General features: G+C 32.5%; 5 protein-coding genes, 2 long non-coding RNA genes and 1 pseudogene across 19 annotated transcripts; 3 read left to right on the top strand and 5 right to left on the bottom strand.

Moving 5' to 3' along the window:
- Nucleotides 1-1,696: 1,696 nt before the first annotated feature.
- LOC123896928 lies at nucleotides 1,697-3,387 on the top strand. Its single transcript, XM_045947360.1, has 2 exons — nucleotides 1,697-2,375; nucleotides 2,540-3,387. The coding sequence occupies exons 1-2, from the start codon at nucleotides 2,019-2,021 to the stop codon at nucleotides 3,161-3,163; spliced, it is 981 nt and encodes a 326-aa protein (XP_045803316.1). The 5' UTR covers nucleotides 1,697-2,018; the 3' UTR covers nucleotides 3,164-3,387.
- Nucleotides 3,388-4,695: 1,308 nt separating this feature from the next.
- On the bottom strand, nucleotides 4,696-10,578 carry LOC123896927 (serine hydroxymethyltransferase 7). 2 transcript variants are annotated; one of them, XM_045947357.1, is made up of 5 exons: nucleotides 10,425-10,578; nucleotides 9,185-10,234; nucleotides 7,446-7,848; nucleotides 5,735-5,827; nucleotides 4,696-5,195 (listed from the first exon to the last, which is right to left on the bottom strand). In XM_045947357.1, the coding sequence occupies exons 2-5, from the start codon at nucleotides 10,220-10,222 to the stop codon at nucleotides 4,972-4,974; spliced, it is 1,758 nt and encodes a 585-aa protein (XP_045803313.1). In that variant the 5' UTR covers nucleotides 10,223-10,234; nucleotides 10,425-10,578; the 3' UTR covers nucleotides 4,696-4,971. The 2 variants fall into 2 exon arrangements, with proteins under 2 accessions (XP_045803313.1, XP_045803314.1); XM_045947358.1 differs by having other exon boundaries at nucleotides 9,185-10,109; nucleotides 10,425-10,571.
- A 5,514-nt stretch (nucleotides 10,579-16,092) lies between these two features.
- LOC123896926 lies at nucleotides 16,093-19,143 on the top strand. The gene is made up of 6 exons (XR_006804691.1): nucleotides 16,093-16,441; nucleotides 17,526-17,711; nucleotides 17,845-18,066; nucleotides 18,215-18,279; nucleotides 18,366-18,435; nucleotides 19,033-19,143. It is a non-coding gene; the product is annotated as an uncharacterized LOC123896926 (long non-coding RNA).
- LOC123896925 lies at nucleotides 18,864-26,144 on the bottom strand. The gene is made up of 5 exons (XR_006804690.1): nucleotides 26,011-26,144; nucleotides 25,265-25,395; nucleotides 23,128-23,762; nucleotides 19,196-19,273; nucleotides 18,864-19,119 (listed from the first exon to the last, which is right to left on the bottom strand). It is a non-coding gene; the product is annotated as an uncharacterized LOC123896925 (long non-coding RNA).
- Nucleotides 26,145-26,272: 128 nt separating this feature from the next.
- On the top strand, nucleotides 26,273-34,062 carry LOC123896923 (proteinaceous RNase P 2-like). 12 transcript variants are annotated; one of them, XR_006804684.1, is made up of 9 exons: nucleotides 26,273-26,458; nucleotides 26,666-26,761; nucleotides 27,004-28,024; nucleotides 28,445-28,546; nucleotides 28,666-28,841; nucleotides 31,888-32,008; nucleotides 32,292-32,360; nucleotides 33,310-33,647; nucleotides 33,755-34,062. XR_006804684.1 is itself a non-coding variant. In XM_045947353.1 (8 exons), the coding sequence occupies exons 3-8, from the start codon at nucleotides 27,122-27,124 to the stop codon at nucleotides 33,583-33,585; spliced, it is 1,647 nt and encodes a 548-aa protein (XP_045803309.1). In that variant the 5' UTR covers nucleotides 26,285-26,458; nucleotides 26,666-26,761; nucleotides 27,004-27,121; the 3' UTR covers nucleotides 33,586-34,062. The 12 variants fall into 12 exon arrangements, 6 of the variants coding, with proteins under 6 accessions (XP_045803309.1, XP_045803311.1, XP_045803312.1 ...); XR_006804685.1 differs by having other exon boundaries at nucleotides 26,283-26,458; nucleotides 26,645-26,761; XR_006804689.1 differs by lacking the exon at nucleotides 26,666-26,761 and adding an exon at nucleotides 26,645-26,665 and having other exon boundaries at nucleotides 26,292-26,458.
- Nucleotides 34,063-39,908: 5,846 nt separating this feature from the next.
- On the bottom strand, nucleotides 39,909-42,951 carry LOC123896922 (protein GrpE). Its single transcript, XM_045947350.1, has 3 exons — nucleotides 42,674-42,951; nucleotides 41,200-41,691; nucleotides 39,909-40,304 (listed from the first exon to the last, which is right to left on the bottom strand). The coding sequence occupies exons 1-3, from the start codon at nucleotides 42,872-42,874 to the stop codon at nucleotides 40,095-40,097; spliced, it is 903 nt and encodes a 300-aa protein (XP_045803306.1). The 5' UTR covers nucleotides 42,875-42,951; the 3' UTR covers nucleotides 39,909-40,094.
- Nucleotides 42,952-47,431: 4,480 nt separating this feature from the next.
- Nucleotides 47,432-52,781, bottom strand: LOC123896921 (auxin response factor 17). The gene is made up of 3 exons (XM_045947348.1): nucleotides 51,258-52,781; nucleotides 49,607-50,354; nucleotides 47,432-48,258 (listed from the first exon to the last, which is right to left on the bottom strand). The coding sequence occupies exons 1-2, from the start codon at nucleotides 52,341-52,343 to the stop codon at nucleotides 49,647-49,649; spliced, it is 1,794 nt and encodes a 597-aa protein (XP_045803304.1). The 5' UTR covers nucleotides 52,344-52,781; the 3' UTR covers nucleotides 47,432-48,258; nucleotides 49,607-49,646.
- A 3,188-nt stretch (nucleotides 52,782-55,969) lies between these two features.
- Nucleotides 55,970-58,724, bottom strand: LOC123896920 (annotated as a pseudogene).
- Nucleotides 58,725-60,948: the final 2,224 nt, after the last annotated feature.

Genomic DNA, 60,948 nt, shown 5'->3' with positions numbered 1-60,948 from the left:
GACATCATCTTTTATGTAAGCTTCCTTTGTTGTTGTGTTGTGTTGTGAGGGGTAGGGTACCCCATATAATGTTGAGTTATCGTGCAATCTTCTCTCTTCTTTACCTATGACCAATTCAATATTTACTTTTCCAAATGAAATCTTTGAAGACCAACATACTTCTAAGATGTCACATTCTCCAAAAACCCACGAGCACTCACTCGTCTCAACCAAATTAAATACTCCATGTTACATAACCCAATGCATAATTTTGATTTCTTGCTTAGTAGTAATGGTCCCCCATTCCCTTCACCTCCAACCAAGAAACTTTATAAAATTAAATAACTCATCCATAAAAATACTACTACTAGTAATTGGATGGAGCATAGTATATATTTATTTATATATGAAAATATAAAAAGTACTAGTGACTAAATAAACATTTTGTGGCCTTCAACTCAATTAGTGACTAAATAGTAAATTCAATCAAATCAATTAAAAACCAATTGGTATTATACACATAATATTATGGGACCCATTTGCAATACTGGACAATCATGAAGCTATGCAGCTCAAAAATATTTTTAAATTTTTTTCCTACCAATATATCTGTCGCTTGATGGGTAGTAAGGCCTACTCAATCAATGGCATGAATAAACATTATTATTTAATTTTGTTAATGGCTAGGACAATGAACAATATATGCAATTTAAATCATACTTTGGATTTGGATTATACTACTTAGAAGTTAGTGTTTGAAATTAAAATAAATATTATATGCAATACAAGGGGAATAAAGAGTGGTATGTGGAAGCATCATCTTTTTTTCAGTTCTTGGTCCCAAAACAAAGTTGATTATACTTATTAATAAAAGTGGTAAAAAGAGCATATATGGCCTCAAAAGACTGATTTATATATGGGAGAAGATTACGAAAACACATAAGAACAAGTAACATCATCATTCCATTTTTCTCCTTTTTGAGAAAAAAAATAATCAATTAATTGGACAATATATATCTAGGAAAACAAAAATTCAAATTTCAATATAATAGAGTTTGAAAATTAGCTAGCAAATTTCAGGAGCTCGAGGGAAGAAATTGAGGAAAGAATAAGCCAAAGAGCACTCAAAACAAAAGTGTGATGTGTATCAAACTCTTGTTGTAGAAACAAAACAACTCAGTCAAACTTTGCATGACCTAGGAAAATCTCAACCTTACTTAAATTAAATAATTTATATGATGATTTAATATCAATAAAAATATCAAAATCTCACTAACTTGCGCCCTCTTCTTCGGTTTCTTTCCCTTAATTCACCCCAATATAATGCAAATGCAAATAATACAAATAAATGGAATAATAAATTTGGGGAAATCATTGTTTGAAGGTTGACACACCAAAAAAAATATAGGAAAATGAAAAATTCAAAGGAGGTTAGAATATTTTTGTTCTTTGTGTCATTGACTTGTCCATTGTTTCTTCATAGTTCATCCCTCCACTCATCCAATTCTTTATTTTTGCAAAATTTTGAACTTAAACCTAAGTCACAACAGATACGAACGATAATTCAATCATCTCACAACAGATACGAACGCATTTGTGTCAACCGTAATCGATTTTTTTTTCTTAATATTTTCCAAACCCCTTTAAATTTTATTTTTTTACCTATCTTCTTTTAATGTCCATTAAACAATGAAAATGGCATATTACCAATCATCCTTTCCCCTCTATAGGAAACACCCATCATTGCCCCCAACAATCCTTTTCAACCTTAGAAACCTGAGCTTCTAAGATATTCCATTCTTCCAATTCCTTTCACTTTTCTTCTTTCTTTTTATTTTTTCCCTCAAAATTCTCCTTTATTTTTTTTATTTTTCCCTTATGCTTCTTCCACTCTCTCTCTCTCTCTCTCTCAATTTAAATATCTCCTCCCTCTTCACAACCATCTCTCCCTTCTTCCACCCCTTCATCACTCCTCCAATACACTTTTCTAAATCTTTTTTCTTTTCCATTTTTTTTCTTAATTTCCACAAAACTTAAAAATGGATCCTTCATCAACAAACTCAGTGAATGGATTCTACTCTTTTCTAACAAGAGGAATTGATGATCTAGAAAGAGTTTTCTTAACAAACAATTTCATGTCAATTCAATTTCTTCAAAGAACACTTTCTTTACTTCGATCTTTACATACCCAATTAACCCTTTTGGTTCAAAAACTTCATCTACCAGTTGGTGATAAATGGCTTGATGAATACATGGATGAAAGTTCTAAACTTTGGGAAGCTTGTCATGTTCTTAAGTCTGGCATTTCAGGAATTGAAAATTATTACTCTGCTTCTTCAAACATCACTTCAACTCTTGATTCTCATATTCACATCACTCCACAAATCTCTCGCCAGGTTTCAATTTGATTCATACCCAGTTGAAAAAATTCAATCTTTTTACAAACCCACATGAAAAAATTCAATCTTTTTTGAAATTTTTATATGGGCTTTTTATATTCATAATTTTGCATGAAACAAATAAAGAACACTTTTTTATGTGATTTTTGATGTTGCTGCAGATTATAAGAGCAATATCAGGATGTAGAAGAGAAGCTGTTGGATTAGAAGAAGAGAATCGTGCTTTAATGGAAACAAGAATTCAACCACTTTCAATACGTTTTGATGAAAGAGTTTCAATTGAATCAAAGCTAAACGGTTTCAATGGTTTCAGAGGTGTTTTATATGCAATGAGAAACGTGAGTTCGTTGTTATTAATGATTCTGTTATATGGATTAGTTTATTGTTGGCCAGAAACATCATCGGATTTAGTTTTTGGAGGATACGAGGATTATGAATATGAAGGTTGTTTGTTTCTTGGATCATCTTTTATGATCTCAACAGCAAGATTACAGCAGAGAGTGGTGGCGGAGATGGGAAGAATGAATGGTGGAGCAGGGATGTTGTTGCATGAATTTAGAAGATCAAAGGTTGTTATAGAAGATCTTAGGAGTGAATTAGAGAGAAGAGGTTCAATTATGGAATGGGAAAATGAAGTTGGTATTAGAGATAGAGTTGAGAATTTGAGAGGTTCATTTGGTGTTCTTAGATCTGGTGCTGATAATATTGTTGCTCAACTTGATGATTTTTTCGATGAGATTGTTGAAGGAAGAAAGAAGCTTTTGGATTTTTGCAGTCATAGGTGAATCAAGAAGAAAAATAATAATAATTCAAGTTAATTAATTAGTAATGGTGGAAGAAATTGAACTATTGTTGAAGAAGAACTAATAGTTTCCTGCAAAGGAAAGATGAAGAAAAAAAAAATAGTAGAGATTAGAGAGTAACAGTTGATGGGTTGTTGTACCTTTTCTTAACCCTTTTTTTTTCTTTTATTAATTATAATTATTTATCTCTTGTGGTTTTTGTTTTGTTTTTCCCACTTACCCTAGTAGTTGAAAAACTTAAAATTCCAAGTCATTTTTCTTTTTGAAGTCTCTTTTAACTTTTAAGTGTACGTTTAGATGGTAAAATTGACAATGATATAAAGCTACATTGTGAGAATTTTAACAAAATTATGGTTTGACAAGCGCATCATATATTAGAGAAAGGTTTCAAGCTTAATCTAAAGTTCTTGCTAATTTGTGTAGTCAATTTTTTAAGTGTGAAAAAATACTTTTCAATACAATTTTTTTTTCTTTTTATTTTCTTAACTAGTCATCCGGAAATACTATTTAGCCATTTTCTTTAATTTAATGTAGTTGTGGGTTTGAAAACTTAGATTAATTTAATTTTATGTTATTGCACTAGAGTTAAAATTAATCCATTGGGAAACTTCCATTCCTCCTCCCTCCTCTAACTAATTACTACAGCTGGTGAAGAAAAGGACAAAAGCAAAAGGTAGTAAGTAATAACCAAAAAAAGTGGTAGGAAAAAAATAAAGTTAAAAAGAGGCCAATGATCTTAGACATAAGAAGGCAAACACTGATGACAGAACAGTGTCATAGGGGTGAAAGTGATGCTTTTCAACTGTGCCATTCTGAGATTCCTCAACAGCTTTAACTCCAAAGGCAGCTTCTTTTGCTCTTGGCAAAGCTTTTGTCTGATTAGGTTCAATTTGAAATGAAAGCAATAAAATGATCATCAAAACTTCCTCTCACCACATTCTCCCCTTGCCTCACTGACAAGTCTCTCTCTCTCACATTCAGAATTTTGTTCGGTTTCAAAATTCTTCAACTTCCACTTTTTGAGTTTTTGGGATGTTTTAAATATTTCACAAAAATTCAGAGGTCACTTTCTTAATTCTAACCGTATCTCATGCTTTTTGTCCCTTGCCGCAAATTCATGCCTTGCCTCCTTATAAGGGTTCAATATAAGTAAATGCTTTAAAATCAAACAATAAAATAATGGTGAAAGTGCAAACATGCAGACAAAAAAGAAATTGTAATATAATCATTATAATGTATCATGCCGTAGGTAAGAAAATGTCTTCTGCTGCTGCTGCTGCTGCTGCTGCTTGTTCAACAGCTGTTACCAGCAGCATTAAAAGCACAGGTAAATTTACAAACAAAGACTGCTTAACCACAAGAAAGTACTATAAAGTAAAAACATTGGTCAGATATGATATGATGTTGGTGGAATTAACCTCAAGCATTAGGATCCATAAACAGAAACTAGCACAGATTAACAATCAACATGAGCACTAAACAGAAACAAGCATAGAATAACTTTGGTCATGTAATTTTGCTGATGTTTCTTCATCATAAACAAAAGGGTAGCCACAAAGTTGTGACTGAAGTAAAGCTCACCAACCTTGCATAATTTGTACAATAGCTAAGTAATAACTAGAAAATTGCAGAGTTTGGTGTATGGTCTGCATACTTAATTACAATATCTAATTTGATAAATATAAAAGTAATGGGAAAAATCAAATCTGATCTGATGAGAAAACAAGGAAAAATAATGGTGGGATATGAATGGGGGTGAAAGGTGCCTGCCTGCTTTACACTATGAAAAATCAATAAGTGAATCCTGGCATTTCGAATTGGGAACCAAATGTCTCGACACGATTTCTGAGATCAAAAATATCTTTATTATTCTGAAGACCCTTGAGAAAATCTTTGCATGATTTACCATGTTCCCTCTGTATAATGCTGGTAATCTGAGCTGCCCTAAAAAGAAAATCAGCTATTGCCTCAAAATCGTCCTCTACACAGCCCCTTGATGTCATTGCTGGAGTGCCTGAATACCAATAAAATAAAGGTTTTTGAGTAAAAATAAAACATAAGGGCATTCAGAAGACCCAATAGTAATTTTCTTAGACGTTACAATTGTTTGAAGTCCATGAATATATCAAGCGGTTGGAATATAAACTTGATTAGCTCCATTTGACTATCAAGTGTTAGACCTATTCTGTGTTAATGTGCCATAGTCCAAAGACATTTTGTGTTAACAAGTTGAGAGGTGTGTCACAAGAATTGGGTAGACTGCAAGGATTTTTTATTTTTTTTACATCAATTACGAGAAAATGGGTTTAGTGCCAATTGTTAAATATGTGGTCAATGGATCTTCAATAGAATTTATTACTTTTAGAATTTGGATCAAAGACTTGTTCCTCCGAAACAGTCACAAACTAAGCATGTACAAGTCAATGGCAAACTAAAGAGTGTGCTAAATACAGATATTTACTGCACTTGCAAACATAATTGACCGAAAAATTAACATAAACTGGAACTATAGCAATATTTTGACTTCAGGTGAACTAGATGACAGGTACTCACCGATTCTCACTCCTCCAGAAGAAATAGAACCATAAATGGCACACTTATTGAGAGTGATGTGACACGCCTCGCAGACCTTCTCATAGTTTCTGTCTGTATAAACATGATAAGATGATAGAGAGAGCATGCTCAAGTCAGCTTTTAGAATTTATAAGGCAAAAGGAATATAGGAAATCATTAGTAACAGACAGAAATACGAATGCATACTAGAATTTAAAATTTTAACAAAAATATATATATATATATATATATATTAGAATCTTAACTATTTGATTCAAAAAAAAAAAAAAGAATCTTAACTATTCAATATTCAAAACAAAGGAGGCTGACACATCATATCTATTTCTACTTTTCTATTCTTTCCTTGCACCTTGCCACCCACTTATCTCTTTAATGGATTACTCCAATCTTGTAAACCATACTTCTATAGAATTTTTTTTTTTTGGAGAGATTGCATAAAAAAAAAACTTAGAATTTGAAAAATAAAACTTCCCATTATAATTTTAGGCAAAATCTAACCAGGATTTATCTAGTAAACTCAACTTGAAGGTCATAGATTTACTTGGGATGCATGACACAACCAATGTCTAGTATACAACAATGCCGCCCATTTTCATTCCGTGGAAGTCCCGGGCAGAGGAAAGGGCTGTAGCCTGTAGATGATGGCGTGTTCTGCTTCTTATTTAGATAGGGGCGCGGAAATCATCCCTATTAGGTCATGTGTGGCAGTTTGAATAGATGAGTAAAGGTGAACCGCTAGAATGAGACCTATTCTCTTAATAGGCGGCAAAGCTGAATAGGAAAGAAAGGGGCCAAGCTGACTGATGAGTTTTTAGCCTTAGAAAAAGGGCTCTCTAATGTGAAGCAAACATGGCTAGCTACATACAAGTTAGCCAAATCAAGATGAGACGTAACGGACACGGTCAGAGACCCCAGAGGGACTATCATAGGAAACCTAGAGTTACCAGGACACCCATACAGAACTCCTGCTGAAAGAGTCTTTTACTCGTCAAGAATATAAGAGGGTGGCCTGAACATCAAAGCTCTTGATCTAGTAAAATCATACATGCTTTCTGAGTAGTGTAAAATAAACAAAAATTTTACGCAACAATTTTATTCAAAATTTGCAAGTCTTTGGATGGCATAATGGTGTGCATCAAGTTAAATCTCGTATGTGTTGGCAAATATTTCTCAAGGGGAGAAGAGTGATAAGTTTTAAACTTCAAGGTAGCAAAATGAAAACAAGCCAACTTAGAAAAAGCTTTCCGGATAATTATTTTCCCCTTTCTTTACATCAATTATTATAACAACCAAGTGGGATAAAGATCAATTATTGTTGTATGCTAATGCATAGTTTATTACATGTTAGTATAGATTTAATCAAATACTGAATAGAATTGTTAGGATTTACTTAACTGAAAAATGACAAAAAGTAATTAAACTACAAATGTTTGACTTACGTCTTCTAATATTTTATATAAAAAAATAATAATTTGAAATTGAAATTACATAACAAGTTGAAGTACAATGAGCATATAGTTTTAATATATTAGGGAAAAATCACAACACTGTTGTAATTGCATCATTTCCCACCACAGTTCACCAAATAATAAGTCATTACTATTTAGTAGGAAACTGCACATTCACTTCGAATTTAATTATAATTTTATATATGGAAGAGAAAGAAAAAGAGGCAAATCGACAAACATACCAATTAAGCCAAGTGCAGTTATGTCCCAGAGCAAAAGATGATTGTCAGTCCCATCAGTTACCAATCTGCATTTTCGTCTCAACAATGCAATTGCTAATGCCTGTGCATTTCTCTTCACCTGCTGCATGTATGCTTTATACTCTGGAGTTGAAACCTGTTTCAAAGCTATAGCAAGAGCAGCAATGTGATTATTGTGGGGACCTCCTTGCAATGATGGATACAAAGCAAAGTTTATCTTCTCCTCAAAATCATAAGTGCTATCGTCTCCGTGATTAAGAACAAAGCCTTGCCTTCTTGGTTTTGGCCCTTTTCTGTAAAAGATGATACCTCCTCTTGGACCTCTAAGACTTTTGTGGGTTGTTGAGGTAACAATATCACAGTATTCAAATGGACTAGCAACTTCCTGTAAAAACAACTGTCAATATACTTGAAATCACATTAAGACATGCTATGGGAAAAGAAAACCTTTTAAAAAGAGTCTAATAGAAAAATGAAGAACAAAATTGGCACACAAGCAATTTAAGATCATACACGTGAAATAGTGTCAACTAACAACCAGAGGTTATAGGCATGGCTTAGTGGTTGGGTGTGTGGTATATCAGAGTTGAGAGTTATAGGTGGGCAAGGTTTGAATCCTACTCTCACTAACTTATACTCCCTCAGTCGCTAATCTTTGGTCCATTAGCTCTTTATTTTTGTCCCAAAATTTTGGTTCTTTTAACATACCAAGATACAATTAATGATGCTTTATCATTGAGCAATGTTATTTGTCCCAGGGGAATTTATACTGAACTGATCAAGAAAAATAATTGGCCAATTAAATTACTTCTTCGCCAGAAAACACGGGAGATCATCGATGTTATTTAGGAAAGAAATTTAGTAGCAATGCTTTCGTGAAGTTTTTGGGAAGTTGTCAGTCGCGATAACTAGCAATTTCCTTTATCATATATACCCTTACAAAAACCAAAAGTATGCATTAAAATATTAAATGAATTTTCCTTTTTCTTAATGAATTACGAGTAAAAATGACTTGCCATATCTAAATTTATTATTTCTTAATGTGTGCTCAGGTCTAAAAGGACCAAAGATTAGGGACGGAGGGAGTAATGGATAACTAACATTTCCTTTCAAAAAATATTATATATGAGGAAAACCAGACTAACATATACGAGCTTAAATTGTGCATATATCTGGAACCACCTAAGCAAGTTAACTTCAACCAAACATGTAAATAGTAGACAACACTTCCATTAGTTTGCTTCATGAAGGTGGTTGATGGAAAATTAAAGAAACAACTACCCAATTTCATATAGAATTGATTTTAAAACAGCAATTTCATCAAACTCGAAATAATAAAACACTCGGGGGATGATAGAAAAGAGCAAAAAAAGGTCAGGTGATTTTGCTTTCCATCCTTCCGACCTGCTAGAACTAAGGAATCTATATTCTTGTCTACAGAGATATTGCTAGCATATACTGCTTTATCTAATGTCAAATTCATTCAAACTAATTTTACTTTCATCAAACACATAATAAGACAGGAACAAATCCAAACATGTTGATATATAGTACATGCAGCTTTAATTGTTGGACATCCAAATGTAAAGCAAAGTAACTACATCTTACCATATATCTAACTCTATCCTTCAAATTCAAATAATATCAACTACGCAGCATTGATCACACAAAAAGCAAAACACGTAATTTAGTTGCATGAAAAAAGAGAAAAGTAAAAGTACCTTAGCCGCAACAAGACCACCAATATGAGCCATGTCACACATCAGAATAGCTCCACATTTATCAGCAATCTTCCTAAACCTCACATAATCCCATTCTCTAGGATAAGAACTACCACCACAGATAAGTATCTTAGGTCTATAATCCACCACTTTCTCCTCAAGCTTATCATAATCAATGTAACCAGTCAAAGGATTCACCTTATAAGACAAAGTCTCAAAGAAAATAGAAGCAGCAGAAACCTTCTTCCCACCAGGAGTATAATAACCATGACTCGGATGTCCACCAGAAGCCGAATCCAAACCCATAATCCTATCACCAGGATTCAAAAGACCAGTATAAACAGCAAAATTAGCAGAAGTACATGAATAAGGTTGAACATTAACACCCCAATTATTTGAATCAAGACCAAAAGCATTCAACGCACGTTCACAACAAAGAAACTCAAGCTGATCAATGTACTGATTACCAGTATAGTATTTAGCACCCGGCATCCCCTCGGAATACTTGTTAGTCAAATGACTACCAAGTGCTTCCATCACAGCCCTGCACACAAAATTCTCAGAAGCAATTAATTCAATCCCTTTAAACTGTCTCAACTTCTCCTTCTCCATAATTCTATGAATTTCAGGATCAGCAACACTCAATGGCTGATTCCCCCAACTCACAGACAACTTCGAATCCACGGCAACACGCTTCACCGGAAAACTTTGTTGACACTCCTCTATCTTCCTCTTCACACAAACAGTCCTACCCATAAAATTAATAGTAGTTTCACCTTCTCCTTCACCGTCAACAACCCCATCTTCATCTTCCTCATGTTCACGTTTCTTAACAACAACAACAACATTATTCTCTGGTTGTTTTTCAGGAATTAAACACCATGCAAGACCATGTGAATGTGAAGCAGTTGATTTTGAATTTGATCTATAATTCAAATTCAAAGAAAGAGAATTATCACTATGTGAAGCAGTTGAAGAACCAGTAGATGATTGCATGGAAGCATTCAACCCTAGAGATAAACCCGCTTGAGAATCCATAAATCAACAACCCTAAAAATAATCCCAATTTCAAAAAAAAAAAATCGTATTTTTAACTGAATTTAGGTTATGGGTAGTTTCAAAAACAGCAACAACAACACCAACAATAGTAATAAAAACAATGGATGGAATGGGAATAAAAAGAAAATTGTTGATGATGATGCATAAATGTGAAAAAGGAAAAAAGGGTTTGAGAATGAACCTGAATGGAATTGAGGGAGAATAAGGTAGCGTATGAATGTGAATTGAATTGTTAGCACTTAGCAGAAGAGAGAATTAATTCAGATTTCAGCGTTGGTTTTTTTTTTTTTTTTGGTACTCTTTGTTTGGAAATTTACTACACTATTTAATTTTTTTATATTTAATTTTGAATAAAAAATATTTATTTTGGTTGATACGAGGAGAGAAGTTACTTAAATTGGGTTGCATGTGGATTGAATTTGTGGCTAGGTTCATTTTAGGGTGTTTGTGTTAAGTCGTTAGTCATGGTCCCACTTTATTTCCTTTTTTCAAGGGATTTTTTATTTTTGTAAGTTGCATACTTTGCATGTTTCCAATATTCTGTTTCACAAGTGATCTGAACCGTTGGGTAAATGACATTCGTTTGACTAGGATTAGATGGTAAGAAGGTGGCTTCTAGTCTAGATAGAGTGGACACAAATCTCACATGTTAATTAAGTTAAGAAAAAATATTTTGTCCTACCGTCAAAAAAAATATTGTCCTGTCAAAAAAAAGAAATATTTTTTAGTCAAAAAAAAAAAAAGAAATATTTTGTCAAAAAAGAATTTATTATTGGTCAAAAAAAATTATTAATTGCACTTTTACCCAAGTATCAAGATTAAGGATGTCATCTAATATATTTTACTAAAAAAAATAATAATTGATCATGTTAAGGTATTCTAATATAGAAATTTTATATTTAATAATCTAAAAAATTTAATGCTATAAAGTAAAAATGCACATATTAAGGAAATAAATAGGTGGACGCAAATCTCACATGTTAAGAAAATATTTATTAATTGCACTTTTTTTCGAATAATTGCACTTTCTTTTGCTGGGTTTAAAGTGATTTTAGTCAAAAAAAATGGTTTAAAGTGATTTTAGTCAAAAAAAAAAATTAAACCGATGAAATTTCCATCTATTCATGCACATTTGTCCAAATATCGTGATTAAGTGTGTCATTAAATTAGTTTATACTGATTTAGTCAAAAAAAATATTTAAATTCATGAATCGTTGAGAATAATGTTTAAATACTTTTTTCCTTCAAAAAAGAATGTTTAAATATTTTTTAAACATTTGTATTAAAAAAAATTGAAGATTACTTTGTTGGTGTTAATATATCCCTTTTTTTTGTTCAAAAAAATATTTTTGAAGATTTTATGTTTAAATATATTTTGAATTTATATTTAAAATAAAATAATATGATAACTTAAGATTCAAGCCACTAGGTTTGGTCTAGTGGTGACGGATCTGGATAATATGATATATGACATGAGTTCGATCATCAGTTTCATTGTAAACAAAAAAAAAGACTTAAGATTTATAGTCTATTACTATTTACTACTAATATATTAAAATCGATTACCACTAAAGTTACTAATTTTCCTAAAAAAAATATAGAAAGATGGTAAGAAGGTGGCTTCTAGATAGAGTGGACACAAATCTCACATGTTAAATAAGTTAAGAAAAAATATTTTGTCCTACCGTCAAAAAAAATATTGTCCTGTCAAAAAAAGAAATATATTTTAGTCAAAAAAAAAAAAAAAGAAATATTTTGTCAAAAAAGAATTTATTATTGGTCAAAAAAAATTATTAATTGCACTTTTGCCCAAGTATCAAGATTAAGGGTGTCATCGATTCCGTTTAAATATATTTTACTAAAAAAATAATAATTTATCATGTTAAGGTATTCTAATATAGAAATTTTATATTTAATAATCTAAAAAATTTAATGCTATAAAGTAAAAATGCACATATTAAGGAAACAAATAGGTGGACGCAAATCTCACACGTTAAGAAAATATTTATTAATTGCACTTTTTTTCGAATAATTGTACTTTCTTTTGCTGGGTTTAAAGTGATTTTAGTCAAAAAAAATGGTTTAAAGTGATTTTAGTCAAAAAAAAAAATTAAACCGATGAAATTTCCATCTATTCATGCACATTTGTCCAAATATCGTGATTAAGTGTGTCATTAAATTAGTTTATACTGATTTAGTCAAAAAAAATATTTAAATTCATGAATCGTTGAGAATAATGTTTAAATACTTTTTTCCTTCAAAAAAGAATGTTTAAATATTTTTTAAACATTTGTATTAAAAAAAATTGAAGATTACTTTGTTGATGTTAATATATCCCTTTTTTTTGTTCAAAAAAAATATTTTTGAAGATTTTATGTTTAAATATATTTTGAATTTATATTTAAAATAAAATAATATGATAACTTAAGATTCAAGCCACTATGTTTGGTCTAGTGGTGACGGATCTGGATAATATGATATATGACATGAGTTCGATCATCAGCTTCATTGTAAACAAAAAAAAAAAAAGACTTAAGATTTATAGTCTATTACTATTTACTACTAATATATTAAAATCAATTACCACTAAAGTTACTAATTTCCCTAAAACAAATATAGAAATATGGTATGCTTAAAAACAGGAACAAAATAGATCATATATATAAACAAAACAGGACAACTTATACATAAAAATAGGGGGAAAATACAATAAAAAAATTATACAGTAACAAAATAGATTATATACATGAGAACAAAACAGAACAATATATACGTAACAATAGAAAGAAAAAAAAAACAATAAAAAATTATAGAAAGTTTGGCCAATAAAAAAATAATATAAAGAATATAGAAAAAGTAAGAAGAAAATCGCATAAAAATAAGAATATATCTATTTTATATCTATACTATATCTATATATCTATCTATATCTATTCTATACTATATATAAAGAGAATACATGAATTTTGGTGTGGACTTTTCGTAATGCAAACAATACCCTTGATTTTTTTTAGTAGCAACAAAAATCTTTTATTAACAAACTCACCATAACATAAAGCACATATTTTTTTTTAGCAGCAAATATCTTTTATTAACAAACCTACCATAACATGAGACATAATTGTTTTTTTGACATAAGTTAGACACGGACGGAGCGCGTCTGCCTGGCCCGCTAGTACTATATATAAAGAGAATACATGAGTTTTGATGTAGACTTTTCATAGTACAAACAATACTCTTGATTTTTTTAGTAGCAACAAAAATCTTTTATTAATAAACTGACCATAACATAAGACACTTTTTTTTAGCAGCAAGAATCTTTTATTAACAAACGTGTCTGCCTAGCCCGCTAGTAGAAATAAAAAAATACTCTACAAAAAAAAACAACATTTTTCATCAAAAAAAGAAACGCAAACAATTTTCTTTTTGATAAACGTAACATAAACAATATTACTACAAAGTTCATTACTAACAATTAATAATAATATAATAAAGTTAAATAGTATCAAACTTACTAAATTATCCTAAATATTCCTAATAAAATTTCTAATTTTTTATTAAAAATATACACGAGACTATCATTTGTCACTAAAACATAAAAAATTGTATAAATAAGTTTACAATAAATAATTAACACAATAATTCCACTTATATTTTAACAATATTATATAACAAATTTTTAAATATTTAATTTAAAATAAATTTTATACATTAATATAGTGACAAACACAAATATCGGATTTTAGTAAAAAAAAAACTCAAATATCGAATAAAATTAAGATGACCCGTGCAAATGCAAAGGTCTTTAAACTAGTTTTATTTATAATTTTGAGGATATGTTTAGAATATTTAAGATTAGTTTATTATTTTAAAATATATATTTTACGAATATGTTTTATATGTAAATCTATATATAAAGAGTCAAATAGCCATGTGTATTAAGTGAAACATTAAAGCTCAATTCGCCTAAGCCCAATATTGGTCCTAGTGGGCGGATCGCACATTGCAGAATATAGCCCATTTACACAATCACATGGTCTTACTCGGGACCATGTGTACCGGGTGAAACATTAAAGCTCAATTTGCCTAGGCCCTATATTCATCCTAGTGGGCGGATCACCCATGGCAGAATATAGCCCATTTTTTGTATTCATGTTTATAATATTATGAATCTCCCACAAAAATTTAGAATTTTTTAACATAAGGTGAATTCTTTACGAATTTGCAAGTGAAAAAAACTATACAATTCATATTTAATTAATTTTTTGTTAAAAATAAACAGACTTTTGCAAGAGAGATTAATATAATAATGTACTGAACATGATCCCGAAGAAAAAAAAATTAAAATTTTAATTGATATATACAAGTTGACTAAAAAACAGGGACAAAAATCATGACAGTAAATATTGAGGGACCAAAACTTGCTAAATTTTTTTTATATGGACTAAAAACAAAACTTGAGTTTTTTTTTTTTTGATATATTGGAGGGCCTATGCCCAAAATTTGAGATATTTATAAGGACTAAAAACATATTTAACTATTTTTTAAAACTATCATTTTTTTTTTGACAAAAACATATTTAACCTTTTTTTAAAACTATCATTTATTCATACAATGTATTACATGCTCTTTCTTTTTCGGACAACTTCAACTTAAATAAATTCATACAACATACTCAAAATTAAATAAATTCAAGCAACGTATTCAAAATGACGTTGGTTCGGAATCAAATACGAATACATTCATTATAAAATTAAATAAATTCATAGAGTATATTCAAAATGATGATAATTCACCATCAAACACTTTGGGTGAAGGGAAGGGGTCGTGTTTGTTTGACTAAAGTGAGGAAACACTTGATTGTTTGTGACTTAAGGTTTGTGTTTGAGTGTTGAAAAAAAGAAAGATGGACTAGTTATGTGTGGGGCTGGCCCAATAAACATTGGGCTACATATAAATCCAGTTCGATTCTTCGGTTCTTGAATTTTTAAAAATAAAATCCGAGAATCGAACCACTTTGGTTCTCATCAATTTGGTTTTTTCATTTTGATTTTGCTTGGATTTTTTATATAATTGATTTTATCTGATCTGCTTACACCCCTAACTGTGATAGTATGATTCAGACCTATATTTATTTTCGAGTGATTTTGATCTCTTATGCTTTTTTATTTTGTAATTTGTATTCTCGAATCCAATTGCCGAACGTGAGAAAGCGACTCTTCCAACCAGACAGTCTAAATCTAACACGGTTCAAGAGTGGCTCCCAAAAAGACAAATGTCGAGGATCACCCCAATCGAAAGGCCTAAATACATAAAAGACACCTTGCCTACCATACAACTCAGGATCGAGGCCGCCTCCGCCAGCCAAGAATCAGCTATATTGACCCCCGCCAACATGCTTTTATAAAAATTCACCTTCAACCTAGACATTGCCTTAAACAAAATTAGAACTGTCCGTAAGACTCGCACATTAGCCCAACTTTTAACACCGATAACGAGAGTGTCATCGGCGAACTGAATATATTCTCTAAGCAGCCACCTCATTTTCTTTTTCTCTAACAGTATAATAATTTTTTGAATCATATAACACACACCCACTATATTATTTTTTTGGAAAATGCTAAACAGTGCCCTTTGGCAACGATTAACCATATTAAAAAGAAAATTTTGTCTTGGAACTTGGATTTAATACCTTCAAAATGTAAAAAAGTTGTGTTATCAACATTAACTTTATCAAAATATTATTTCCTATTTTAGTATACTTAACGAGTGCCCCAAATTTTATTTATTTATTTATTTTTTAAATTGATGATTTTGAATTGCAGAAATCAGTAATTTTTTAACAGAAATGCTATCCAGACCCAAATCTCTAACAAATATACAACATAGTAGAAAACTGTTCATTTATACTTTGGCTTTATACTCTACCTCACGTGTGACTTCCTTTTCCCTTTTTATATTTTAATTTTTTTTTTCTTCTCTCTTTCACACCACCAAAACACACAGAGCTTCTCCCTCTCCGGCGAAAATCTCACCGGTTCTCACCCTCTACAAATCGTCTTCTCCATCTCAGCTTGAAGCTTCTCCCTTTCTACAAAATTTCTTCTCCCTCTCTGGACAAAACCCTAACACAATCGTCCCCTCTCTTCGACGAAATTAAATCAGTCTACTACGTTGAACTCGTTCATTCGATTCAAGGTTAGTTCATTGGTCCTTTTGATTCTGCTCTTCTCCTTATTCTTCAAAAGATTCTGATTTTAATTTTCCTTTTGCTTATGGTTATTTGATATGCATGATTTAGGGTATAAATTGGGGCTTTTGTGATTTCTGTTGATTTTTGTTTGTTTCACCTCCAAACTATTGCACTAATACACACACAACATTAAGATAATTAACATTTAACATTTTGATTCATGTACTTAAGTTGATTTCTGTTTTTTTTCCTAAGGTAAATACTGTGTTTCTTTTTTAACGAGTCACATGAAGGTCCTGATGCTAGGGAGAAAGGGGATGGTTTTGAGGGAATGGATGAAGGTTACACTATTGATCATATTGTGTAATATGGAAATTATGGAGATGGCAACGGGCAATTGCAGGCACTAGCAAGTGTACCGCCGCCGCTCTTGTCAATGCCGACGGTTATTGCGGCATTCGTTCAACTGCCTTTGCTGGTTGTAAATTTCGGCGGTTTTAGTGTGTATTGCGGCGACGGTGTGTGTACAACGGCGGGTAGTTTAGGAATGAGTGTTGGTTCAAATTCGTTCACGATTCGATGTTTCCAATTTGGATTCGTTTTCACTACATCACTCACGTTTCGATTCACGTTTCCTTCAACCATTCTCAATTCACCTTCAATCACGCTTCAAAATCCACGTTCATTTGGTTCTTTTATTGTTCTTCAATTATGTGGAAATTGAGTGTTTTTGTTTTTGTGTATTTTGCTTCTTAGATCATAAAGTTGATCTTTTTATAATGTGAATTCAAGTGGGTCTTTATTGTTCTTCAATATGTGGAAATGAGTTGTTTTTATTTGTGTCTTTTGCATCCAAGATGATAAATTTAGTGATTTTAGTCTCTTTACTTTCAATTATGCAGAAATGAGATGTTTTAATTTTGTTTGTTTTACATCCAAGATCATATATTTAGTCTTCTTATTTTCTGAATTTAGTGTTAGTTAGTTTTGCTTCCAACAAATGAAACCTTTCCGAGTTATGCAGAAAAGTTCTTACTTTGTTATGATTTTGATTTTTTGTTCTAATTGCTTGTGGTGTTGCTGAATCAGGGCTGTGATGCTTCACTGCTCTTGGAGGATCGAAACAGTTCGTATGAGAAGCAGGCTATTCCAAATCAGACATTGAAAGGTTTTGATAAAATTGACTTGATTAAGGAGGAAGTAGAACAAGCATGTCCTGGCATTGTGTTTTATGCTGACATTATTGCTCTTGCATCAAGAGATATTGTTCTTTTGGTTTGTTCTCAATACCTATTACATATTTCTTCTATTAAAAGATCTGGATGCTTATGAATTTTGGCTTTAAAATGATATTGTATTGTGGCTACTTTGATATTGTTCTTATGGAAGACTTTGATATCTTATATAGGAACCACAAAAGTGGGCAGTTAAGAAGGTGCCTATATTTGGCATTTTATATTCAAATAGAAGATAAGCAGAAGCCATGAAGTAACTTTTTTATGTTCATTGATGTTTAAAGGACAATGAACTATGCAAACCTTCCTTTATTTTCCTTTACATGGAATATTATCAAAGGCACTAAGGTGAATAACCCGGCTAGGAATTGGATAAGCAGAGAGGGGTTTTACAGGTATATGCCATTGGTGGCCATATACATCATATTTCCAGTATACTGCAAACAGTTTGAAAAAGTTTCATTGAGAAACTTTATGGACACTATCATTAGTTTTATTGGTAGTAACTACTAAAGTGTTCCTATTTTTATTGTTTAATCCTAGGAAATAAAGGTATCTGCACAGTCAGACCTGCGGCACCAGGTTTCCCTTGTTGTCCATCCAATCAGGTGAGCTCCACATATATCACATATTGAAAGCTAGCTTAAAGACATAGTAAAGTTCCAATTTTACTAACTCCTTTCTTTCTTTGCAGGAACCTTAAATGTTTATTTTGTTTCATGTGATAAATATTGGGATATGGAGAGAGAGTTACAGAGCCAAAGGTATTGCACTGATGCACACACAACTTTAAGATAATTAACATTGTGATTCTTTTGTAGCATGTGTCTTTTGTGTATGTGAAAAGTATGTTAGTGTTTGTTATCAGTACTCTAAGATTCACATGAATATTTTGCATTTGAGATTTAATATTTGAATCTAAAATCACTTCATTTGTTTTCTTACTCTTTGATGAAATGTCAATTTGATGTATAAAGTAAGATTTGCATTGAAAGTAATGTATAGAGAAAACAACTAAATTTGTAAAATCATTTTCACGTTCTTCACTATGATTTTCATCATTAACTAATGAAAAGAAGTAACTATATAGTCTTATCAATGTATAGCTTATCAATATATATGAATTCAAATGCAGAATCAAAGGTGATATATTTTTAGTTAGTATTAAAATTACGGAAATCAAAGGTCATTATTACATAACAACACAAAACATTTATTCAGACTTTAGTCACAACAGAGAGTATTTGGAACTTAAAGAAACTGAGATAATGTATATTATATGAGTCAGTGCTTCATAGGTCACGAGTACTACGATAACCATTCTTTTATATCAGGCCCTTTACGAAATGGAAATTTTGCAGGTAATTTCATAGGGTGCCATTAGTGCTCCTATGTACTCGATGAAAGGCTCGTCCATGATACAGTCACATTACCCGACTGCATTTCCCCTAAAGCATCAGTAGAAGGCAAGTAAATGAATATTCATGTTTGATACTCAAACATATGAATTAGTTTTTTACTCACATAATCAATGGTGACAGGATCTAAGACTTGCCCTGGGATTAACGGAGTTTGTTTCCCAACGTATTCTGATTGCAGCAGCTGCTAAAGAGTTATACAAAGTTGCAAAATCACACGGCTATAGTGATGAGGACTTTTCAACAAATATTTTATGTAGATGGTCCTTCTCTAAACCAGTTTTATTTTGATTTGTTCTTGCATACCATACTTCTTACACATTTTGTACGATAAACACTTAATTTGAAATGTAAATGATCTCTCAATTTTACTATGCACATTAATGTACTTTTTATTTATTTATGTAGTTGATAAATAGTTAAAAAAAAAAAAAGATTTTTATAGCAATTTTTTGTTATTATTAAGAGCTCAATTTAGAGATCGGATTAGTCTCCAATTTATTTTAAATTTTGCTATAATTGGTTATTGATTCAATATCACAAAGCAATCGGTAAACTGATCTCTAAATTGGTAGCTATATCAAACGGGCAAAAATCACAACTTGCAACATGAACAAAAATTACATAAGGCAAAGGATTCATTTTATACCATAATCCAACTTCACGGTCGTTCATTTATAGGTGATAAAATGAAAACAAAGTTAAAGGGTTGCGGATGAGACACTTTTGATTGTTTGCGATGATAAAGTGAAAACAAAGTTAAAGGTTTTATTTAAGTTTAAAAGGTTTTAAGTCAGTTAACCAACTATGTGTAGATAACTTGGGAGTTGAGCAATAGATTTGGTTAACTAGCTTAAAATCACCCACCTTTAACTTTGTTTTAACTTTTTTTATCAAAAAACAATCAGAAGTGTGTCTCGTGTCCAATGACACTTGTGAATAAATAGTGAGATTCATTTAAATTATTAGCAGTACAAATGTGGAGTTATGTGTATATAACTGAGGAGTTGAGGAACATATTTGGTTAATTGACTTAAAATATATTCCTTTACATTATTAATAATACATATGTGGGGAGTTATGTGTAGATAACAGGGCAGTTGGGCAACATATTTGGTTAATTGCCTTAAAATCTTCCAAACAAGAAAACCGTTAAAAGTGTGTCTCATATACAATGACATTTATGATCAAACGGTGAGATTCCTTTCGATTATTAATAATACAGATGTGGTGAGTCATGTGTAGATAACTAGGGATTTGGAGATCCAATTAAGTTAACTGGCTTAAAATCTACCAAACTTGAAAAAAATCATTCACCTTTATCATTGTTTTAACTTTATCATTTGAAAACAGTCAGAAGTGTAAGTCCCATATACAATGTCACTTGTGAACAAATAGTGAGATTTCTTGAAATTATTACAAATACAAATGTGGAGGAGTCGTGAATAGATATCTGGGGAGTTGGGAAATAAATTTGGTTAACAAGCTTAAAATCTTCCAATCTTAAAATATTATTCACCTTTAACTTTGTTTTAACTTTATCAATTATAAACAATCAGAAATGTGTCTCGTGTACAATTCCACTCTTGAACAAATAGTGATATTCCTTGAAATTATTCACAATCTAGATGTGGGGAGTTGTGTGTAGATAACGGGGGAGTTGGGCTACAACTTTGGTTAACTGGATTAAAATCTTCCAAATTTGAAAAAAAAAAAACATTCACCTTTAACTTTATCATCTACAAACAATCAGAAATATGTCTTGTGTACAATTTTACTCTTGAACAAATAGTGATATTCCTTAAAATTATTCACAATCTAGATGAGGGGAGTTATGTGCAAATAATTGTTTTATCATGTTTGGAAGATTTTAAGTTTGTTAACCAAATTTGTTGCCAAACTTCCCAATTATCTACACATAACTCCCCACATTGATATTTTTAATAATTTAAAAGAATCTCACTATTTGTTCACAAGTGAGATTGTACATGAGACACACTTCTGATTATTTTTAGATGAAAAAGTTAAAATAAAGTTAAATATGAATGATTTTTTTTCTTCTCGTTTTGAAGATTTTAAGCTAGTTAACCAAATATGTTGTCAAACTCCTCAGTTATCTACAATTGACTCATCACATCTATATTGTTAATAATTTAAAGGAATTTCATTATTTATTCACGAGTAGCATTGTAAATGAGAGATACACTTCTGATTGTTTTTAGATAAAAAAAGTTTAAAAAAAGTTCAAGGTGAATTCTTTTTTCATGTTTAAAAGATTTTAAGTCAGTTAACCAAATTTGTTGTCCAACTCCACAATTATCTGCAAATAATTCCCCACGTCTATATTGTTACTAATTTAAAGGAATATTGTCGATACACGTGTGGGGAGTCCGGTTCAGATAACTGGGGAGTTAGAGAACATATTTGGTTAATTCTCTTAAAATCTTCCAAACTTGAAAAAATCATTCACCATTAACTTTGTTTTAACCTTATCATTTGCAAATAATCAGAAGTGTGTCTCGTATACAATTTCACTTTTTAACTAGTGAGATTTCTTGAAATTATTACTAATATATATGTGGGGAGTCATGTGTCGATAACTAGGGAGTTGAAGAACATATTTGGTTAACGGGGCAAAAATCTTTCAAATCTAACCAAATCACCCACCTTTAACTTTATCATCTGCAAACCAACAGAATTGTGTCCCATATATAATGCAATTTGTGAACAAATACTAAGATTCCATAAAACTATTACCAATGCAGATGTGGGAAGTCGTGTTCAGATAACTGGAAAATGGGCCCAAAAAAAAGTGAATGATTTTCTCACCTTTGGAAGATTTTAAGATGATTAACCAAATTTGTACACCGACTCCCCAATTATTTGCACATAACTCCCCTCATCTAGACTGTGAATAATTTCAAGGAATATCAATATTTGTTCAAGAGTGAAATTGTACACGAGACATATTTCTGATTGTTTGTAGATGATAAAGTTAAAATAAAATTAAAGGTGATTTTTTTTTTCTTTTCAAATTTTGAAGATTTTAATCCAGTTAACCAAAGTTGTAGCCCAACTCCCCCGTTATCTACACACAACTCCCCACATCTAGACTGTGAATAATTTCAAGGAATATCAATATTTGTTCAAGAGTGAAATTGTACACGAGACACATTACTGATTGTTTATAGATGATAAAGTTAAAATAAAGTTAAAGGTGATTTTTTTTTTTCAAATTTGGAAGATTTTAATCCGGTTAACCAAAGTTGTAGCCCAACTCCCCCGTTATCTACACACAACTCCCCACATCTAGACTGTGAATAATTTCAAGGAATATCAATATTTGTTCAAGAGTGAAATTGTACACGAGACACATTTCTGATTGTTTATAGATGAAGTTAAAATAAAGTTAAAGGTGACTTTTTTTTTTTTTCAAATTTGGAAGATTTTAATCCGGTTAACCAAAGTTGTAGCCCAACTCTTCCGTTATCTACACACAACTCCCCACATCTAGATTGTGAATAATTTCAAGGAATATCACTATTTGTTCAAGAGTGGAATTGTACACGGGACACACTTCTTATTGTTTGTAGATGATAAAGTTAAAACAAAGTTAAAGGTGAATGGTTTTTTCAAATTTCGAGATTTTAAGCTAGTTAACCAAATTTGTACCCCAACTCACCGGTCATCTACAAATTCTACACATAACCCCCACGTCTAGATTGTGAACTATTTGATTAAACACATTATTTCATTCCGTCCCAATATTGCGACAAATGTTTTAAATTCCTTCCCAATTTGGCGACAGATTCTTTATATTCCGTCCCAATTTCTATTTCATTTTAAAATATTTCTATTTCTTTTTAATTTCTATTTTTTAATAATTTTTGCACAAATTTAATTCCTTGAATAATTTAAAAAATTCATCCCAAACTAGATATTTGTTTGCAAACATCAGCTTTTTCCATCATAAACATAAGTGTTCGTAACAGAACTCAAGTTTTATCGATAGAGATAAAAGAGAGATAGAGAACTCACATTGATGGATCCGTGGAAGGATGCTCCGAGCTGGAGGTTTGAATCCGAGCATCAGGGACGACCGGCAACACCGAAAGGGGGGTACCTGCAGATAACGCTCCGACGCCCAAGTCAGTATAAGCTTGAGGTGGAGGTCGAGGTTAGAGCCATGCATACCTTGTGAGGTTTGTGAAGGTCGTATATATAGGCCAATGGATGTGACATTGGGCCATTGGATTTGACATTGGGCTTGGTTCAGCCCAAAAGTCTTGTCCAGAACAATAAGTATCTCACATTACATAATATCAAAGTCATCAATACATCCAAAATGTTAACGGTTTTAATAACTTTAAGGTGCCTACATATCGTACTTTAAATAATTCTTTAAGTTCTACATTCAAAAATCATCAATATACTCATCAACATGTGTACCATCATTTGCATTACTTCCATGAGTAGTATTACCAATAGAAGGATTTCGTTCATTCAAATCTGTTGGATCCATATCTATATTTCCATGTTTAGCTTGCGGCAATTGTTTTATTTTGACAAGCAACTGTTGTTTGTAATCGGCTGTCTTAATAGCGGATAGATGCAGGCCAAAAAATACAACTGATGAAAGGCTCCAAGCATAGCAACAGATCAACCAAACATGCCTGAAAACCACCAGCAAAAAACAAATGCTCAAAACAGAATCACAACTGCATAGAGAAAAAATAGGCAGCATTGCATCTCAGAAATCCAAAACCAAGGTCAGGCTAAAAAAGGGTACCAAAACAAACCCAGAAGATACACTAGTCATCTAGCTAGAAACTCAAAATCCTTAAAAACAAAACACATTTTTCATACCAAGACACCTATAACAGTACTATACAACTTAAATTGAAGCTCCCCTCTGATTTACACACTTTAATCCTCACACTGAGTACACTATAAATTAGCTTATGGTATCTAACACATTACTACGAGTACTCCAATTCTAATCATGACACACCGGACACCTAGAAACAAACAAAACAAAACAAAACCACCAGCAGGAAAATCCAAGCGATAAGACACCCACAAACAACAGATTTAGTTCATGTAGCCTAACCTTTAAGCCATATACCATCACCAATATATACTCCACACCCAACCCTCACAAATATAGTCCACATACAAGATGGGAAGAATAAAAAAAATCCACTTAGTACTGAACTATGATTGTGGTATGAATCAGACCAACTTCAACTCCACAACAGATCCTCACAATCCAAGAAAATAGCAATTATATATCATGTCAATTACTTCAAACCATTATCATTGCAGCACACAAAATTTAAAAGAAAATAAAAACAATTTTGTATAGTCATTCAATCATAGTTTTTCACAATTTAAAACACGAAGTTGAAGAATAAACAATATCAGTTGACATCGCGTTTTTTACACAATTGAGTAAAATTAATCACCAGTTACTGTTACATATTCACATTCACTTATTCAGTTGAAATACTTTCAAACACATTCTTACAGTTTATTTATTTTCTGGAAACCCAATCAACAATAACAATTTGTTAGGTAACAACAAAGTGAATTATTAGAATAAATATTTTACATGTTTCACCATAGACATTGCACAAACTTTGTAAAAATTTCACATAAACAATATACTTTAAAACCAACATTTAAATGCAGAGAGAGGAAAATGAAAAGTCAAGTGTAATACAGCATCAGTACAGCTATTTCTAACAGAAGTAATGTAGTTCATGGTTTATATGTTGTTCATACATAAGATATAATTTGGTATAAATAGAAGAGCTGGAACTGAGATATAGTTTTCCTCTAGCTTAAAACTTTGCTCCTATCAGATTTAGTGGTAAGTTGTAATATTTGAACTTTGAAGGAAAAAATAGAAACCATGTTAAATTAATTGTATAAATTGTAAGGCAAATTTAGGCTAAAAGTGATCATCAGATAGATTTCTAAGAAACCTCACATAAGCTAATCAGTCCTTACATTATCCTTGTTGTGCCGTAAGTTTGACCTTTCAACTGAGTAGTAATTGACATCAGTTATTTTATTAAGGTTTTCAAAGTCAAAATACCAATTACTAGAGCCTATGCTCCCAACAAGTTTAGATTGATGACATTCGAAATTAATTGTAAGTCATAGTTATTACCTTATCTTTCATGATTTAAATTTATAAAGCTTTGAAAAGACTTATGCAAAACAATAAGCTATGCTTATCAAGGAACTTGTGTAACGTCAAACTGGTTGACTCACTTCCGGCAGTAGAAGAACCTACAAAACCTACAAAATGGAAATTGTTATTACAGTACAAGAAATAAAGGGAATTAACATGTAAGCTCTCATACTTCGTAAGAACTCATTAATAAGTCATAAAAAACTTTAGAATTGCATGCTCAATCTTCCAATAAAGGAACTTAAAAAAAGACACCCTTTATCTTTTGACAACTAGGATCCCAAAACACAAATCATGGTTAAACTTTTTGGATCATAATCGATTATAACTCTTTTCAAAAGGATATGTGTGTTATCATCTAAAAAGAGTTCTTCCAAGTTTTGTGATGAATACGTCTCATTAGATGTCATGATTTCACATTTTATCATAAACCAACTCCACATGTTACATAAAAGTATATTATTGAACCATTACACATAGGGGAATTACACCAATAACAAACACAAAACTCAGAGTCATGTTTACACGCTTAAATATCGGTGAAAACTTGATTTCAAACATTAACTTCATATTCACTTTGATATACAAATTTTAAACATTGAAAGCTTGAAAGAAAGTTGAAAGAAGATTGAAATTTTAAAAACCTAATTACTAAATTTCAAAATCATACTGAAATTTCAAAAACCTAAAAAATTTAACAATAAACAAATGAGAAATTGAACCTGGATTTTGAAGATTGAAGCTGAAGGTTGAACGAATCTGAGGAGAAGGTTGAATGAAGGTGAAATCAGAGAACGGCGGTGGAGGAGATTGAACTGTGTTTTGGGTTGAGATTAGGAATTTCACATGTGTTTTGGTGGTGTGAGACTGTGAGGGAGAAGAAAAAAAAATTAAAATATAAAATCTGAAAAAGAAGGTCACACGTGTGGTTGATGAGCAAATTGACAAATATACCCCTTTGTGTTGTATATTTGTTTGGTCTTTGTGTCCCTATAGCATTTCTGATTTTTTAAGCAACGTGAGTTCGTGTTGGACCTCAAAACCGCCATTGGCAGTTAAATACCGGTTTGTTGCCGATTCACTTGAAGGACCGGGTGGTTCGAAGAGCCTTTGCTCCACTTTACACTAACTTTTGGTTTGGGAAAACAAACTCTACCAGAAGCGAAGAAGGTAAGTTTTCAAAAATTGAGTTAATTTTTATTTTTCATATGAAGCTAAATCCCTTACTTGTTTCCTTCATCAACCCTAATTCCTAAATCGTTTCCTTCATTCCAATCCCTAATCCCTATATCTCCGACGAACCTTCTCATTCTCCGGCCACTGACGAACCTTCTATTTCTTTCTCTCGTTGAGCAGAGTTTGTTGTTTTCATCTCAGGTTCGTTGTTCTCTCTTTGAGCAGAGCTCACTGTTTTCACTTCATCTGATACTATTGAAGCGGTTACTGTGAATCTCTTTGATGCTTACTTAAAATGTGAGTTACTTTTCAAAGTAACTTTCGGTGCATTGTTTATTTAATTGTCAGTAAACAATTTTAATAATGCAATTGTGGCACCAAGTTTCACAATTGCTTGATTTTGCCCCCCAATTGCATCATGATACTTTTGCTTAATTGCCATTTATTGTAATGTTAATCGCAATTTTGTTTTTCTATTTTTTGTCTTAATTGTTTTGTTTGGATTGTAATGGTGTTGAAATGTCTTTGTGCACCAACAGGTAGGATAGTAAAAGTAGGGTTTGTTGCAAAATGAACCCTTCTATTTGATGTTGCTTGAGTGAAAGAAGGGTTGATCCCGTCAACGGAAGCAACACAGTGTTAAACCCCACAACAACAATGACAACAAACAAGAAGAAGAAAGCCAACCAAACCCCAGAGAACAAGTTCCAATTCGAGCTCAATTCATGTTCCAAATCAAAGGACTTCCGCGGCGCAATTTCTCTATATGACGATGCTGTTTCAAATAAAACTCGTCTCAACCAACATCACCTCAATGCACTCCTCTACCTCTGTTCCAACGCCGTCACAAACCCTTCCCTTAAACACCTTGCCTTAGATTACGGCTCTCGCATATTCGACCATATGTCCACCCTAAACATCACTCCTAATGAAGCCACTGTTGCCACCGTCGCTAGACTCGCCGCCGCTAACGGTGATGGTAACCGTGCATTTGAATTGGTAAAAGACATTGGTAAGTACAATGTTGCCCCTAGGTTAAGGACTTATGATCCTGCATTGTTCTGCTTCTGTGAAATTCTTGATGCTGATAAAGCCTACGAGGTTGAGGACCATATGAATAGTGTTGGGGTTAGTTTGGAGGAAGCGGAAATTGCAACGCTTTTGAAGGTTAGTGCTAAGAAGGGTAGAGCTGATAGGGTTTATAGGTATCTTCACAAGCTAAGGAGCGGGGTGAGGTGTGTAGAGGAATCAACGGCGGCAATTATTGAGGAGTGGTTTCAGAGCAGTGAGGCTCGTGAGGTTGGTGAGGGGGTTTTGGATGTGAGGAGGGTTAGAGAGGGGCTTTTGAAGACTGGAGGAGGGTGGCATGGTTTGGGATGGGTTGGAAAAGGGGATTGGGTTGTGTCTAGGACAAGTGTTGATGGTGATGGGATTTGTTGTGGATGTTGTGAGCAATTGGTTTGTGTGGATATTGATGATGAGGAGATGGAGAGATTTGCATTCTCTATTGCTGCATTAGCAGTGGAGCGTGAGGTCACGGCAAATTTTAGTGAATTTCAGGTTAGTGACTGACTACTGCAAAATAGTTTCAAACTGTACTTATGAATATGATTGGGTAAAGGCATGATGTAGAGGTCGTTATCTTTAAAAACTAATTTTACATGGACTCCATAATGTATTGGCATGCATTCCCATCTTCCGAACATACCTTGATGAAATTTCTTCATATCAAATAACATCATTGTTGTTCTAGTGAAAGTAATGTTATCAATATCAACACTGTTTTTATCATGATTGTTCATTTTGCAAAAAGTCAACTTTCAAAGTCAACTCTCATAAATACATTAACTTTCAAAGTGTGTCGACTTTTTTACTGAATGGATCAATAGAGAGAACAATGTTAACATTTTTTTAAAGTTATATAATTGTAATATGGTTCTGATGATTTTCCTCGTGTGTCCTCTTTTTGGCAACTACAAGGGCTGGCTTGAGAAACATGACTGTTATGAAGCCATAGTAGATGGTGCAAATATTGGACTCTACCAGCAAAATTTTGCTGACGGCGGATTTAGTATTTATCAGGTATGCCAATGTTACACGGTCCTTTATCCTTTTCCTTTACTGTTAATTGTCAAACATTATGCAAGCTCTACAGTTCATGTTGCTGATTGTGTCTTTATGTCGATTATATAATAATGTAGCTTGATGATGTTGTGAAAGAATTGTACAATCGAAATGGGAAAAGATGGCCACTGGTTATCCTACACAACAAGCGTGTGAGAGGGCTGATGGAAAATCCTTCCAGCAGAATATTGGTAGAGGAATGGATGAAAAATGGTGTACTATATACAACTCCAAATGGATCCAATGATGATTGGTAAATTGCAAAATCTATTTTTAAGTTTTGTTGATGTCTTCATCTTAGGACATTATTGTTTCTTGAAATGTTTGAATGTCTGTTTACTATAGCAGCAAATATAGTACCCTTAAGTTAATATAGTACTTCATTTTGGATTAAGGGATAGCACTGCCTAAAAACACTTCCAGGTTGCTCTTTGTTAACTATATCTATGTTGTTAAGCTCAGATAGCGGCACATAGTGCCGGGCCCCAAAAATGTTATAGTGGTATAGCGGGTATGGGATTACTACTATTGTTAAGGATAAAATACCATGTACAAATTAAACATAAATTCCAATAACATACATTGTTAGAAGTCCCACATTGGCTAGAGATATGCTAAAGATAGCCTTTATAAGTGTAGTGCAAACCTCAACTCTTAAGCTAGCTTTTGTGGTTGAGTATAGGCCTCTTAAATTCTGACATGGTATCAGAGCCTCTATGACTAAGTGGTCTAGAGTTCGATCCCCGCTCCCCTCACTTTCTAATTAAAAAGTGGAATTTAAGCATATGGTAGGTGGACCTATGCATTATCCACGCTTCAAGCCCAAGTGGGCTCTTGCGTGAGGGGGCGTGTTAGAAATAATATAAAACCATTAATGTGGCCATATCCTAACAGCTTAAGCTTTTGGGATAATCGGTTATCTGACATGGAAATAGCAAAAAATCCAAGTTTTTTTTTTGAATGAACAGTGACACACAGTACTTCTATGAACAGTACGCGCGTGAACAGTGTCGTGGATGAACAGTGATTTCGCAACTGTTTTGCTGAAACTGCAATAAACTATAAAGGCAGTAGTAACAAATCCTAATCCTGCAATGAAGGCGGTTAGGGTTTATGACCGCAATGAAGGCGGCTAGGGTTTATGCAATCAGGGTTACACAAGGTCAGTCTGGAGAGGCGGTGGTAATAATACTCAACATCAGTCTGGAGAGGCAGTGCTAAGAATACTCGGGTTACATCTGAAACAACACATATTAGAATTTAAGAGGCCTATACTCAACCACAAAAGCTAGCTTAAGAGTTGAGGTTTGCACTACACTTATAAAGGCTATCTTTAGCATATCTCTAGCCAATGTGGGACTTCTAACACACCCCCTCACGTCCAGAACTAAACAAGCTGGAACGTGGGATCAACAACAACGGGTGGCCCAAATATGGGAGGTCTCCACAACAAACAACAAATGGATCTAGGATAGGCTCTAATACCATGTCAGATAACCGATTATCCTAAAAGCTTAAGCTGTTAGGATATGGCCACATTAATGGTTTTATATTATTTCTAACATACATAAATACTAAAAAAATAGAAAAATACACAAAATTAAAGGGACATTCATGCTTAATAATTATAATAAACTTTGTCATTTCCCATAAAAAAATCACAAACAATTGTTTTCTTGCGTCTATATAAGAATTCCACTGCCAACCTATATCAAGGTTGTTACCAGTAGGCTTAAAATATCCTTTGTTCTCAGCAATTGCCGTTACACTTGCAGAGCTGGATGATGATGCCATTGCAAATAGAACAGCGAAGAACTAAACCTAACAATCAATATAAAGCAAAGCAAAACACTAAGGCATATATGTAGAGAACAGAAACAGAGCACTAAAAATGAAAATAAAAAATGATGAAGGAAACGAAGAGGAAGGAACAAAAATTGTAAGAGAAACATAACACTTTGAATAGAAACAAAGATGAAGGAAAGGGGGTGTGAAATGAAGAAGAAAGCGGCGTAATGGACTTATATCACGTGATTTTGAGAAATTAGGGCACCCAAAGGGGTGTGAAAATGACCGAAAAAAGATTAATAATACGATGTGGGAAATATGTTTTGGAGATAAAAAGAATGATTTTTTCTAGTCATGCATGAGGTTAGGTTTAAAAATAGTCCATATTAACTTATTAGCTGTAACATGAAGGTATCATTCAAATTTCACAACATTTCCTTACACAAATAGACATGTCACATACCCTATAAAAATGTGAAAATGTAACAATATGGGAAACTGGAAAGAATATAAGAAAGCTAAGAAAGAGACTTACAAGGAAATGGGCTAAGGGAGAACTAAAGCTTTTGCTCAACATGGATGGAGAAAAATCCTTATTTCCACAAATTATTTAATGATGGAAAAAAAAAAATTATTTATAAGCTTGCTAGAGGTAGAGAAAGAAAGACCGGATACTCGGACCAAGTGAAATGTATTAAGGAAGCTTACACAACTCACATTTTTGTGTTGTTGAAAATACGCATGGATCTTATCCCAAAATGATCCATGAATTCGTGCATCCAATTACGTGTGCGAGCATGTCATGCGAAATTATTGATTGCAGCCATTCCAGAAGGATGCGGTCTTGTTGTTAACATGCTTCGTAGGCCGGAGTAACGTGATTTGCTGCTGTGTCATCAACAATATTGAATTTGACATGTATTGAAGGATTGATGGTATAATGATGTTTATGTGCTTTGATTACATGCTTGACCTGTTGACACCATAGGAGATAATTATCGGAGTCTAATTTCTCAGAAATTGCAGAGAAGGAATTTTGTTAGACGGAGAAGATCCAATTCAAAAAAGGTGGTGGTGGAGATACCATACTTGTTGGGCTAGAAAACATACTTGTTGAGGTATAGAGAGAGTGTAGGAGATACCAGCATTAGTTGGATTTGCTTTATTTTATAGTGCGCTAATTTTTTATTTTTTTTTGTTTACAATAGTTGGGGATCGAACCCAGGACCTATAGCGTACTACCCAAACCCCTCACCACTAGACCAAACCTAGTGGCTTGAGTGCGCTAATTTTTTGGTTAAAATAATTTGTATATATAGTTGAATTTACCGCTAAATAATACATCATCACTTCGATGCAATTTCATTATCCGGTATTCCTTTTTACATTGGTAAAAGTTTGGTTATGAATCTTTCAATCACTGTTATGTAAATCCTTTTTTACATTATATTTGATTTTATCACCTATTTTTCTTTGGATTTTATGCACTTAATTTATCTTTTGGGGTTCAGGTATTGGCTGTATGCTGCCGTAAAACTGAGGTGCTTGCTTGTGACAAATGATGAAATGCGAGATCACATATTTGAACTCATAGGAAGCAACTTTTTTAACCAGTGGAAAGAAAGACATCAAGTAAGATCTTTCTTATTTCTAAGATTGCTTATTCTAGCATCATCAACGAATTTTTACCTGCTTACAACTCTGAGAAAATTCTTCCTTGATGTTTTAAGTTTTCAGATTTTTTGTTTACACCCCCCCCTATGTGTTGTATTATGTCATTCGAAATTGGTTACTCTAGTATCAGATCAAAGAGTTTTTATTCTTATTTCTTGGTTGTGTGCTGATTTGTAGATGATTTAAGAATTTTATGTTGTGCCCGTATTTTTTGTCACAAGTTTGTCTTCTTTATCTACAGGTTCACTACACTTTTGTTAAGGGGAACTTGAAACTTCAGATGCCACCATCATATTCATTGGTTATCCAGGTAATATTTTGCATGTGCCGTGATATTTGTTTAGCGTTGTCTTTCTACTGTTCTTTCTGGGATTGTACCACCAGAGTGATCTCTGCACTACATGACAGACAGATATTTTTGTTCCTTTGGTATCTAAGGGTAGATTTGTGTTATCACATAGGTTTTGTAAGAAGCTTTAGTTATTTATTTCTGGCATCAGGGAGAATTGTATTTAAGATGATGATTCTATGCTAACCTCAAGGCAGAGTGAAGTTATTCTTAGACTGAAATATTGGTATATTGTGAAAATAGTAATGCTTATGGGTATATCTTTCGTTTGCATTAAGTTCGTTCATTTATTATGTTTTTTTCATTGTTTTTTAGTAGTTGTTGGTTTGATAAAGGGGCAAAAGCGAAATATTGTTGGAGATGTTGCTGCACATGATAATCGTGATCCTTTTACTCCAATAACCAATGTGTGTCGACATGTTATGCCTTTCCAAATCCATATGAATCTCAAGATGCCTGAGCCTGAGCGCATGTTTTTCCCGTTTTTAACTAAGAGAAGTGCTAGCAATACACTCTTCCCAACACATTCCCTCCTATTGATTAAAATTTAAATGGATCATCATATTTTGAAAATGGGTGCCACTAAATTATATCGGTCTTGTATAAATTTGGTGGTTCCATATGAATTTCAACAAATCAAAATGAGTGTGTTAGAAAAAGTATGTTAAAGAGTGCATTGCTAGTATTTCTATTTTAAATATTCCTATGAAGAAATAACTCAAATTGGTAAAAGGGTCTCTTTAAAAATTCAAGTTGGTTATCTTAAGATGGATAATGACATGAAAATCCCAAACACTCTTGCTTCTGAGGTGTTTGTATACTATGATTCTCGATTATAAAATTCGGATGTCTTTTTATAGTTATATATGGATTCAGTCCTTGTGTAAAATCTGAAAATATTGTGTTTCAGGAATCAGAAAAAGGATCATGGCATGTGCCTTTGGCACTGGGCACTAGCAACGAGTCTTCGAGACCTTGGCTCTGCATTACACGGAAAAGTGCTGCTGCTGCTGCTGCTGATGATGATGTTGCTACTGTTTCTAACAGTGTGGATACTTCTGGAAATAGTCATCTGGACCAGCCACAGAAATTAGCAGACATTGTTCTTAGCTTAGATTCCCAAGTCATTGAGAATAACAGTACTTCCATCACTGGTAAAAGAAAAGAGAGGTCTGAACCTTCATGATAAATTTTTCTACTGGCCTGATCTTTCACCTTTAAACGGCTATAAAGATGATGGTTCATAAGGTGAACAGACGCTGCCTGTCTAATGATTATTGAGCTTTTTACACTTTCCATGGTTTTAAACCAATTGAAACAAAGGCTTATTTATCATTTGGTATAATTTTTTGTAGGATCTTACGACGATATTTAATTCATGCTGTCCACCATATCTTATCTGGAAAATGGCATTCGTAGGTTTTTAAAAACCGAAGCCTATTTCAGTTGTTGTGTACTTGGAATAATGTTGGTAGTTTTGTTCTTTTGATTGAAATATATTTATTGCATTACCTTGTGAATAATCATTACAAGGCAACGAGGAATAGAATGAAAATCTTTAGAGCAAAGAACATGATGTGGTTATCCTTGTAAGTTGTAAGAGTGTGACAACCTGATTGACTTATCTTTTTTACTAATAAAACTGTGGTGTTGATAAAACTGAGATCCTGTTGTAGAGAATGTGAGAGATTTTGCAAAATATACTTGAAAGGATGCGATAGTTAGTTTGAAACAAAATGTCTTTTGATTTAGTCTTGGAACCTTTTGATGACATGAATGAATCATAGCATTGTTTCATATTAACATTACATAATATTTTTCAAGGATTGCTTCTCTTCATCAATTGATACGAGTTTCTCTATAAATAGAGATACTCATGAGGAAGAAAATCAAATCAAACACATCAGATTTGTTACGAATAATGATTTGTTACACATATGTTTGATTTGTTAAATACACATGTGTACATGGATTATTATTCGATTTAAATTTGACATGATTTTTCTCCTTTTAATTTGTTTGCAACTGATGGTTAATCATCGATGGACAATGGCTTATTTGTTGAAATTATAAAGCTTCTCATATGCAAAACATGGATGCTAGCTGTCTAAACATTTTGGAGTTGAAATGATGTTCCGTTTGGTGAAGAATTGCATTGGTTGTTCGTGATAGGATGTGACTGAATTCATATTATGAGACATGTCTTTATGCTATCTTATTTTAATATAAAAGTAGTGTATATGACTTGTCATAAGTATGAAAGTGCATATTTTTGTGTGATATTATTTGGCTTAACTAGTTTTTTTTTGTCCCTTAAAGATATTTTAGGTTTTACAATGGTCCCTTAAAGAAAAAAATGTCAGTATTGGTCCCTTAAAGACACATCTGTTTCTCAATTGGTCATTTCCGTCAATTTTTTTACAAAAAACGTTAGTTTTAGTAGACTGAATTGTGGATGTCATTAAGTGTAAGTGGTCCACCAAAAACCTTATTAATTTTTAAAATTTTAAACATTGAAATTTTGTTATATTTGGAGTTAAAATTTAACGGAAAGGATCGATATGGCAAAAATATATGTCTTTAAGGGACCAATCCGGGCCTTTTTTCTTTAAGGGACCAATCCGGACCTTTTTTTCTTTAAGGGACCATTGTAAAACCTAAAATGTCTTTAAGGGACCAATAAACTAATTAAGCTGATATTATTTTGTGCAAGAAGTTATTAAATTTAGAATTGATGATCTCGTATTATATGTGTATGTTAATATGAAAGTAATTGTTAAGTTCTTGCTTATCTTGATATTAAGATTGGTTGGATATTTTGAAATTATTGTAAGTTACAAGTTGGTAAATGTTCATGGAGGAAATTAAGTTATAGAAAATGTTAATGATTTTGAATCATTGTCTATCTTTCAATTATGATGATTATTTGAATTTACCATGAAACATATTTATACATGAAACTTGTTTGACATTTAGAATTTATGATGCATGTATTAGTTATGTGGTGATAACTAATATGAAAATGTTTCTTTTAATAAAATTGAAATAAATTCTAAAGTATTTTTAAGTTCATGAGTGGTATATGACTTACATGTGTGACCCATCTTATGAAATAAAAGTTGGTCATGATAAATTTTTATGATCATGTTTGTTGGTCTTATACATATTTAATGTATTGAATGGTATCTTGTGGATACATTCAAGTGGAAGTTGAACTTCAGATTGAAAAGATTAATAAATATATATGTTATAACAAAGGAAGAATGACATAAAGTTTTTGCGCATGACACAAGGATAAAAATGACAAAAATGACAAAAATGTCATGGTTTTGTGATAGTTGGTTAAAACTATCAAAAGTATAAAGAATATTCAAAGTTTGGAAAAGCATAGCTATGTGGTTGATTGAACATTCAAGGTTAATAAAGTTGGAAAATATTGCAATTCTTTGACGAAAGGATTGACAAGGAAATGATGTTTTCGGATAATGATGGTTAAGTCATTGAAGACATCATTAGGGATGTGGTACAAGCCCATATATAATTGATCACCAATGCTGGAAACTCAACTCACACTTGAGTATAATCAAGTCTTAAGTTCAATGATGAAAGTACACTATAAGAGTGATTGAAGTACTTGACAATAATAAATATTTCCTCCGTCCCTTAATATAAGCCCCCATTGGGGTTTTTCACGCATATTAAGAAAAATTGGTAGTGTAATAAATGTGTACTTTTTTGGTATTACAATTACTGAATTGTCCTTGTGAAAAGATGTATTTGTAGTTGACTTTTTGGATTTCAATGTAAAGTAGGGTTATGTTTGGAAAAGTAATAATAAATGTGTCTAGGGGAATTGAAAAGGGGCTTATATTTAGGGACAAATTTTATCTTTGAAAAGGTGCTTATAATTAGGGACGGAGGGAGTGCATCTCAAGGGGTAAAGTACTTGGACCATAAAGTGCCCCCGGGGCACTAGTTAAGGATACAAAAAAAAAACAATTTTTGCATTGGAAATGACACTTTTTATTTTTTACAAACATTGACTACACAAGTTTCAATGTAATTTTACTATAATTAGTATCCTTAACTAGTGCCCCGGGGCACTAGTTAGCATGACTCTTTTCAAGTCACGTAAATGATTCCAAAGTATCCTGAAGGGAATTCGCCAGGTTACCCATTTGCATCCGGTTTGCATAAACTGGTGGGGGCAAATCGAACCTAAAGCTTAGTGTGTTCACACACGTTTTGAAATTTATGTGCAGCATCATCATGTCAGTCTTCATCTTCTTCTTGTTCGAGTATTTGCAGCGGTCCCCCAACAAAAGTTCTCACAAAGAAGAAAATTCCTATTCCAAAAATAAATATTTAACATTACTCTTTTTACAATTTTTTAAATTGAAATGATTTTTATAAATAAAGAATACACATTAGTGTTTCACGAGAAAAGTGCTTGGTGGAAAAAATAGATATGACCGACTCTTCATTTAGCCAATACATATTGATCTAACCTGTTGATCAGAATGAAGATGGCTGATCCGTTGAGCAATTCGTCCATCGGAGGGGGGTTTGTACCTGCAGGTGCTCCGATGCTTAAGTCAACAAAGAGTACGAGAGATACTAGAAAGAAGAGAGAGAGAGCAAAGAGTGAATGAGTATTGAATATCTGGCTCTCCTGTATAGGAGAGCTTATATAGTTGCCCCCGGCGCTGGGCCAAAGGTTGGTCTATTGGGCCGGTATAACCGGCCCAATAGATTCAACTGCCAAGATAGTCCCTGTATCGTAGGGGAGGCGGTTATTCGCCCTATCTTGGTTGGAGCCGTTCCGCTATCAGTGGGTAATGGATAGGCTCCTTGACGAAGGCGCGACTGAATGGATGAGCACGTGCTTAACGTGCTGCTTAGCCATTACGTCGTGGAGGACACGTCATTGGCTGACGTGTCGAGGAGGTCTCCCCTTGTTGGGCTCTGCCCCAAATGTCGGGGAGAAGGGTAATTGGGCCAGCTTTTGGCCCAGTCCAGAACACATATATTCGCCCTTTTCTCGTTTTGTGCATGTCATTCTTGTTAATCTTCTCTGTATTGTTATATTTAATTTAAAAATACATTAGATGTGAAGGTTAGTTTATTAATATTGAAGATGATTTTAATATAAAAACAAGGCTATGTAGCAAGATGGGAGATGATTTTCTCAAAAAATACGGAGCTTCTTCGTATATATAAATTTTTCAAAGATTTTACACGTCAACTTTCTAGAAAGTAATGAAACATGTTTTTACTAAGACAAATTTATATTCTTAAACTATTTATACTTTTTAAAAATTAAAGTATGAGATGTTTGCTAGTTAAGTAGCTAACATAGTTCTCTACTTAAGTAAAAAAGAATGTAAAATTCTAAAAATTTCATGTTTAGGGGGTGTGTCAGCGGACAGTAAAGTTTGTAAAGTTTTTGTTCAATCCTTCATTCATTTTTTATGAAAAATGTTAACTAGTGCCCCAAAGTCACTAGTTGTCCCGTGTATAATTTCTTTTTATAAAATATCGCAAATAAAATTTTTACCTTAAAATATTTTTTTTACAATGTTTTAGACTTAATATCATACATGAGACAAAACAATTAAATTTTAAACTTAATATCATACATCGGAAACACATTGTTTCTAAAGAAAAATTTAAAATAACTGTTATACAAAGAAAAAAAAATTATCGCCAATAAAAAATTTAAACTTCAAATATTTTTATTTTTTGCCAATGTTTTAAACTTAAATTTTACACCGGATAAAATGATAAAATTTTAAAATTAATAACATACACGAAGAACACATTGTTGCTGATAATTTTTTTTTTAAATTAACTATTATACACGAGGAACAAGTTGTTGATGGAAATTTTAAATTAACTATTATTCTCGGGGAACAACTTGTTGCCGATTAAAAATTTAAAGTAACTATTATACACGGGGAACAAATTGTTGCTGATGAAAAATTTAAAACTATTATTCACAGCGAACAAGTTGATGCCGATGAAAATTTTAAATTAACTATTATACACAGGGAACAAGGTACTTGCTGATGAATAACTTAAATTAACTATTATATACGGGAAAATTATTGTTGATAAAAAACTTAACTAACTATTATATACCGAAAATAAGTTGTTGGCAATGAAAAATTTAAATGATACGGGAAATAAGTTGTTGATAAAAATTAAAAATTAAATTAACTATTATACACGAGGAAAAAGTTTTTGTTGTTCGATATTTTACATTTTTACGTCACAATTGTTGATAAAAATTCTAAATTAATTCTCATAAATAGGAACAAAGATGATCTAATTTTGATTTTTGAAGACACTGCTTATTCACCGACCGCAAAATTCTCTCTTCTCCAAGAGAACCCAACATGCTTAACTGGATCGTCGCAGGCACAACATTGGTGATATTTTGAAGTTTGAGCTTGATGAAACTTCACAATACCTATATCTTAGTAATCATAATTTATGTCTATTTCATTTTATTACAACTTTTTTAATTTTCCTATTCATCTAAAAATAAAGTTGATTATATACGGTTTATCTCACTTTAAACAATTTTAAAAAAAACTGTATCACACCCTTAACGACCCAACGCCCCCATGAAATATAACGCGCCGAAGGCGCATCCCATGCGTATGCACGGGTATGTAACTAGTTGTTTTATGAAAAATGTTAACTAGTGCCCCAAAGTCACTAGTTGTAGTACTTGAAAAAGTAAAAATTGTCCTTGCTTAAGATGTTGTCACTTGTCCCAAATGATGGTAAATGATGTCAAAAAAAATGTAAAATGTTAACTAAAATGTGTTTTAACTAAGTCAAAAAACAAATAACGAGCCAACCGAGCCGGTTCACCACTTTTGCAAGACAGTTTGTACTTTTTGACAAGTCATCATGGTTACATAGGAACATAGCTGGTATCTCTTTTGTTTCCTTAACTAGTGTGTCTAAGAGTAGGGGCACTAGTTAACATATGACACTCATTTTGTTGAGCATCATAGTCACTTACAAATCAAACCCAACAACCTTTTTACCCGGTCTGATCCCTTTTTTTCAAATCAAACCCACCCTTAATCCCACCCTTAATGAAAATTAAGTCATGTTACAGTTGTCGATAGTCCTCTTGGTAACCTAAGCGAGCTCGTCGATTGGGTTTACAACACTGGGGAACTTTGGTGCATAGTTGTTTATCTTCACAAACGGATAGTAGCTTCGTCCAAGCCCTCTAGGTTTTAAAAATCAATGTCTTTCTAAATTTGAGGATTTAGATAAGGAAAATGCTAAGGTACCGAATGTGGTAAAGTTTTCTTGGACTTGTGTAGTCTTCTCTTCAAAAGTATAAAAAGTGATATCTTCAAGCGCACTGTTAATTTCTCTTTAGCATTATTATCTGTTAAATGTCGCAAGAACTCTACACATCAACATGAGGGACAATAGCAACAGAAAATTTCAAGAGAATAATTTCTGGCTTGTAAAAATGGATTGCCTGATAAATTTATCAATTTTTCATGATTAAAATGAATTCCCTTTTTCCATGATGAAGCATATCATACTCACTTGGGGCCAACATATCGATAGAACAAAAAAGAATTTCAAGTATACCAATGACAAGATACCAGGTAAGCAATTGGAACAGCTTTTGATGAATAACAGAGAAAGTTCAAGAAATTATCTTTCATCAATTCTAGCAGCTGTTGAAGGCTGCTCCAAGGGCTTGGCAGGCGCCGCTGAAGATTTCTTATTCCCAGGACCTAAGGAAACCTTCACAAGTGCTGGCCTTACAACCTTATCTCTCAGCATGAAACCTCGTCGGGTTTCTTTAATTATAATCCCTTCTTTGAACACTTCAGACTCCTCACGTGCAATGGCTTCATGTAGCTGCAACAAAAGTAATCCAAAAACAAATTAAGCATTAGCGCAATGTGGATAACTATTTATTAGCTTTTATCAAATATACACCTTCTAGAAGCAGGAATGATTTCCATATTTCTTGCAAAATTATTTCTCTTCCAAATCTAATTATGGAGCAATTCCAAACAAGCATCTCATCAACAGATTTTAGTTTCTTAAAGAAGTTGCTGGTGAGATCAAATGCATAATTTGTGCCTTATAGTCATAAATCATAATCACGAACAAATATCTGATGATAAATTTTAAGATTGTGAGATTTGAGCAGTACAGTACTATCTCTCTAGAAAGTAACTTATATGCCAGGTGCAAACCTAACAAGCAAAACACTGCTTCCACAGTTTCATCACTCACAACACTGACTTTACATATTAGCTTGATATCTAACTCCATGAAAGACACCAATCAAGGAACAAACTTCTCATGTGAAAAGCCAATCAGAAAATATATCCTCGTGTGATGAGTGATATCACACTGCTACTCTTTTATTCCGTTAACTATTAGTAGCTTGTATTCTAGAAGTTTCTGTACTTTATAAACACTTGTCAGACTGTTTGGGCGAGCTTATGAAAACATTTTATGACATGTCCATGAGTTGTTTTCAGCTTATTTCCATAAACTCTCCAAGATAACTTATGAAAACAGCTTACAACTTATATGAAAACTATTTAACTTTATTTTATCTTTTGTTCTAGAAATAGCTTATACATAAGCACTCATATAATAAGTGTTTATGATCAAGTTGTTTATCTAAACAGGGCCTCAGTTTAACAAAGAAATCAACTACAGTTTCTTTTGCTTTTGAATTCTATCTCTTCAGAAACTCTTTTAAATACCAATTCAGATATTTTCAAACTTAACTTACCAAGGGATTAAAAGGCTTGCCCACAGTTGGTACCACAGAAACATGATGGCTCCTCAGAGTCTCAACAAATTGCTTGTAAATACTTTGATAGCTTGCATCAATCTTCTTCTCTTTCTCCGTTGCTGCTTCAATCTGTTGTTTGACTCTTTCGAAACTGTCCACCATCAACAAAAGTTTCTTAGTAAATTCTTGCTGGGCATCTGATCGGATGCTAATTCTTTCTTTGTCACATTTTTTCCTAAAGTTATCAAAATCCGCTTGTAAGCGAAGATATTGCTCCTTTCCAGAAACTTTATCTGCCGACAGACTAGATACTTTCTGAATCAATTTATTCTTTTTATTTGCCAATGATAGTATTCTTTCTTCAATCTGAGATGCAGTCGTTTCATTGCCGTTAAGAAAGGCCTTCTTGTATGCTTCAATAAGGACCACTAAGCTAGGTAAAGGTTTTTTATCTTCACCATTCCGAGTCTCCTCTGTTTCATTATTTGTCTATGCGAAGACAAGACAGAGAGAGGATTTAGCAATGAATATAACTCAGCAACAACTACAGAAACTAAAATAACCTATTGCAGCTTAAAATAAAACAAGTTCAATGAGAATTAATGATTTCAACACATGCAAAGCAGAAGGTACAAAATAAATAAAAAATGGATAAAATCAAATGTATCATTTTTAACACACTCTATGATTGGTCTCATAAATTGATCACTTTTTAAAACATATTTTTTCGTTTTGACAAAATTTTTAAAACGTTTTGATTTCATAAAAAATGGACCGGACATAAAGAGTGTTTCACTATAAAACTGTGATATCACTTATCTGTGTAATGTCATATCCTATGAAGCACGGACACTCCTCATATTATGTATGTCTCGACGTAAAACACCGACACAACACCAACACTTATGATCACATTGAATTATGTTATTTTATCAAATTATTATCGGTGTCGACGTGTCAGTGTCTGTTTCATTTCCGATGTGTGTGTGTGTGTAAAAAGGTAACAGTCCAATCCTGTAAGTGCAGCTCTCATATGGTATCTACAAGGACATTGATTTGGAGGGGCCTGGTTTCGAACTTCCCCGGTCTAGCCACTAGGCAACTTGACCAACAAAACAAGGTAGAAGTCCAAAGGAAGCATTTAGGTTGGACTATAATCCATGTAACATGGTATCAAGGAAAGTACTAGCAATATGATGTTATAGCTACAAATTTGTGAGAAATCCAAGTTATAATTCCATCTATCCTGCTTGTTGATGAATCAAACACACAAACATATATAAATGATGGATGACCCGATCAGAAACCTGATAACAGACGGCCCAACAAAGCAGCAACAAAGCAGGGACACACAAACATATATGAAAATGATGCATCAAAATAAATATCTAAATCGTAAAAAAAAAACGATAATTAAGATAGTTTAACAGAATGAATAAACAAGATATAGAGGGAGTAATAGAGAGCGTACAGTTGAAGCAAAGAGTGGAGTTGGATTGATAGAGGCAAAGGGGGTTGGAAACCCTAAGAATTTGATAGTGTTGGAGGCATGAAAGGGGCGAGGTGGAAAACGTGCGAATTTGGGTGGTGGTTGTGGAGATTTAGAAGAAGTAGAAGAAGAACATGAACAACAGGCCAATAGAGATGATTGATTCAAGAGAGAAGCGGCCATTGTAGAGTAGAGTGCGGACAAACCCACTATTTCTTTGCTTCATATCATTTTGGTTAGATTATTAGATAGATAGATAGAGTGCGGCATTAAAATTATTAATTACGGTTTTAATCTTTTATTTTTAAATTATTATTGAGTTTTAGTAGTAGTTTTTTCATTACTTTTTTTTTACTTAATGATAATTAAACGTATTTTAAATAACGTGAGATACAATTTGATACTCGCTCCGGTCCTTAATATAAGAAGTTTACTTTTAGATATATTGAAATATTGATATATTTAGATTATATTATTATTTAGATACATTAATATTTCAATGTATATAAAAAATGTTACTCTTCTTATATTAAGGACTGAAGGGGGTATAAGAGAAAGAAATAAGGAAAAGAGAAAAATACGGATACCAATAAATGAATTCAAACCAATTTTAGTTCAAATTCATTCATTGATATTCGTGTTTTTCTCTCTTCTCTATTTCTTTTTCTTAAACCAAACACACCCTAAAAGTTATGAAATACCGTAACAAGAAAACTCATTAAAACATTAGATTTCAATTTCATAAATTATTTTATTTTTTTAATTTAATTAATAAACGTAAATAATTAATCTACCTGAACCTGCATTATCAAGTTGTATGTCATATTTTTTTTTTAGAAGTATGTCATGTTATTTAAGTTACATTAAAACACAATTTTTAAGTGTAAAAACACTACGAATGGACCGAAACTTTGTGTTTGAAAATGAGAAGATCAGATTTAACTTGGTGATTTTAAAATGGGAAGATTAATTTTGAGAGTGGGTGCACACATAGGAGGACTAAAATTGTAATTAAACCTATATATTTTTTATAGGATTGAATTATATAAATGGATGATTGAAAAATTATCTTAAAATTAAGACTACTGCACCAAATATATTTTTCACAATTTTCTTGCGCTCAAATTTACTTAAAGACAAAAAAGAACATCAAAATTAGTTAACAAATTTTCATACACTGACAAATTAATTCTTATAGCAGTATATTGTAATGAATCAAAATTAAAGGAGATATTAGTTTGACTCTATTAAAATGGCATGTACTAATTTGAATATTGTTTTTTTATTAACTACTTCCTCCGGACACAAATATAAGAAAAAATAATTGTTTACGTGGTGTTTAAGAAATTTAGTTAAGTGTATTTAATTTTCTTGATTTAATGCAAAACATGAGTTAAATTTACTATATTACCCATTTGAAAAGTAATTTATGCCTTGAAAATCACATAAACTTTTGAAAAATGAAATGATTAAATAAGAGTATATTAGGAATAGTAGTATTAATTAGTTTAAAAATAGTTGATTTTTGCTTATATTTGTGTATAAAATTTGAAGTGTTTTTGTTTTCTTATATTTGTGTCCAACGGGAGTAGAAACTAATATGCGTGTTTTCGAGGAGAGGATATCCCTATCATACAATGAACGTGAAACATATAGTATATAAATAGGATCAACTTAATCGATTCTCATTCACTGTTCTTTCAATTCGTTCATCTCTGAAAAAATTCCACTTTCTACTTCTTGATTTCGTAGCAGACTTTTGCAATGGTCAGAAAACTCGATTTTGTTGAGAAAATCACTCGTGCAAAAAAATCCTGGGATAGTGTTGCTCGAGTGGGTTTGTACCATATATGAACTCGTTTTGCAATGAAAATGGTTCTCATGCATGAGAAGGTTGTTGTTTTTTGCCTTTTAGTATTCTTGCTCTATTGTATTATTTAGATTTCGTTTTGATTCAATGTATTTCTAAATTTATAGCGTGATAAGCCACTATATTTAATTTAGTGGTGAGGGGTTTAGGTAATACGCTATAAGCCCTGAGTTCGATCCTAGCTCATTGTAAACAAAAAAAATAAATTTATAGCATGACAAAATTCAAGCTTCAGGTTAGAAAAGTTTTGTTGTCTCGGTATGTATTAATCATTTTTTTTCGATTCTACCATCCAATTAATAATACTTACATTTCGTCAACAAAACAAAAAATAAAATAATACTTACATAACTCTTAATTTAACTTTTTTTTTTTTTACAAAAGAGGGCCAAAATTCATCAACAATATCTACTTTAATTATCTATACCAATATATAAAGGCAATACATTATTTTGATGTTGCTTCAAAAAAAAAAACATTATTTTGATGCAACATTTCTCCATATTTCTTCAACAAAATTCATAAAAAAGATATATATATATATATGGGGGCTGCTAACTTAGACCCAGTTGGGTCTAAATTAGCAAAGTGCACCTTTTCAGTTGGACCAAAATACCCATTCTTTTTAATTAATTAACCAAATTACCATCAATGGACGCGGATCCAGTGTCGCGCGTGTACCGCGGGACCATGGTTACAGGCCGTTGATTTCCATCAGACAGCCAAGATCTGATCTCATCAAGACTGTCTGATCAATCAGACAGCCCAGATCATCCGAATCCATCAGATTCCAGCACGTGCACCACACTGGATTACACCCTGGAGAGAAGAATCTACTTTTTAAAAGCAGGACACGTGTCGCTGTCTGATTGGCGGGCGTGATTTTTTTCCATTTAATACTTTGAACTCAATTATTTCGTTGTAAATTAATTTTTTATTTTTTATTTTTATACCAAAATTCATAATTTTTTTTTCTCTACAAATAGAGACTTGGTTCGTTTGATTTGGACACAGAAAAAAAAACCCAATTTTTCACTACCTTAATCTCATTTTTCACTACCTTACATCAACTCACTGAAACCATTCTACCAGGAAAATGGTTTCAGATTACAACTCTCTGAAACCATTGTACCAGATAAATGGTTTCAGAAGCAAACACAATTAATAAATTACTCACTGAAACCATTCTACCAGTAAAATGGTTTCAGAATACAACTATGTGCAACCATTCTACAAGCTAAATGGTTTCAGAAGCAAATAACTAATAATCAACTTACTGAAACCATTCTACCAGCAAAATGGTTTCAGATTACAACTCTCTGAAACCATTGTATCAGATAAATGGTTTCAGAAGCAAACACAATTAATAAATTACTCATTGAAACCATTCTACCAGTAAAATGGTTTCAGAATACAACTATGTGCAACCATTCTACCAGTAAAATGGTTTCAGAAGCAAACATTAGTTTTTAATTACCGTTTTATCTCATTTAATTAACTAAAAATAGTTTCAGGTCTCCAAAAATTTCATAAAATATACCAAAAGTTCCAGAATATTATCTACTATTTTCCTGGTATAATGGTTTCAGTGAGTTGGTTGAGTGGTGCGTGTTAAATTACAACACACAAGTAACGTATTTAATAGACAAAAAATGAGATTAAGGTAGTGAAAAATTGCATTTTTTTTTCGGTGTCCAAATCAAACGAACCAAGTCTCTATTTGTAGACAAAAAAAAATTATGAATTTTGGTATAAAAATAAAAAAATAAAAAATTAATTTACAACGAAATAATTGAGTTCAAAGTATTAAATGAACAAAAATCACGTCCAGCCAACCATTGTGTGACACGTGTCCTACTTTTAAAAAGCAAATTTTTCTCTCTCCAGGGTGTAATCCAGTATGGCGCACGCGTTGGAATCTGATGGATCAGGATGATCTGGGCTGTCGGATTGATCAGACAGTCTTGATGAGATCAGATCTTGGCTGTCTGATGGGAATCAACGGTCTGTAACCATGGTCCTTCGGTACGCGCGCGACACTGGATCCGCGTCTATTATTGGGTATTTTGGTTAATTAATTAAAAAGAATGGGTATTTTGGTCCAATTGAAAAGGTGCACCTTGCTAACTTAGACCTAACTAGGGTCTAAGTTAGAAAACCCCTATATATATATATATATGTTATGTATAAATATAGAATATATTCTTTAACACAACTTAACATAATAGAAAAATTGAATCATACAGACTAGCCCGTCTGACCACTAGTATTTATGATAATTGCAAATACATTAATATTTATTGATATTATTTTAGTAAAAATATTATTCTCTCATTCACCAAAAAAAAATAAAATTATTCTCTCCTTTTTATTTGTACATTTTTTTTTGTAAAGTAACTTAGTTGCTAGAAATTCCACCTTAAAGGCGAATAAATTGAATGTTCAAGGTTCGAACTCCGAGTCCTCCGACTCCTGCATTTATAACGCTTTGTTCCTACCCACTAAGCTAAGCTTACGGTGACATTTGTACATTTTTTTAAAGTAACTTAGTTGCTAAAAATTCCACCTTAAAGGCGAGGATAAGTGGAGTGCTCGAGGTTCGAACTCCGGCTCCTACATTTATAACGCTATGTCCCTACCCACTGAGCTAAGCTCACTATGACATTTGTACATTTTTCTTAATACGTGTAAAATAACCAAGTATATGACTCATTTTTAAAATGGAGATGTATCTTCACCAAGCCCAATTGTTTCCACATATAAAATTAGAGTGCGAAAAAAGAATAAATAAATTTAAATTTGTATTTCAGCGGCTTCCAAAATAATTATAGTGTAAAAATCGTAACTATAACTAACAAAAAAATATTCTAACTATAATAAAAACTATTAAACATCTTTTTATAATTATAATCACTTCACAAAACTTTTATACAAGAGTAAAATGTTTGGATAAGCGTGTCCTGGGAGCATGAATCCCCACACACAAAGGAGTTTGGGTTCTCTCCATTTATTATCCCTCCATTTATTCTCCATTTGGAGAGAGATAGACACATTAAGAATTAGTGGGACCCAGTAAAAGTGGGTCCCACTAATTTGTGGACCCCACTAATTTTTCCTTGTGTCTCTCTCTAAATGAAGAATAAATGGAGGATAATAAATGGAGGGAACCTGAACTCCACACGAAGTATGAATCAACTCTACCATTAAAATAAACTACACGTCAACACAATTCTCTCCTATTAATTAATTTCATTTAAAAACAAATATAATGGCGCGGTAAAAGATTTGTTTCCTAACCAGTAAGAACTTAGCTTGGAATAGCATATTAGCATAGTCTTTTTTTTTTTTTCGGTCAAGAGCATAGTCTTCTATCTAGAAGCAATATACGTTTAGTGTAGAATAATAAACAGCAATCTACAAACTTTTCTTAATAAATCCAATACCGTGGGAAATATTGAGATAATAATAACCATTGTATTTCAGGAAATATTAAAAACATCGAATATTAACATCACATACTCGAGTCTTCACCCAATATTACAAAATTTAATTGTTCCACGTTTCAACAAGATAAACCAAAGAAAACTAGCATACTGCAAGGTAAGCTGTTCAACAATATAAAGACACTCACTTGGAATGCAATCCATTGAATTTCATGCCATGAGAAGCTGCATCTTTTTTCCTCCCCAATGAAGTTCTGAACAAATCAAAATAAACATCCTTATTTTCTTGCATAATAGGCTAATTTCAAACAGATAGTCCTATTCACACAACCAAAACATTTAAGCGGTCCGCTGAATCAGTACGTCTTCAAATATATGATATATGATTTCGACAAGACATTTCTCAAGTTTTACAAGGATTGGAAACTTCTTTTCAAATCAAACAGACAGTGAACATGTGCAGAATACTGTAATTTAGATCACTCACATGTCTGCCATGATACACTAACATTGAGTTGCCATAATCAAAATAAGGAATATGAAACTTGCATAATGGTTACCATTTGAATGTATTATTAGCAATAAAGCAAAAATCATGAGTTTGGCCAAGTACATTTGGTCAGAACTTACTTTTGAACCCTGTATTCAATATCCAGAACACGCTCAAGGCTCAAGGCTTAAGGTAGTCCAGTTATAACAAAAATTATAATTGAAGCCAATAAAATACACCAGAAACAGTTGGACAGAAAAAAATATATGAGCCCTATTGGTCAGTGGAGTAAGCCTATGGTTTGGAGAGTTTAAGTGAGGAAGCATAGGAGGCAAGGCAGTTGAAGAAGCCACTTGGGAGGAGGAGTTCAACTTCAGGCGCCAACAATTCCCCAAATTCAGACTCGAGGAAAATCTGCTATTCAAGGAGCAGATACTGTTAAGAAAGAAAATGAAGACGTGGGACCAATTGGTCAGCACAGTAAGCCAACATTTTGGACAGTGTGTGTGAGGAAGAATAGGTCTCAGACAAAGAATGATGAAGGGGCAGAGAGAGAAAGAGAAAGTTGGGTGTGAGAACGTTTCTGTTATAATGGAATCATCAGAGTGAGAGAGATCATCATGAGATGAGAGTATTATTTTCCTGTTAAGGGCAGAGAAACTTCCATTCTCTGGAGCAGTGCTCTGGGGTAGCAGGATATTCACCCCTCTGCATTTTACCATTTACTTATTCATCATCATCAATAATATTCTTACCTTTTATTATTTCCAGTCTATATTTTCCTGTGAGTGTTTTTGCTTCGATTATGGTTTGCAACAGAAACAAGCATCATATCATAACTATATCAAACTTATCTGGGTAAACTAGACTTATGTTATCAATTAATCAACTTGTGAGAATATATGCAGAAACAAATTTATCCAGCACTTGATTAGAAAAAACCCCAAGACATGTCATACATGGCAATAACTCACAATAAGACAGAAAATAAAATAACATTGAGCAAACACAATCCATTTTTTCAGCAATAAATTGTCAATAAAGCATCAATATCAGGTTATAACTTGATTCGTCCCTAGTGAGAAATTTAATTTACCAAGATATAAGCATACCTGTACAGCTACTTATGTCATGACATAGTCACAATTACTTTCACAAATAGCATGCCTCAACAGTTGAGGCAATTTGGCACTGACCATCAAGCCTGCCAAGCAATTTCGAGTAAGTAAAAGAATCCTCAAGAGCATTGTTAATGCCTTCAGTGTCATTGCAGCCCTTACTACTATCATCTCCTGAGCTACCAGTACCATGTGAACCACTTTCAACAGGCTGTTCGGTCTGAATGACTGCACCAAATAGCTGAAACGATACAGGCCCGGGTTTCATTGAGTTGCAGTTGAGGTTCCGAACAAAATCTGTGCCAAAGGAACGCAAACTACTCTGGCTCTCTGGTGAAAAATCACTAGATTGAGAACTGCCAACATTTAGCTCAGTTGACAAAGATTTCAACCCTGGCACCGAGTTGTTGCTAAAGGTGTTACCCATACACAGACGGGAGTTATCACCTGGAAAATTGGAAAAACTTGAAACAGAAAATAGATCATGCCTGGCTCCCTGCATGCCAGCAGGTAAAGTTCCGTAATTCAACAATTCTTGACTCAATTGTCCCATTGTTGAATTATTGAATCCGGTGATAGAAAAGGGGTCTCCATCTCCATCAGTTAACACCCCAGAACCCACTCTAATCCTTTTCATTGCGGGAAATGGTCTATGAAGTGAAGGTGTGGTAGAAAGAAGTTCGACCTGCCAAGGGCTGACCCACTTGGAAGTTTGCGACACTTCAGGTTCGTCCCATGAAATCTATCAAAAATAATAAATGGCTAATTTCAGTTATTTTAGATAGATGATATCATCTTAATGTACAAGTTATTTGATAAAAGTTTCTTTTAATGTTAAACATATTCTGTCACCACAGACATACTAAGAATCAGACAAGAAATTAAAAGAAGAGAGACAAACAAGTCAGATATAGAAAAATTCAGTGCACTAAAATTGAAGTAATTTGTTTGTTAAAGATAAAAACCATGACATAAATAGTATATTATATATTATAAAGAAAAAAAAAACAATTGAGGGCATAATAGAGGCTAAGAGACAGAGCTTATATGATTCAACAAAAATCAAGTTTCAACAAACCCAAAGTCTCATGAATTCAACAAAGTAGTGAATTTTGTCCAAAAAAAAAAAGAAGCAGTGAATAACATCTGAGCAACAGTGTAGAAATTCAAGTGCCATAAAAGAAGCAACTGAACAAACAAATCAAATCAAATGTGAACATGGTAGACATTACCTTTAAACAGAGTATATAAACATTATTATCATACTACCTATCCACTTAAACATTTTTATGCAAACATATTAGCTAAAATGCTACATATAAACTAACTTGAGCCTTTTATAATATTATTTCCTTAAAAATACATTCCACTATTCCATTCTCATATTTCATCCAGTTTAGTAAAATAAAATTAACATTCAAAGCAACATTCCATTATATTTGATTGCCACATTCCATTATATTCAAAGCAACATTAAGTAGAATCATAAGCCAAGCCACAAAAGCATTCTAAGTCAAAACATTATTACTACAAGACAAAATGTGTACCAGTATTTTCTAATCAATGTGGCCAAATTATTCATTCATATAACGCACACAACAAGCAAACATATGAAGATATATAAAATAAAGAAAGAATCATATACCTCAAGCATGCGCCAAGGGGAACCTCGCCAAGCTCCATGTTCAGGAACATTGACTGAAGCCACTAAACCCTGAAACCAAGTAGTCCTGCAAGAATCATCAGTCTCAACAGCCATTTTGATTCTCATTCCAGGACACCAGGTAACACTCATAGCAGCATCCACCACTTCAGCTTTCAACACAAAATCTGACCAACCGGCTTTCGGATAATAAACAACTTCAAACGCCATGCCCTGAGCCGCCAATTCCGCTGCCACAGTAACCGAATTCGGCGACAACTTCCCTTTCCCGTTCCTCGAAAACCCCTCTCTACACTTCTCTTCCAGCAGCTTCTCATCCTCTTCATCATCCACCCTATTTCTCACCCCACAGATCGGAAGACACAATCTCGTCGCATCAGAGCCGACGCAACTTCTAGCCAGAACAAATCGAACAGCACGACGGATCCCAACGAACATTGCACCTCTATTGTTCTTCATAAAAACAACAGAATCACCTGCAACTAGCTTCTTACAGTTGACGAACCTACTCCAACCGGTAGTCAACAGATGTCGCCGCGGCGTACCACGGTAAATGTGACGAAACTCCCAAGTCAAGCCATGAACATCGGTGATCGAAAGAGACTGAAACGGCGGGTCCATAGAATAATCAAGCGGAGGGAAAATCGAATCAGCACAAAACCTCGGAACGGAAAATCCACCGCCGTTGTTAGCATCAGAAGGAGTAAGAATCTTCGCAAACGAAGAAATCCTCTCTCCATCATCAACTTCCTGAACAACAGCACGAGAAAAAACAGCGGTGAAATCGTTCAAAGGTTGAAGAAAAAGCTTAGCAAAAACCTCATCGGTTTTCGGATCGGCGAGGAAATGAACACCGGAAACGGAACAGAGAATGTAAGGACGTGAAAGTAGTTGAGGTGAAAGATTGTTAGGAAGTGATGAAGCTTGGTCCATGTGACCTTGAGGGAAGTAGTAAACCCTAGAATTAACGGCGGGGATTTGAACGGCGGCGCCGGCGATTGCTCTCCAGATTTTAGGTTCGAGTGAACTTGCATTTTTCGGTAACGGTGGTAAAACTTGACGGTTCATGATTGGTTGAAATTTTTTGTTCTTACTCTGAAATTTGTTATACTATTACAGAATGAGAGGGTTTCGCTAGGGTTTTTCGAACATAAGAAGTAACGGAATCGAAGGAGTTTGTTGTGTGTTTGTTTCAGAGAGAGTGACAAAATGAGTGTGCCTCTCTCTCTCTCTCTCTCTCTCTCTCTCTCTCTCTCTATTGCTATTTAAAGTTTGTTATGTTCGCATTGGGTCGGAGAACAAGCGCGGAAGAAAATGCGGATAATAAATTCGCTTTGCAATTACGGTATTGCCCTTAACGATGTTGGATTTTTTGTACTCATGCTTTTTTAAGAACTTTAGTTAGAATTAAATGATGTATTTAATGGTGTTGTCAAAAGATAAATTACAGGATTTATTAATGTTGGAGTAGTACTAATCACTTTATCTGTGAATTTAAAGTGTGGTACGTTTATCAAAGATACGAGTAATGGGTGGACACTTCATTAAGGGTAAACATAGGGTTGTGTGCGTTTAACTTTTTTTGTCTATGATCGATTATTTAATACAACTTGCTTTAATTTAATTTGACACGGTTACTTTTTTTTTTATGTGACATGATACGGTTACATTTTAGTGGAGGGAAACAAAATGTGTCATGAATGATTTTGTTAGATGCTTCAATTGCATTAAATATCTAATCTCTTGAGATGTTAGATTTTGGTCTTTTATATGCTTCACTAATGATTTTGTTTTTTTTTTTTGAACCACTGGTACTAATGATTTTGTTAGATGCTTCAATATTGCATTAAATCTAATCTCTTGAGATGTTAGATTTTGGTCTTTTATATGTTTTACTAAGAGTATTCATAATGGAGCACTTCAACTTTGAGTACTTAAATGGATCTCACATGGACACATCACTAATTTATTATTTTTTAATAATAGTATCTAATAGTTACTCAACCTCTCTAATGGAGAACTTCTTAAAAAGTTCTAAAATGGGTCTCATCAATAATTTCACATCATTACAATAACTTATTATTTAATTATATATTTTATAATATAAATTGATTGAACGATAAAATTACAAAATTAGTATGTACTATTTTTTTTATAATTCGAAAAATAATTAAAATTTAATTTAAAATAATATTGCCAAATTTTAAGAATTACATAATTAAAAAATAATTTAAAATAACATTACATAATTTTAAAAACAATTAATTTGGTTGATCATCATGCCCAAAATGTTGCCAAATATGCTCGACAAGATCATGTTGAAGTTGAAGATGAGCTCGCCTATCTTGAATTTGTGCTTTTCTTTGAAGGTATGGTGCGAAATTTGGATGATGACCATTATGTGTGTCACTTGTTGAAACATCATTGTTGGGGGACTGATCATAAGAATAATTTTTTTTAGAGGCATTAAATTTTTTTAAAGGCATGCTAATTCAAAAATTGTGCTTTTGTGATGTACAAAAAAAATTGTGTTTACGTACTATTAATTCAAATTGAATATATAAAATAAGGTGAGCCCATGAAAAGAATATTTTAATGAAAAATAAGATGGGTCCAAGAGGAGAGATTGTGTTCTTATTTTAGAAGTAATACCTAATAAGTACTCAAATAGGTGGTACTCCAATAGTAGTACCTAATAAGTACCATAAGTACCTAATAGGTACTACACCATTGAAGATTGCCTAATGATTATCTCTAATTTTGGGCTATCAGTATAAAAAAAAATTATTATCTCTAATTTTTACAGTATTATAGTTTTAGTACTACATGTTCACAATATTTATGGGTAAAAAAATACGTTCACAAGTATTTATTTATTTATTTATTTATTTATTTATTTATTTGCTGTCTAATTATGTTTTTAAATTTTATATATAGTTCACAATATTTTTTTATTCTTTTCAAATTGTTTAGTCATCAAACCCACACATCTTAAGCGTGCAAAAATTAATAAACAGTGCTCACAGGGGCATTGTTTAATATGACCTCTTGCTTAATTGCACTTTTATTTTTTTATCATCGTAGTTTATCAAACTTATGAAAGTATTTTCTCTATTTTAAAAATCAAACTTTTTGTTCCGTCTTTATTTTTCCTTTTAAAAATGATGAAATTTGGTGTCCTAAAAGGTGGTTTATTTTAGTAAAAAAAAGTAATTTATTATCTCCAACATTGAATCTAAAAGAGCAATATCACATTTTAGACAAAAAATTCATCTCTTTTGACATCAAAAATCACTGCTTTTAAGACAAAAAAATAATTTACGACCAAAATATAAAAATATACGATAAAAAAGTTTAAATTTAAAATAGACTATTTTCATAAATTTAATAACATAGAGACCAAAATAATACAATCAAATTTTAATAATTTTGGGTTTAAAGTTAAACTTAGATATTAATGATTTTAGATTTTAAAATTAGTGTTGGTTTTATGTGAAATGAGAAATACTTGTTTGTGCTATTAGTACAACAAACAACAATGAGTAGGTGCAGGTGCAATTCATGATCTATTAATAAGTTGTTGTATTGCATGTACGCTTTTAATTGTCTGAAAATGTTAACGGCGTGATGCTTGCAAATAGTACCACAACAGAATCAAATCAGTTAAGATATGATTTTGTAATGGGTATGGCATATATGTCGCATTTTGTACAATATGTTTGAGAATAGTGTGAATAGATGAAGAAATGGACGGTTGAAAATTGATTAATGGTGGTTCACGATTGAAATAGTGTGTGTACAACTCATGTGATAATTTGTTAAAAGCTGGTCATGGAATAACTGTCTGTTGTACGCATCCGGAAAAGACGGGAGGGAGGTAAGGTTGAAAACGCGGCCTGATAGTGTAAGGTTTGGTGGAGGTTTAAATTAGGGTGCGTTTTTTGTGTTTAAAAACATTTATTTAAATTGCAATTGGTTGAATGTTCTCTGTGGAAATATTATTGTGAAGAATGTTTGTTTTTTACGATATTATTTTGAAGAATGTTATTCTGTGTGTGGTAAGACTTAAAAAAATTTAAAACTTATTTAATTAGTAAATAATAAATAAAAACAATTTTGAATGATTACATTTTTTCTTAATTCAAAAGAAAAAATTATTTCAATAATGTATTAACGAAATATTACTTTGTTGAAACGCAACAAGAGTTAATATAGAGTTTTTTTTTTTTTTTTTTAAGAAAACACGGAAAAGTTTTACAAGAAAAGAGAAATTGACAAAGGAGTAATTTGAACATCATAGATTTGGATGAGATGACAAAGTCAATCATACCCCTGTATTTTTACGGATAGTAGAGATCATAGTTTTTATTTTTTAAGCATGTGTTGTGTGAAGATCCAAACTCGGTGGAATCCGGCGGACGGAACTAGGTGCAATGGAAAAGGGGTGGTCGCCACCCATACCACATGCAGTGATATAGTACCCCCATGCATACATAGAATGTTCGCCCCCTTGAAATAATAAAATTAAAACTAGTCACCATGTCTGTGCATTCGCACGGGTCAATAATTATAGATCAATTATATTATATCTATTTTGACTAATAAACAAAGTAATTCATACACGTAGAAATAAAAAATATTTATCGTCTAATTTATTTCCACCAACTTACATAAATATGAAAGTACAAACAATCCTACAAATTACGAAAAATTTCTTTATAAACGACATTTGAAGTGATATTTGTAAGGTTGCCGTTATCAACAACGATTAAAATCTTCAAACCATTTCTCGATGTGACTCTCGACACAACAACGTATAACTGACTATGCGAAAATACTGATTGCGGAAGATACACTCCAACATTTTTCAGTGACTGGCCCTGACTCTTGTTAATAGTCGTGGCAAATGAAACATCGATAGGAAACTGCCGATGTTGAAATTTGAAAGGGATTCTGACGTCAGATGGCGTTAAGGATAATCTGGGAATAAAAACTTTGTCGCCTATATTGCTTCTTGATATTATCTTTCTTCTATAATAAATTGTCTCATCTTTGTAACAATCAATCGAGTTCCATTGCACAACCCATGAGCTGGATCCATATTTCTCAATAACATAACAGGAACTCCAACTTTCAATTTTAACTTGTGATTTGGAAGGCCCGAACATATAATTGTATTTAAAAATTCGGGAGTATGTATATCATCCGGCCTGTCGAAACCAGAGTTACATTTTCTGGAGAATCAAATATAATTTCTCTCCATTGTCTATCAATGACAACATGTGTTCATTAATCAAGTCAACAATTGAATTTTTTGGAGTCAATATGGATGTATCTTGAAAAAATGTAGGATCTTTCATATTATCAATTATAGATGGATATATGGCAGTAACAATCGAGGCAATATGATCATCTGAGCTTGGTATCAGAATATCATCTGGAATACGCAGGTTAATGTCACCATCATCTATGTCTCCAATACTTCTCCATCACCAATTCCCAAAACCCAATCTGAGAATATTTTCCTTCATGTAGATCCTCAGGCCCGACCCCCTATAGGGGTGCAGGGTGAGCGACGACATCGGGCCTCAAACTTTTGGAGGCCTCGACTCAAAATTTTGAGGTCCTATAATAATAGTTATATATTGTTAGTGTTTATAAAGTATCATATGTACTCAAAATATTAATTTTGAGGCCCTATAATAATAGTTATATATTATCAATGTCCATAAAATATCTCATGTTTAGTAAAAAAAAATCTTAATCAAGTAAAAAAGTAATAATGACACGTTTATTGATTAGGAATTTCTCCCCTCTCAATCGAATTTTCTCCATACGCATGAGCCATGAAATCGAACTTGTGACCACATGTTTAAGAGGACCAAAACTCTTACCCTTAGACCAATTCATTATTGATATTTCTTATGTTACTTATAATTTAAATAGAGGATTATTCTTTTTAACTTTATAACATTTTTTTATTAGGAGTCTATTTTTCAATATTTAAATCGGGTCTCCAATAGTCAGGACCGACCCTGTAGATCCTGACCAACAATACCATGCAAAAGTCTCATATTAGTGGTTAATGTTAATACCTCGCAGTGATGCCAAATTCTAGATGAATTAATGCTAGCATTTACAACTGCTTGCCTAGTTCCCTTGGGCATGACCGGTAAAATTTGGCGAAAATCACAACGAAATACTACAACTTTCCCCCTAAAAGGAATGTATTTATTGTGTTCATCATAAGATGTAAGAATATACCTTAAGGTGTGATCAACTGCCTCAAAACAATATTTGTGCATCATATGAGCTTCGTCCCATATAATGAGCTTTGCTTTGGCAATCAACTGTGCTAAATGAGTGTTAGGGTGAATAGTGCAAGTAGAGTATTCATCCACATTTATGGGAATGCAAAATCTGCAATGTGCAGTTTTTCCACTAGGTAATAGCAATGCTGCAATACCACTTGATGCAACATTTAAAACAATTTCGCCTCTTGATCTAAATGCATCATATAAAGCTCTCCAAATAAAAGTCTTACCTGTTCCACCATAGCCGTAAAGGAAAAAAATGCCCGGTTTATTTTCATTCACCCTTGTCACAATCTTATCATATACTCTACTCCATAGTAATTGTTGACATCAATCGAACATGTTCCTTCATCAACTTTTATCTGTCATAATTCAACTCATCATATATCAACCTGTCTCCAGACGCCGTCAACAATTCTCTATCAGCCTGAGGCATTACTGGATAATCCTCTAAACTAGCATTGCAAGTGTGTAGCTCTTGATTTAATCATCGTTCAAAACTAAATCTGAAATTAAATAAACCAACTATATCATATAAATAAATTTCTTTATAAATAAATCTTTTTATTATAAATATATATAAATAACGCTTAAATACAAATGTAATATATATATATATACACACAAATAAAACGACGATGTCGAATTTTTATTATAAATATATATCAATAAATCGAACCTTTGGGAATTTGTTTATAGTGAAACAAATTATCACAGATGATGATATTATCTATAAATTTGCGTTCAACTTACTTGATTTTTTTTATGCTGGTCCAAATTATCACTGATGAAAGATAACTCTATATATTGATAAGAAAATAAAATGATGATCTCAAATGAAAATTAATAACTTTTTACCTAGGATTCGTAATATATGTCTCTGTCTGTCATCGCTCAATAAAACCCAAGTGTTGTTCTAAACAATCTCTGGTCTAGATAACTGTTTGGATATCAACAAAATAGCGAATAATCTTCTTAAAAAATTTGATGTGCCCCAATGCCCCGCCTCTTTGATTCCATCTATATATTCCTTATCATCATCAAGTAATCCCATTGCATAGAAAGCTTCCTTGAATGTCTTGTACCATACATTTTTAATTGTTTTGATATCATCGTAGGAATTGGGTCCTTTGACGTAATTTTTTTTAAGATTTGTGTTTTTTTCTTAGTGGCTGATAAAAAAATAAATCTACATAGGTTTTTTTTTTTTAAATCATTAATGTCTAATTTCATGTACAAAAAAAAAACTATAATAATTCTAACAGCTAAGAATTTTAATTTTATTTTTTTATTCTCATATATGTATACTAAATACATAATTCCAATATATTTTGTCAAAAAAAATACATCATTCCAATATCAATATAAATAAAATCGAATTAAATAAAATTCATTTCACGGTGCTTAACTGATATATGAAATCTTTTCTATTTGGGTATAAACAAATTAATACCGCAGGATTTATTACCAATTGTAAAGTTTCGATATGGTTAACACCTTGTGGACGTAATCTTAATCACAAATGGTTTACATGTCATAGTGGTTGAAAGACTTTATTTATAGCAAGTGACACCAGGTTTGATTCCCATGATAGACACATTTCTCTCTTTTTTGTTTTTATAAATTAGATAGTGAAAAAGTTCCCTCCAAAACCGCATATGCAAATTAGGGTTAACCTAGTTGCAAATTATAACCATTATATATAAGAAGATAAGAAGGATAATGCATCACAAACATTTCAACCTATAATATATCATAATAATATTTAGTAAAAAAAAAAACATAATAATATTTTATTTCCTGACAAATTCACTAAGACACTTGTTAGTTTAATTACGTTGAATTTTTTTTAATATCAGTTTAATCTGGTTCGGGGGTCAATTCTGACATCAAGTGGTTCCAGCCCCCTTCCAATTGCAGTTGCGGGGGATCGAACCGTGATCCTCCCTACCAAGTTCGCGTCAATCACTACTGAATCAACTAACGATTGATTATGTTGAATTTATTTTTGGGCCAAATACATTTAGAGTATTTTAACTTTTGCGTATGTAATACAGTAATTAAGTTTTTTAAGTTGTTAATTTATTACACCGTTATCCTTTTAATTATCTTACGTTTATAAAAATGATGACGCACGTGACCGTTAAGCTGATGTGAACCGTGAAACTGATACAGTTGAGCGTCATGAGTTTATAAAAACTTACGGATCTAATTGTTACCTAAAACTTTGGGTAGTTGAGCATCATGAGTTTATAATTTTCACTTTGTAAAAATTGCAAGATATTGACTAATAATTTTTCATTGTCTATTATGTGTTATTTTTCTGCCACCCTTAATAAATATTTTTGGTTCCGTTCCTGATCCGGCCTGGTAAGAAGTGCGTTGAACTCAACACTTAAGTCTAATGGTGAGACTAGTTCAATGAAGTAATTGCCATCATCGTAGCATGCATGTTATTGAAATTGAAATGGCAACTACATAGTTTCTTCTCCTCTGTAAATAAGAGTTCCAAAAAATATAGAAGAAATTAGACAAATAATATTTAAACTAAATATCTATATATATAGAGGAACCAAAAAATATCGACCAAATTCTAAGCATTGAAATATGAGAGATAGAGAGATTAGTATTGCAGAGAGTACTTTGCGCTGATGTTGTGGTCGTCGACGAACTTTGTGAACGTTGTTATGTTGTTGTTTTCATAAGTAAAGTTTGTGAACGCGGTTACTTTATTTTATTTTCATTTTATTTTAATTCAATAAAAATTTTATTTTATACTCATTGTCGAGAGCTTCCAAGTTTTAAATATAGACATAATTTTGTTTGAGATATCTTTTTTTATGTTTTTAAGTGCGTATGAGTTTTTGTTAAGAAAGAGTCGTCTGTGAACTTTTTTTTACTGACTCACTAGATAGGAGATTTATATTGAGGTCAGCCGATGTTCTGATGTACGAGTGTGTAGGAGGGAAACATGCATGAATGGACTTGATTGGAGCTTCTCTACTTGTGGGATTGACGTATGAAGATTTTACTGTTGGACTAACAGCCCTTAAAGCTACTTCAAGTAAAATGGTCAAACATGAGAGATATCGTGTTCTGACAAACATGCGTTTATACCTTTCGCATTTGATACTTTTGGTTTCCTGACACCAAAAGTTGTGGATATTTTAAAAAAATTTCAAAGAGTCATGAATAACAATATGATGTCTCACAGGTCTTAAGATGTAGTGTTTAAGATGATTGATTTTGCCATCTAAAAAGAGTTAATGGTGAAACTTGTTGCTTGTTTACTTTCATTAAAATGTAAGTATCTTACATATATATATTATTAAATATAGACTATTAAAATTATTTTTTAA

The sequence above is a fragment of the Trifolium pratense genome, linkage group LG7 (assembly GCF_020283565.1).
Source record: "Trifolium pratense cultivar HEN17-A07 linkage group LG7, ARS_RC_1.1, whole genome shotgun sequence".
Taxonomy (NCBI): domain Eukaryota; kingdom Viridiplantae; phylum Streptophyta; class Magnoliopsida; order Fabales; family Fabaceae; genus Trifolium; species Trifolium pratense.
The sequence above is the reverse complement of the archived record's forward strand: the minus strand, read 5'-3'. Positions and strand labels throughout refer to the sequence as shown.

What these genes read in the sequence shown, in the direction of transcription:
- LOC123896927 (XM_045947357.1), bottom strand. Translation starts at nt 10,222, where the DNA reads ATGGATTCTCAAGCGGGTTTATCTCTAGGGTTGAATGCTTCCATGCAA. An exon ending in AACTGCACTTGGCTTAATTG is followed by an intron (nt 5,828 to 7,445) that starts GTATGTTTGTCG and finishes ATGTTTATACAG; the next exon opens with ACAGAAACTATGAGAAGGTC. An exon ending in TTCTGGAGGAGTGAGAATCG is followed by an intron (nt 5,196 to 5,734) that starts GTGAGTACCTGT and finishes ATTGGTATTCAG; the next exon opens with GCACTCCAGCAATGACATCA.
- LOC123896928 (XM_045947360.1), top strand. Translation starts at nt 2,019, where the DNA reads ATGGATCCTTCATCAACAAACTCAGTGAATGGATTCTACTCTTTTCTA. An exon ending in CTCCACAAATCTCTCGCCAG is followed by an intron (nt 2,376 to 2,539) that starts GTTTCAATTTGA and finishes ATGTTGCTGCAG; the next exon opens with ATTATAAGAGCAATATCAGG.
- LOC123896922 (XM_045947350.1), bottom strand. Translation starts at nt 42,874, where the DNA reads ATGGCCGCTTCTCTCTTGAATCAATCATCTCTATTGGCCTGTTGTTCA. An exon ending in CTCCACTCTTTGCTTCAACT is followed by an intron (nt 41,692 to 42,673) that starts GTACGCTCTCTA and finishes GTCTTCGCATAG; the next exon opens with ACAAATAATGAAACAGAGGA. An exon ending in GCAAGCCTTTTAATCCCTTG is followed by an intron (nt 40,305 to 41,199) that starts GTAAGTTAAGTT and finishes CTTTTGTTGCAG; the next exon opens with CTACATGAAGCCATTGCACG.
- LOC123896921 (XM_045947348.1), bottom strand. Translation starts at nt 52,343, where the DNA reads ATGAACCGTCAAGTTTTACCACCGTTACCGAAAAATGCAAGTTCACTC. An exon ending in CCCCTTGGCGCATGCTTGAG is followed by an intron (nt 50,355 to 51,257) that starts GTATATGATTCT and finishes TATTTTTGATAG; the next exon opens with ATTTCATGGGACGAACCTGA.
- LOC123896923 (XM_045947353.1), top strand. Translation starts at nt 27,122, where the DNA reads ATGACAACAAACAAGAAGAAGAAAGCCAACCAAACCCCAGAGAACAAG. An exon ending in CAAATTTTAGTGAATTTCAG is followed by an intron (nt 28,025 to 28,444) that starts GTTAGTGACTGA and finishes GGCAACTACAAG; the next exon opens with GGCTGGCTTGAGAAACATGA. An exon ending in GCGGATTTAGTATTTATCAG is followed by an intron (nt 28,547 to 28,665) that starts GTATGCCAATGT and finishes ATAATAATGTAG; the next exon opens with CTTGATGATGTTGTGAAAGA.